General features: G+C 35.8%; 1 protein-coding gene and 3 long non-coding RNA genes across 4 annotated transcripts in view; 3 read left to right on the forward strand and 1 right to left on the reverse strand.

Moving 5' to 3' along the window:
- The window catches only part of LOC127707376 (uncharacterized), a 4,228-nt gene extending 1,978 nt beyond the window's left edge, over nt 1–2,250 (forward strand). Inside the window, exon 2 of the long non-coding RNA XR_007984831.1 lies at nt 742–2,250. This is a non-coding gene — a long non-coding RNA (uncharacterized LOC127707376). The remainder of the gene's footprint in view (nt 1–741) is intronic.
- Nucleotides 1–21,506, forward strand: part of LOC127707377 (uncharacterized) — a 27,690-nt gene extending 6,184 nt beyond the window's left edge. Inside the window, exons 2-3 of the long non-coding RNA XR_007984832.1 lie at nt 19,445–19,525; nt 20,532–21,506. This is a non-coding gene — a long non-coding RNA (uncharacterized LOC127707377). The remainder of the gene's footprint in view (nt 1–19,444; nt 19,526–20,531) is intronic.
- A 12,344-nt stretch (nt 21,507–33,850) lies between these two features.
- On the reverse strand, nt 33,851–37,820 carry LOC127707378 (uncharacterized). Its single transcript, XR_007984833.1, has 2 exons — nt 37,462–37,820; nt 33,851–35,581 (listed from the first exon to the last, which is right to left on the reverse strand). It is a non-coding gene; the product is annotated as an uncharacterized LOC127707378 (long non-coding RNA).
- Nucleotides 37,821–38,363: 543 nt separating this feature from the next.
- LOC127707383 (interaptin-like) lies at nt 38,364–52,142 on the forward strand. Its single transcript, XM_052211868.1, has 3 exons — nt 38,364–38,373; nt 39,252–41,016; nt 52,016–52,142. Exons 1-3 carry the CDS (start codon nt 38,364–38,366, stop codon nt 52,140–52,142), a joined length of 1,902 nt encoding a protein of 633 aa, XP_052067828.1.
- Nucleotides 52,143–72,089: the final 19,947 nt, after the last annotated feature.

The raw sequence follows: 72,089 nt of genomic DNA on the forward strand, positions 1-72,089 counted from the left end.
TGAGTTTGGGGGTAATTGCCCGAAACGTTTAGGAATTTGGGGCCAAAAAGGGGCCAAAAATAAGCATTTTTCTAGTTTCCAGACAATAACTTGTGTTCAAGTGTATGGATCTCTCTGAAATTGTACTGCAAGGTACCATACCACAAAGGGAAGGCTGGGATTGAGTTTGGGGGTGATGAATCATAAGGGGGTTCAAAAAATTTGGGGGGGGGGGGATTTTTTTTTTTCTTTTTTTTCTTTTTTTCCTTTTTTGTTTCTTTTAAAATTTTCCATTGTAAGTTGGTTATTTCTGATTAATATTTAAAAGCAAATAATAATGATATGGTAGGAGATACACACCAAACAGGATGTGTAAATTATTATATAATAAGAATGGTGCAATAGCAAGAAATTTTCAATTGCACAGTATTGCACAATTGCAAGAAATCTTCAATTGCACAGTATTGCGCAATAGCAAGAAATCTTCAATTGCACAGTATTGCGCAATAGCAAGAAATATCCAATAGCACAATATTGCGCAATAGCAAGAAATTGTCAATTGTACAGTATTGCACAATAGCAAGAAATATTCAATTGCACAGTATTGTGCAAAAGAAGATACTTCGTATAAATTGCTTATTTCTTGATCAATTTCAATGGGGTTTTATTCTTGAATTCTTGGGGTTCTTTAATATGCTGAATCTAACCGTGTATTAAGTTTTTGGATTTTGGGCCCCGTTTTTTAAATTGGTCCACATTGAGGTCCAAAGGGTCCAAAATTTAACTTTGTTTGATTTCATCAAAAATTGAATTATTGGGATTCTTTGATATGCCGAATCTAACCGTGTATTTAGATTCTTAATTTTTGGTTCCGTTTTCAAATTGGTCTACATTAAGGCCAAAAGGGTCCAAAATTAAACTTAGTTTGATTTTAACAAAAATTGAATATATGGGGTTCTTTGATATGCTGAATCTAACCATGTATTTAGATTTTTGATTTTTGGGCCCCGTTATCAACTTTGTCCACATTGAGGTCAAAAGGGTCCAAAATTAAACTTTGTTTGATTTCATCAAAAATTGAATTCTTGGGGTTCTTTGATATGCTGAATCTAACCATTTATTTAGATTTTTTATTTGTGGACCTGCTATCAAATTGGTTCATATTGAGGTCAAAAGGGTCCAAAATTAAACTTTGTTTGATTTCATAAAAAATTGAATTATTGGGGTTCTTTGATATTCCAAATCTAACCGTGTATTTAGATTTTTAATTTTGGGTCCCGTTTTTAAATTGGTCTACATTAAGGTCCAAAGGGTCCAAAATTAAACTTAGTTTGATTTTAACAAAAATTGAATTCTTGGGGTTCTTTGATATGCTGAATCTAAACATGTGTTTAGATTTTTGATTATGGGCCCAGTTTTCAAGTTGGTCCAAGTTGGGGTCCAAAATTAAACTTTGTTTGATTTCAACAAAAATTGAATATATGGGGTTCTTTGATATGCTGAATCTAAACATGTATTTAGATTTTAGATTTTTGGCCCAGTTTTCAAGTTGGTCCAAATTGGGGTCCAAAATTAAACTTTGTTTGATTTCAACAAAAATTGAATATATGGGGTTCTTTGATATGCTGAATCTTACCATGTATTTAGATTTTTTTTTGTGGGCCCGCTATCAAATTGGTTCATATTGAGGTCAAAAGGGTCCAAAATTAAACTTTGTTTGATTTCATCAAAAATTTAATTATTGGGGTTCTTTGATATGCCAAAATCTAACCGTGTATTTAGATTTTTAATTTTGGGTCCCGTTTTTTAAATTGGTCTACATTAAGGTCCAAAGGGTCCAAAATTAAACTTAGTTTGATTTTAACAAAAATTGAATTCTTGGGGTACTTTGATATGCTGAATCTAAACATGTGTTTAGATTTTTGATTATGGGACCAGTTTTCAAGTTTGTCCAAATCGGTGTCCAAAATTAAACTTTGTTTGATTTCAACAAAAATTGAATATATGGGGTTCTTTGATATGCTGAATCTAACCATGTATTTTGATTTTGGACATTGGACCATAATAGGTAAATTAAAAAAATTGAAGTTCTTAGACCACATTCTTTCTGTGTCAGAAACCTATGCTGTGTCAAATATTTAATCACAATCCAAATTCAGAGCTGTATCAAGCTTGAATGTTGTGTCCATACTTGCCCCAACTGTTCAGGGTTCGACCTCTGCGGTCGTATCAAGCTGCGCCCAGCGAAGCATTTTATTTTAAATTTGTCTACATTAAGGTCCAAAGGGTCCAAAATTAAACTTAGTTTGATTTTAACAAAAATTGAATTCTTAGGGTTCTTTGATATGCTGAATCTAAACATGTGTTTAGATTTTTGATTATGGGCCCAGTTTTCAAGTTGGTCCAAGTTGGGGTCCAAAACTAAACTTTGTTTGATTTCAACAAAAATTGAATATATGGGGTTCTTTGATATGCTGAATCTAAACATGTATTTAGATTTTAGATTTTTGGCCCAGTTTTCAAGTTGGTCCAAATTGGGGTCCAAAATTAAACTTTGTTTGATTTCAACAAAAATTGAATATATGGGGTTCTTTGGTATGCTGAATCTTACCATGTATTTAGATTTTTTATTTGTGGGCCCGCTATCAAATTGGTTCATATTGAGGTCAAAAGGGTCCAAAATTAAACTTTGTTTGATTTCATCAAAAATTGAATTATTGGGGTTCTTTGATATGCCAAATCTAACCGTGTATTTAGATTTTTAATTTTGGGTCCTGTTTTTTAAATTGCTCTACATTAAGGTCCAAAGGGTCCAAAATTAAACTTAGTTTGATTTTAACAAAAATTGAATTTTTGGGGTTCTTTGATATGCTGAATCTAAACATGTGTTTAGATTTTTGATTATGGGACCAGTTTTCAAGTTGGTCCAAGTTGGGGTCCAAAATTAAACTTTGTTTGATATCAACAAAAATTGAATATATGGGGTTCTTTGATATGCTGAATCTAAACATGTATTTAGATTTTAGATTTTTGGCCCAGTTTTCAAGATGGTCCAAATTGGGGTCCAAAATTAAACTTTGTTTGATTTCAACAAAAATTGAATATATGGGGTTCTTTGATATGCTGAATCTTACCATGTATTTAGATTTTTTATTTGTGGGCCCGCTATCAGATTGGTTCATATTGAGGTCAAAAGGGTCCAAAATTAAACTTTGTTTGATTTCATCAAAAATTGAATTATTGGGGTTCTTTGATATGCCAAATCTAACTGTGTTTTTAGATTTTTAATTTAGGGTCCCATGTTTTAAATTTGTCTACATTAAGGTCCAAAGGGTCCAAAATTAAACTTAGTTTGATTTTAACAAAAATTGAATTTTTGGGGTTCTTTGATATACTGAATCTAAACATGTGTTTAGATTTTTGATTATGGGACCAGTTTTCAAGTTGGTCCAAGTTGGGGTCCAAAATTAAACTTTGTTTGATTTCAACAAAAATTGAATATATGGGGTTCTTTGATATGCTGAATCTAAACATGTATTTAGATTTTAGATTTTTGGCCCAGTTTTCAAGTTGGTCCAAATTGGGGTCCAAAATTAAACTTTGTTTGATTTCAACAAAAATTGAATATATGGGGTTCTTTGGTATGCTGAATCTTACCATGTATTTAGATTTTTTATTTGTGGGCCCGCTATCAAATTGGTTCATATTGAGGTCAAAAGGGTCCAAAATTAAACTTTGTTTGATTTCATCAAAAATTGAATTATTGGGGTTCTTTGATATGCCAAATCTAACCGTGTATTTAGATTTTTAATTTTGGGTCCTGTTTTTTAAATTGCTCTACATTAAGGTCCAAAGGGTCCAAAATTAAACTTAGTTTGATTTTAACAAAAATTGAATTTTTGGGGTTCTTTGATATGCTGAATCTAAACATGTGTTTAGATTTTTGATTATGGGACCAGTTTTCAAGTTGGTCCAAGTTGGGGTCCAAAATTAAACTTTGTTTGATATCAACAAAAATTGAATATATGGGGTTCTTTGATATGCTGAATCTAAACATGTATTTAGATTTTAGATTTTTGGCCCAGTTTTCAAGATGGTCCAAATTGGGGTCCAAAATTAAACTTTGTTTGATTTCAACAAAAATTGAATATATAGGGTTCTTTGATATGCTGAATCTTACCATGTATTTAGATTTTTTATTTGTGGGCCCGCTATCAGATTGGTTCATATTGAGGTCAAAAGGGTCCAAAATTAAACTTTGTTTGATTTCATCAAAAATTGAATTATTGGGGTTCTTTGATATGCCAAATCTAACTGTGTTTTTAGATTTTTAATTTAGGGTCCCGTTTTTTAAATTTGTCTACATTAAGGTCCAAAGGGTCCAAAATTAAACTTAGTTTGATTTTAACAAAAATTGAATTTTTGGGGTTCTTTGATATGCTGAATCTAAACATGTGTTTAGATTTTTGATTATGGGACCAGTTTTCAAGTTGGTCCAAGTTGGGGTCCAAAATTAAACTTTGTTTGATTTCAACAAAAATTGAATATATGGGGTTCTTTGATATGCTGAATCTTACCATGTATTTAGATTTTTTATTTGTGGGCCCGCTATCAGATTGGTTCATATTGAGGTCAAAAGGGTCCAAAATTAAACTTTGTTTGATTTCATCAAAAATTGAATTATTGGGGTTCTTTGATATGCCAAATCTAACTGTGTTTTTAGATTTTTAATTTAGGGTCCCGTTTTTTAAATTTGTCTACATTAAGGTCCAAAGGGTCCAAAATTAAACTTAGTTTGATTTTAACAAAAATTGAATTCTTCGGGTACTTTGATATGCTGAATCTAAACATGTGTTTAGATTTTTGATTATGGGACCAGTTTTCAAGTTTGTCCAAGTTGGGGTCCAAAATTAAACTTTGTTTGATTTCAACAAAAATTGAATATATGGGGTTCTTTGATATGCTGAATCTAACCATGTATTTTGATTTTGGACATTGGACCATAATAGGTAAATTAAAAAAATTGAAGTTCTTAGACCACATTCTTTCTGTGTCAGAAACCTATGCTGTGTCAAATATTTAATCACAATCCAAATTCAGAGCTGTATCAAGCTTGAATGTTGTGTCCATACTTGCCCCAACTGTTCAGGGTTCGACCTCTGCGGTCGTATCAAGCTGCGCCCAGCGAAGCATTTTATTGGTTATTATCTTGAATATTATCATAGATAGAGAGAAACTGTACACAGCAATAATGTTCAGCAAAGTAATATCTACAAATAAGACAACATTACCAAACTGATCAATTGAACCCATAAGGAGTTATTGCCCTTTAAAGTCAAAATTAACAATTTTTCGTAATTTTTTGTAATCTTTTACAAAAGTCTCCTGAAACAACTGAGACAAATTTCACCAAACTTTGCCACAATCAGCATTAGGGTATCTAGTTTTAAAAAATTGTCTGATGACCCTGCCTGCCAACCAACATGGCAGACATGGCAAAAAAAAATAACACTGGGGGAAAATGCAGTTTTTGACTTATATCTCTGAAACTAAAGCAAAAGTATAACAGTTGAATTATTTCATGCATCAATTGTAAATAAAAATAACAGGTGAGCGACACAGGTTCCTTGGAGCCTCTAGTTTTTTATATTTTGAACTTCTCCCAGAGAATCACTGAGTGGAATGAAACCAAAACCTGGCATGAATGTTCCTTATGAGGTCCTGACTAACTGTTTTGACTTTGTAGCTGTTCCGTCATCCAAGGTGGCTGCCAGTAGGGGGACTTCGTTTAAAATAGGAACCTATTAACAATACATACACATGTCTTCTTTACAAGAATCACTGATTGGAGTGGAATCGAACATGCCATAAATGTTCCTTATGAGGTGCTGATCAAGTGTTATTACTTTGAAGCCAATCCATCATCCAAGACGGCTGCTAGAGAGGGACTGAGTTTAACATAGGACCATATGGGAGATACATACAAATATTTTCTTTTAGAGAACCACTACATTGAATGAAATAAAAAAAATGCATTAATGTTCTGTATGAGGTGCTGGCCAAGTTTTGTAATTTTGTAGGCGATAAAACATCCAAGATGGCCGACAGAGGGGGACTTATTTTAACATAGGAGCTTACAGACAATGCATATATATGTATCATTTAAGAGAACAACTGAATGGAATGATATGATTGTTCCTTATGAATTGTTGTTACTCTGATACCGATCCATCATGCAAGATGGCCACCAGAGGGTGACTTAGTTAATCAAAGTACTGAAGTACTGAACGTCGGATGACCGCAAGTTCTTGTAGATGTTGTGGATGGTCACAAGCACTTGTCTCAGAAAAAAAATCACATCTCTATACCTGAAAGTGAGGTTAATGTACAGATATATTTTTTTTTCTGAGACAAGTTCGTGCGTGGATGATAAATAAATGACAGGGAATTCAACCTGACCGGAATAACTATTATATTGTAGCGATACAAATCAGTATACTCTGGTTTGTTGTTATATATTATATTAATATTTGTATATTACAGTTACATGTATATAAAGTTTTCATCCATTTGTATATCATTATATTCTACTATATTAATAGTAGTGTGGTGCAAGTGCATGGTGGACACTTTTCTGTAATAATTCGATTTTCTAATAGATTGGATTTGAGTAGGCATTCATATTTTCCCGCAAAACGTGCAATCTCCCATCCAAAGTTATCGGTCCTTGAGAGAGAGCAAGGACCGATAACTCTGCATGGGAGATTTCTTAAAAGAGGGACGAAAGATACCAGAGGGACAGTCCAACTCATAGATCGAAAACAAACAGACAACTTCATGGCCAAAAATTAAAAGACAAACAGGCAAATATAGTACGGATGACACATCATAGATAACTAAAGACTAAGCAACACGAACCCCACCAAAAACTGGGGGTGATCTCAAGTGCTCCGGAAGGGTAAGCAGATCCTGCTCAACATGTGGCACCCGTCGTGTTGCTTATGTTATTACAAATCCGGTAAAGAGTCTAATTCGGTAGGTCACATTCATGAAAATGGAAGGGTATTGTAGTTACGACATAAGGAACATATCCGATATCATCTGTGAAACGGTTATTCCATAACGGTCAACCAACTCGTGATGGCGTCCGTAAAATTTACGAAGGGATGATTTCAACTTCACCATTTGGAACTCTTGGTTTAATAGCTTCTTTGTGAGCAGCAATCCTCTATCAAGTAAATCATGATAGGAAATACAAGCCTGGGAATATCGTATCAATTGGGAGATATATACTCCGTTCTTAAATTATTCTTCCGCATGCGTTAACACAATTGTTCTGTACGTGTGCATAGATCGATATCAATGATTTTTTACTTATATATATATATATATATACATATATACTTTTTCACTTTTTTGGTCTTTTTGAAAATGTTGTTTGCGCTGTATTTAGACCCCTCTACAACGAAATTTGTTTTATATGCACACGTATAAAAATTGCGGTTTTTATCCAACGCAATCATAAGTTTGAACGTTGTTTTCAATTTAGACTTGTTTATATTTTTTCGTTTGGGCTTGTATTATATTTTCCCACCGGTTGATACAATCCGTTCATCCTATTTCGACTCTTTAAAATTCCAGAGTCTATCCTTAATTGAGATAAATTATATGGCCTTCCAAATACCGTTTCGATCCCGACATCACTGAAGAGACATTAATTGTCGAAATCCGGATATGGTGTACAACTTTTTACACCTCATGTTTGTGGTATACCAACTTTGCCGCATGTTTATTGTTTTCTGTTTGATATTGAATTTATATTAAGATCCATTTTGTTACATCTTGTGATCAATTTATTTGGCAATCGTCAATGGCAGTCAGCAGGGTTTAAGAACATCAGCTGTTCGACCTGTTAGTCAAATGCGTTTTGTTAAAATATACTTTTTCACTTTTTTGGTCTTTTGGAAAATGTTGTTTGTGCTGTATTTAGACCCCTCAACAACGAAATTTGTTTTACATGCACACGTATAAAAATTGCGGTTTTTATCCAACGCAATCATAGGTTTGAATGTTGTTTTCAATTTAGACTATATATATATATATATAAATAACAAAACATTTTCATATCATAATTTATGTAAAAAACATATTTTATGAGTATTCATTAAAAAAATGAATTTATAACAAGCGATAAGGTATGTTATTTTGCACACGATGATGTCCGCGTATTTATAGATTATAGATCGGTTACCAGTCCAACTTACTAGAATAATTCAAGCCCTTAACGTCTCCGACTCTCTCCACTTTGGTAGTGATCGATAGTGAGCGAATTATAACGACTGGATTATTCGGGTTACAGTCCAACACGAAAGTTACGCAATGGAAATCTCGCTGACAACAATACACCGGAATGACCTCACGGTCATCCGCTGTAAAAATAGGCCCTTTAGGAAATACATACATCATATAGAGAACCATTGAATAGAATGAAACAAAACATACCATGAATGTTCCTTATGAGGTGCTCAACAAGTGGTGTAACTTTGTAGACGGTCAATCATTCAAGATGGCCGCCAGTGGGTGACTTAGTTTTTCATAGGAACAATACATGCACATAGAAAAAAGAAGATGTGATATGATTGCCAATGAGACAACTCTCCACAAGAGACCAAATGACACAGACATTAACAACTATAGGTCACCGTACTACCTTCAAAAATGAACAAAGCCCATACCACGTAGTCAGCTATAAAAGGCTACGAAATGACAAATGTAAAACAATTCAAACGAGAAAACTAACGGCCGAATTTTAGTACAAAAATAAACGAATACCAAATATGTAACTCATCAACAAACGACAACCACTTAATAACAGGCACATAATACAGAATGTGGCGAGGTTAAACATGTTAGCGGGATCCCAACCCTCCCCTAACCTTGGACAGTGGTGTAACAGTACAACATAAGAACGAACTATAAAAATCAGTTGAAAAAGGTTTAACTCATCAGATGGATACAAATAGAAATGCATCCAGAAAAAGCACAGAGTGGACGTTGCCGGGTACTTGTATATCCCAACAACAAAAAGACACTAAGTACTGATCTGAGATTACTAACACTAACAAGTAATAAACAAAAATCATGCACCAAAGACTAAATTATCAATCAGTACACATCCAATGGATTTAGTGTAAAGACGTCATAAACAGTCAGAGAAAGACATGACCTTGTGCAATCCCAAGATACACGTATCGTCAGATTGTAGATCCATTATTTGTATATGTATACTACAATAATATTTATTTCGCTTTTAATTTACTGATAACAAAATCAATATTAATACCAATAAAAACAATATTCAATGATCTAATTACAGTGTTGAATTGGTAATATTTTAGAATAAGTTTATTTAAAGGATCGATAAGTTTACCAGGATCGTTTCTAAATTTTTGGGCACGCGTACGGCAAACAATATTTCCGTAAAAATGAAGATTTGCTATCCCGTTGGAAATAACTTTTTTTACAGGTACAACTAAACTTTCAAACCAAATCTTTATATTTTTGGAAAAATTTAGTAAAGGTTTAAAGTAATTTGTGGTAACGAAATCCCTTGATTAATAATTTACCTGTAATACATATATTACGTTCGTTAAAATCAAAAACGCCACAACAGACACGGGCATGGCGAAAAAGTTGTGGAATATAAACACCGTGAAACATCACCATCCAAAATGGGAAAATTTACAATAGGGAACGAAAAATTGTCCCTTTTGTCGTAAACTTTAGAGCCGAGTTTCCCGTGTAAAACCGAAATATCTAAATCTAGGAAAGGACCGTTATTACCGTTTAAATTTGATTTACTTAAGGTACGTTCCTTTGGGTAAATTTCTGCAGTATACTTAGAAAGTTCTTGATTATTTAACGAAAAAATATCACCAAGATAACGGTAAGTGTTGTTGAATTTATCATTTAAATGCAATTTATCGGGGTCTTTAACCAGTTTGGTCATAAACTGTGATTCATAACAGCACAAAAACAAGTCTGCTATTAAAAGGGCACAATAAGTCTTCTTTTAGAGAACCACAAAATGGAATGAAATAAAATAGGACATGAATGTCCCTTATGATGTGCTGACCAAGTGTTGTTACTTTGAAACTGATTCATTATCGAAGATGGCCTCCAGAGTGGGGAATTCGTTTGACATAGGACCCTATGGTATATATACATACAAATGTTGTTTTTTTTTAGAGAACAACTAAATGCGATGAAATAAAACATGGCACGAATGTTCCTAATGAGGTGCTATCAAAGAGTGTCGCCAGCGGGGACTTAGTTAAACATAGGAGCCTATTAGAAATACATACAAATGTTTTATTTTACTGAACCACTGAATAAAATAAAACCAAACATGGCATGAATGTTCCTTGTATGGTGCTGGCAAAGTGTTGTTACTTTGTAGCCTATCAATCATCCAAGTCGGTTGCCAGCGGTGAACCTTGTTTAAAAAAGGACCCTTTGGGCAATACATACATGTACAAATGTCTTCTTTTAGAGAACCACTGAATGAAATGAAACCAAATATGGCATTATTGTATCTTATCAAGTTCTGACGAAGTGTTGTTACTTTGTAGCCAATCAAAATCCAAAATGGCTGCCAGTAGGGAACTTATTTTAAACAAAACCCCCTATTTGAAATAAAAGCAAAAGTTTTCTTTTTAAGAACCATTGAATGGAATGAAACTAAGCATGGCATTAATGTTCCCTATGACGTTCTGAATAAGTGATGTAACGTTGTAGCAAACCCATCAACCGAATGGCTGCCAAAGGGGGGGGGCATAGTTTAACAAAGGCCCCTATGGGAAATATATACGTCTCCCTCTAGAAAACCGCTTAATGGATTAAAACCAAACATGGTATGAATGTTTCGTTTGAGGTGCTGACCAAGCCTTAATAATTTGTAGCTTATTTGTCATCCAAGATGGCTGTCAGCAGAGGGAATAAGTTTAAAATAGGACCCTTTGGGAAATACATACACATGTTTTCTTCTAGAGAACCACGGATTAGGATAAAACCAAAAATGGCATGAATGTTCCCAATTAGGTGCTGACGAAGTGTTGTCACTTTGTAGCCGAACCATCATCCAAGATGGTCGTCATCAGGAAGATTAGTTTAACACAAGACCCTATGGGAAATACATAAAAATGTTTCTTCCAGAGGAACACTGAATGGAATGAAACAAAACATGGCATTAATGTTCCTTTTGATGTGCTGAGGAAGACCTTAATACATGTATCTTTATAGGTTGAGATATACTATCAACTGCAAAAATATCAAGAAAAGAGCAAGAAGATCTACACATAATAACATGACCAAAATGGTTAATTGACATCTTGGTGGAGTTATTTTCCTAATTAAGTCATTTTCTACAAGTTCAAAGAATTTTTTGGTGATTTATGTAAATTTTACAAAAGTCTTCTGCTTTTGATTATATAAAGGGTCAATTTTAAACCCAAAATGGCCTCAATCATTATTAGGGTATCTATTTTTACATGCTTTCCAAAACCAAAGTAGAATCACGTGAGCGACACAAGCTCATGATAGCTTCTTGAATAGATTTGATAAGAATTCAAACGGAACTCATTTCTGAACATTTCATGTGTAATTGATGGTTATATTTAAGCAGTTATAAAAATTTGGTTCAATACTAAGTTAAATGAATCATTATGTATAATATAATATGTATAGCAATTCACCTCAATTGCTATCAGTCAATTCTCCAAAGAAAGATTATCTTATTCTTCATATAAACATTTCTGAAACCATTGCTAATAAATATTTATGTAACTAATTTGATCAAAAGCATTCAGTAAATAGAATAAGACGGAGTTTTCTTTTTTAGCTCACCTGTCTCGAAAGGCCAAGTGAGGTTTTCTCTTTGCTTGGCGTCCGTCGTCTGTCGTCTGTCGTCCGTCGTCGTTTGTCGTACATTTTGAACTTCTTCTAGAGAACCACTGGATAGAATGAAACAAAACATAGTATGAATGTTCCTTATGAAATACTGACCAAGTGTTGATACTTTGTAGCTGATCCATCAACCAAGATGGCCACCAGGATAGGACATCGTTTAACATAGGACCCAGTGAACAATACATTCAAATGTCTTCTTTTTGAGAACTATTGAATGGAATGAAAGCAAACATGTCATGAATATTTTTTATGAGGTGCTGACCAAGTGCTGTTACTTTGAAGCCGATCTAGCATCCAACATGTCCGCCAGATGGAGACTTAGTTTAACATTGGACCCTATGTGAAATATATATCAATGTCCTCTTTTAGAGAACCACTTAATGGAATGAAATACAACATGTCATGACTGTTCCTTATGAGGTACTGACCAAATGTTGTAACTTTGTAGGCAACCAGTTATCTAAGATGGCCGCCAGCGTGTGACCCTATGGACAATACATACCGATGTCTTTTTTTTAACCACTGATTGAATGAAGCCAAATATGGCATGAAGGTTTTTTAATGAGGTGCTGACCAAGTGGTTTTACTTAGAAGACAATCCATCATTCAAGATGGCTGCATGAGAGGGACTTAGTTTAACATAGAACCCTTTGAGAAATACATACAAATGTCTTCTTTTAGAGAACCTCTCAATGAAATGAAATAAAACATTGCATGAATGTTTCTTATGAGGTGCTGACCAAGTGTTGTAACTTTGTAGGCGATCAATGGTTCAAGATGGCTGCCAATAGGAACTTCATTTAACACAGGACCCTATGGGAAATACATACAAATGTGTTCTTTGAGAGAGACACTGGATGGAATGAAACCAAACTTGGCATGAATATTCCTAATGCCGTGTTTGCCAAGTGTTGTTACTTTGATGACAATCAATCATTCAGAATGGCTCCCAGCGGGGAACTTAGTTTAATAAAGGTCGCTATGTGAAATACATACACTAGAAACCAATATGTCGAAGAATCTAGCAACTATTTACCACCTTTGCTGTTACAAAAAGTCTGAAATTATTTAAAATTCAAGACTGTATGATGATGGAAGTTTTTAACGACCTTGACTTGCCATATAACCCTCATACGGTCGGTTAGGAATGTATCTCCCTCATAGAAAGCTCTGGTTCCTTGCCCTGCTTTGGCTTTACTTTTTTGTCCTTTTTAGTTTATAGCTCTTCATCTTTTTAATAAGCTTTTGATTTCCAAATATTTTGGCCTCAAACACCACTGAAGAGTCACTGAGTGTCGAAATGCACATCTGGTGCAGACATATTGATACCGTTTATGTTAAAACGGTCTTAAACAATGATAAAAAAATAACGGCCTACTGTATGTACCAAACAATAAACGAAAAACAAATATGATATACAGCATCAAATCATAACTATTGAATCACAGGCTCCTGACGTGCAACATCACATACAGAATGACGCAGGGTTATAAAACATTACATCTACATAGTCAAACGACGCCTACTAGCAGTCATTGTCCTTCATAATGTTTTTTTTTCCAATATTTTGCATATATTCTAAAAGCAATAATTGTTAGATAGAAATTATTTAACAGCAAAACTGGTCAACAATTCCAGATCTACAAATAAGTGATATGGCTAAATCGTCCGTTGACTCCTTCATTAAGTTATTGTTCCATGATAGTCTCTTTTATACGAGTTTCCCCCTTAAATCGCAAGATTTATTTAAACGTTTTTTGTGCTTGTCGAAAACCAGAACAGATAGGGAGAACTAGTTAACTTGAAAATTGATCTTCAAAACAAAATGTTTGTTCTTAATATTAATGTATTCCTCAATGTTCATTGTTGAATACGCACGTTTGCCTACGTTAACAACATATGCTTTTGAGAGCCCTCAGTTATATATTCATGACGAAAACATATTAACTAGACATTGAAAGCATATCATCAGCTTATGTTATGTCATCCGCCACAAATCGAAATTTAAAGGATGTTTTCTAGTCTTGTTATTTTAATTTATGTGAGATATTTGGAATCCTCTACTTTCATCCGTGTATTGCCAATACAAAAGAGGGACGAAAGATACCAGAGGGACAGTCAAACTCATAGATCGAAAACAAACTGACAACGCCATGGCCAAAAATAAAAAGACAAATAGACAAATAATAGTACAGATGACACAACATAGAAAACTAAAGACTAAGCAACACGAACCCCACCAAAAACTGGGGGTGATCTCAGGTGCTCCGGAAGGGTAAGCAGATCCTGCTCCACATGTGGCACCCGTCGTGTTGCTTATGTTATTACAAATCCGGTAAAGAGTCTAATTCGGTAGGTCACATTCGTGAAAAGGGAAGGGTATTGTAGTTACGACATAAGGAACATATCCGATATCATCTGTGAAACGGTTATTCCATAACGGTCAACCAACTCATGATGGCGTCCGGAAAATTTACGAAGGGATGATTTCAACTTCACCATTTGGAACTCTTGGTTTAATAGCTTCCTTGTGAGCAACAATCCTCTATCAATGAAATCATGATAGGAAATACAAGCCCGGGAATATCGTATCAATTGGGAGATATATACTCCGTATACAGGCGCTGCTGGAATGTTGCTACATAGAAATGGAAAGTGCACAATTGGGAAGCTGAAATTATCTCTTTTGTCGTAAAGTTTTGTTTTCAACCGACCCTCATTGTCAATTTCTAGATGTACGTCAAGATCTGAGGCAGATTTAACTGTATCTGTAGTATCCTTTATCTCTAGTTCGATGGGATAGATTCGTTCAACATAGTCACCAAATTTTGTATTATTTAGTGAGAGAACATCATCTATATAGCGGAACGTATAGTTAAAGGATATTGCTAACTAATATTGCAAATTTTGCCCGATAGCATTACTTTTCTTTTTATATTGGTATTACGTATTGTTTAAAAGAAATTTTTGAAAACCTGATTACATCCATTTTTTATACTTTTTGAAAGATAAGAGCTGCCAATATTAAATGGGTAAAAAATGTAGAGAGAGCCATTCTTTTGTTAAATTTCCAACTGATTATATCGCAAAAACCAGAACACCAATCAATTTAGAACATTCTTATAAAACTCTTGTCATTGAAAAAAAAGTAAACTGAACAAAACAGATAGCCTTAACGGTAGAATTGTTAATGAAGCAGAACTTCAAAACCAATGATATGAAATGTTTCTAATTTCAATACCACTACAAATATCACTGCACTAGCTTGGCTTGAAGACTAATTGAAATGCTTATGATGATAGACAGCGTCAGTTAGCTTCGTTTTTGAAAATGTGTTGATAGTTTTGATTAGTTTCCAGTTCTTCTTCAATAGGAATTAGAGTGTCTTATTATTAGCTTCTGTCTCGGTGTTACACAGGTGTTACACAGGTGCTCCAAGAATGGAGGAAATACTGAGAGAAGAGGAAGACAACCTAGAATACTGATGATCAAAACATTTCTCAGTGGTGGTATTAAGTCCTCTACCGACGAAGTCGAAGGGGACTATAGGTTGCAATCCGTCCGTCTGTTTGTCTGTATGTTCATCAGTCAGTCCAGCAAATCAGTTTGCCACACTTCTTTTCTTCGTTCTTGACAATATTGATTTGATAAATGGTGTTTTATCATGACAAGTTACAAATCAAGTTCGAATTTTGTTTCGGTCTGATACATTTTTGCAGATTAATGGTCCTTGGTCTTAGATAATTCACTTAAATAACAGTTTTCAAGACTGTTTTGTCATGCTTGAGGATATTGATATATGTTATATAGTTTACACCATGACAAGTTATAGACCAAGTTTGCATTTTGTTCCAGTACAATTAATTGTAAACCGGTAGGGGACTATGTATTACCATGTAATACTCTCAGACTGCGTGTTTGTATTATTGTTTTTTTTTCGAAATGTGCGGGTGTTCCAAGAACGCAGGAAATAACTCTAGAGAAGACAATCCAGAACTCTTTGATGATTTCAAACAATTCAATTCTTCAGTGGTGCGAGTTTGTAGTAATTTTTCTTCGAGTGGTGCGGGTTATGTATCTGTGTGACACAGATGCCCCGAGAAAGGAGGAATTTACTAAAATTTGAAGAAAACAATCAAAGATTAAACACGTTTCGAGTTTGTTATATTTGTTTTGAGTGGTGCGAGTCTGATAAAGTGATGCAAGTTGTAGTAACTAGTGAGAGTGTTTAAGTGGTGCGAGTTGGAGGTTTGCTGAGTTGTGCTAAATTCAAGACAAATTGAATACACAACAATTTCCGCCTGCCTACTAAACGCAGTTGGTAAGGAACCAACTGCTCATTGACACACTATTGAATATACACGACTCCCACGTATTTGCTTTTAACCAATGAATTGTATGGGAGGTAGGATAAAGTAATATAGGTGCTATCAAATTATCGAACAGTTGTCACTGAATATCAATAGGTAATTATGTATGTTTTATTCTTCTGAAGATAGCACATTTGAGAGCTTTTAAGTCAAAAATACTGATCCCACCTACACGACAAATGTAGTCAAAATTTCTTCCTGAATAATTGCATTAATCTTCAATTATTTTAGTATCCTCTTAAACTTGAAAACCACATTTTTGTCGTACCATTCTTTAGCAAAACAAACATTCTTGTTTTATAAAAATAAGGAGAGGCGGTATGATTTCAATGAGACAACTAGCGTTCGAAGTTCAAAAGTGGAATTCAGTTTTTTTCAGTATTAACTTTGAGTTTCCGTATGTTTCAAAGATTGGTACATATGCAAACAAGAGTATCAAACTCATAATTCAAAAAAACGAACTGAGAATAAACAGGCAAGTACGACAAAACAGTGCAAAATAGCAAATTACAAAACATACAAATCACAACATAGAAAAATAAATAGTGAGCAAAACACACCGAGCTAGAACCCCGTGGATCTTATGTATATTGGAATGATCCTGCTGAATATGTGACACCCGTCGTGTTGCTCATAAAAGTACAATCCCATACTGAAGTTTTATTCGGTTGGTTACAATATTGTTCATAAACATCAAATGTAATTTGCAGTGTTTTATTGTCAGTCATGTTTACCTAGTAAAATCATAACAAAACGTTATATCAATAGGTAAAAATTCGTATAGTTTTATATAGGTATTCTTAATCATTTCATATTTCCAAATATCAATTGTCTTAATCATCTGCCTTATTTTACGAAGCTTTTGACTGGTCTTATGTCCATTTTCCTTGCAACCATTTTCATTGTTCAAGAACTGCTTACACATTACCAGAAGTTTTCTGTCAATTGAAATCCCACATCTGACCACGATATTACAATTTCTTGCTGCTTGTATCTGACCATGACCTTTTTCAAGTTCCTTGCATATGACAATGTCAAGTGTTTGCATTTCGGTCTTTTTCTCATGAACTGTACGCGAACCTGATACGATAATGCATCATTAAATTGGGAAGAATCGTCGTTCGGATCTTCACTTTAATCTTTCAAATGTTTGACAATAACACCTTGCCTTTTTTGTGTTCTGTGCATACGTTTTGTACCGAAGAACTTTTTTTTATCAACATTGGAATACTGAGGCATCATTGGATTGTGGTGTGTCATATGCTTAAGTCAATTCACGCTGATCTTGACTTTGACATCTATGATAGTAACAGGTTTTCCAATTTGTTGATGTGGCATAATTTTAGTACGTTGGCATTAACATTAACAAAAACTAAAATCATAAAAATACTGAACTCCGAGGACAATTCAATCGGAAAATTCCCTAATCACATGGCAAAATCAAATGACAAAACACATCAAACGAATGGACAACAACTGTCATATTCCTGACTTGGTACAGGCATTTTCAAATGTAGAAAATGGTGGATTGAACCTGGTTTTATAACGCTAAATCTCTCACTTGTACGACAGTCTCATCAAATTCCGTTATATTTACAACGATGCGTGAACAAAACAGACATAATAAATAAAATAGTCAAAATATGGGTACAGCAGTCATCACTGTGTTACAATATCAAAACAAACAACCATTTACAAAAAAGCACAAAAGCATCTATCAAATTAAAACCACATTCATTGCTTCGCATTTCTGACGTCAGAAAATGTAAACGTCACATAAGAAGAAATTTTGTCGTTCAATGTTTATTCAAAACAATTTTATAATTTCACATGGGGAATGTTGGTATACAGGGTTAAGAAATCAAAAGTTATGTTAGAATTAATTTCAGAAATAGACCGAGATTTAAAATTGTCCAGAAGTTCTTTAGAATTTTTAAGAATCTACATATGGTAAATACCACTACGCGAGTAAAATAAATTTGTCGTTTGTCGTTCAAAGTATTTTCAAATTTATAATAGAACAATAACATAATGACATATAATAGAACAATAACATAATGACGGAATCTTTTAAAGTACAGAGTCACGTTATAAGAACCAAAGAAACACAAAATTCGCATATACAAAACACACCAGCAAAAATGAAAAAAAACGCTGGTATGAAGATAAATAAACTCATCAGACACCATACTAAACTTGATTTTGACCCTTTACCGTAATGATAGTACAACGGTATCTGATTTGTTTACGGAGTATAACTCTCTTGTACACCACATTACTTCAAAAACTTTGTAACTATGCAGATTCATCATAGGATCTGTATTTATCAGATACCAAAATCATGTCATTCTGACCTTACTTTGAACTGCACATTTTAAATTTTTTTCTGAAAGCCAGTTATCATCAAAAGTCATTGTCTCAATACAAAATTTTACAGCAGCAACTGAAATGGATATAGGGGTATCAGTCTCAATTTGCCGAGCCTAGTTAGTATTACTCTTTAGGAATTTTTAATTGCTGTTGCTTTCGTAAGAATAATTGGTGTCTTTTGTGGCATTGGTCTTCTAAACGAAAAGAACACTTCAAAAGTGTATTATTTTGAAAATGCAATAAACTGTTGTTCATTAAACGTGCTCTCAAGGTTTAATGTTGCATTTATCTAAATATCACCTATCACAATGATAAACGAGTATTAACACACAAGTACATGAAGCTTTATGGCATTCTGTCAAAACACAAATGTTTCTTGATTGCACAGAAGTCACTAAAACAAGATTAGGATTTTCGGTTTAAAACCAAAGGGTGTGATGAATAAGTTTAATTTAAATGCATACTATTGTGTTTACAGTTCTGTTGACATTTTTACGTCTTACTTCTATGGCGATCGGTTTGCACCACCCCTTCAATCATTGTCAATTAAGTTGTTTTAAAAAATGTGGAAAAGGTTCAAGTATGCCGTAAATCAATTGTAGAGGATTACTGATTTTGCCAAACAAATGTTCTTCTGTATTCCATATATCTTTGTGACATCTTCAAAAACCGTAAGTTGTGGTACTTTAGAGGACAATGTGCTTTTAATATTGCGAATAGTCTTTCTTTTTACATCTTGACTGTTTCCCTAATTCTAGGTGTGATAAAAGATTCCATATTGCAGCTGCACAGCTTCAACGTAAGACTATCATATCTAAAAGAGCTCTTAAGGTATAAAGGTAAGTCTCAGCGAACGACAAACATAGTACTAGATATGAGAACATTATTTCACGTCGTTTGTATCTACATCTATATCACATACGAGGGAACAACATTATATCGCCTTATTAAGAATTTCCAAAGGAATTTCGTTTAGGAAAGGTTTGATATATACATGATATAATAAGTTACTTGGTAGTGACCTTATACGGTATATACGGGGTCAGTAAATTCCATTTGGGCCGAGATACGGTACGCTCTCATATGGAATTTAATTTACTAATCCCCTTTAGAGAGTATTGGATCATTAGCATTATTTGTAACTAAATCATCTTTCCGACTATCTTAATATTCCGAATTTAAGTGTAGTTTGAAAGAGTCAGTTTATTTTTATAGTGATCAAACAGCAATATTTGGTTTCTGGTGGACTGTTGCAGTGATAAAGTCTACTACTTGCACTGTCATAAAAAGGCCAAATGCCAATCACAAAGGACCTCGATGTCATAAATTCAACTCAAAACCACAATGATGCTTTATATTGCATTTTTCATATATTTCAAAGAAAGTTATTATATAATTTAGTTTAACCATTTTGCTCATTATAGAGTGTCTATAAAATGATGAGTGTAGACAGTTCATATTTTTCAAATATTCATACACGAGAAATATACTGTGTTTAATGGTTTCTTATAACAAATTCAGACTTAATTTCACAAAATCTACAAATGCAAAAACAATTGTTCAATTCAGTGATTCACTTTGTACCACTATCTTTTTGCATGATTTGTAACCAAACTATATCTCAAAACACATAATCCCCTTGTTTAAAAAATGCAATGTCAATATTATGGTAAACCAAATAAACATATATGAAAGGGAAGACACTTGACCGAAGGAATATCATAGTATTATGCTTTTTATATCATATCTATAAGTACTGTGTAGTAATAAAAAGGTTGGCCTCTTATTTTAATTATTAGATCTTTTATTCAATAAATATAACAACTATGGCATATATTTTTCAAGGTATTTTCAAAATGGGAAGAGAGAAAAAGACAAAGTATCGATTTCGCAAACACATCAGATATGACGATATACGTGATGCTATTAAGAAGTTAAATATTCAGACATTCACAAAATCGTGGAGGGACGAACAGTCAGAATATGGGTTGATATGCAATGCCATTGGCCGAAAAAACAGTACAGAAAACAGGTTACGGATACGAGCCCTGATGAGAAACGAACCAAAACTTGAACTTGAAAAGACGGAGTGGCACAATATTAAATTGAAGACTGATGCATATGCAGAGAATGATCACATCGAAAACACTAAACAAGTACCAATAATTGATGAATTGACAGGTAAATCAAGTGTTGGATACAAGTATTTGTTTGATTTGCAATTTTGAACTTTCACGAATGAACCTGATAGTTTGTACTGCCTTTATTTTTTGATCTGAGAAAGGAAAGTCGGATTTTCCAGAATGATGATTTATGAATGGATATTTGTGGAAGCTATAAGCATGAAGGTAGCACAATACAAAGTAACATAAAATGAAGTTAGTCAGTCAAAATGATATGGGGAATTTCCAGAATTATAATTATGTGCAAATGAATATAGAATGTTTTACTCAATTTCCTTATTTTTGACATTCTCCTAAAAAAAATTCGTAACATGAAATATCGTCCTATTGCAAATTTCTGATACCTGTTCATTTATTTTTTAATTCTCTCTCTATAGCTTTTGATAGTGTGATTGTTTTTTTTCTGACAGGTGTTTTATAAAACCTCAATCCACCTATTTTTAGAAAAAAAATGTTGCTTTTTGTACTGTGCTACTTTAAATCCAACAATGAAAATAAAACAAAAATACATATTACACTTTCTTCCAGTTATATGCCGACAAATGTATTATTTTACAAGTCATAAATAAATTTCTTTCTGTTTTATCATTACAATACGATAAATGATAACTGATGAGACATTTAAGTATCGAGATGTCATTTGTTTGTTGTTGTTTTTTTTTTTCTTTAATGCCATAATTAGTCATTTGTTCATTATTATCAGGTTGGATTCGTTTTCACTTATACTGTATTACATTTAAGAAGCTTTTCTTAATTTTGAATTAGACACATTTTTTTTCTTAGTTAAATATAGGCAACAATAGTTTACGATGTTCAGATCTCAAATCGATTCATCAGATGCATCTAAGTAAAACGCAGCTTATGGCTGAATCGCAAGACTCCTAGGAATTATAGGGATGCGTCTCCTGCTATGCACTCATCTTTCGACATGTAAATACCGAATCAGTCAAAATGTCACAACCGTGAATAGGACACAACATGCACAATGAGTATAATTTTAGATAGTCTAGTATATAATTAAAAAAAAGATCAAACACTGCGAATACATGACAGTATTAAGCTAGGGCACAACTATATCGTATCGTAGGAAAATTGATGAAAACCAACAACAACAAAAATACTAGATACTCTAAAGAGCATGTGTCGTCCATCTTGTTCTACCTGCTGCAGTGTATATTAAGGAAAGGACGCTCTACAACATTAAAGACTAGAATAAAATTCATGAAAAATTCTCTGTTTTGGTGATGGTAAATCTGACTTTACTGAACATTCTCGCTGTTTACATGTTATCTCTATCTATAATGCACTTGCCCCAGCAGTTTCAGAGGAACAGATTTTTGTAAAAGAGTACAAAAATTTACGAAAAATTGTGAAAAATAGAATTTGAAGGGCTATAACTCCTGAAGGGGTAAATGACTATTTTGATAATGCTGACTTAATTGTGGAGCTTACTTTGTTGAACTTTTTGCTGTTTACAGTTTGTCTCTATCTATTATAAAATTCAAAATAATAACAAATAATCGCAATTTCCTTAAAATTACCACTTCAGAGCAGCAACACAACAACAGGTTGTCTGATGCGTGTGGGAAATTGAGTGCATATGGATCTTGACCTGATGAACATTTTCAGTGTGTGTCAGATTTGCTCTTAATGCTTCAGTTTCAGATATATAAGCCAAACTGATTTTACCAGACCCCCCCTCCCCCCGCCCCATGTTCTATTTTTAGCCATGGCAACCATCTTGGTTGATTGGCAGGGTCATCAGATACATTTTTTTAAACTTGATACCCTAAGGATAATTTAAGCCAAGTTTGGTTTTATTTGGCCCAGTAGTTTCAGAGGAGAAGATTTTTGTAAGAGTTAACGGACGACGACGACGGACGACGGACGCCAAGTGATTAGAAAAGCTTACTTGGCCCTTTTTGACCGGGTGAGCTTAAAATGGATAAAAAGGTGAACATTGTGAATTAACCATTTCTCTTTTGTGTTTCATAACTTATACCAAAGCCATGATGTAAAGACAAAAAAAACATATCGTAAAGTTAATATTTTATTAAATTCGTTTTAAACGGTATTATGTTAACAATGGAAAACTTCTCTGTCGTTATCAGTGATGATACATGACATTTTTGTTACCCTATTAGGTTTTTACTTATTGCTTACAGGCATTTTGGGGTCTGAACCACCTGATCAATTGAGTTATTGTTATCATTTGGCGTCCGTCGTCTGTCGTTGTCGACATCATTATCAAACTTTTACAAAATCGACTCAAATAAAACTACTTGGGTTTTTTAAACCTAGTTTTATCACAATCTTAATAATTATAATTAGTTTATAATAAAATATCTCAGCCTGCATGATAAACTTTATGATATATAGAACACAGGTGTTAAATACAAGTTCGTGTTTTATCAGGATAACCGCTATAGTTTATTTTCGAGAAGGGACAGATATGTTCAAATGTTGATATATATATCTACACTCTTTAACATTAATACTGTAAAACAAATTCCCAAATGAAATAATGCAATGAAAAGACAAATTTTCTATTTTTCTTTTTTTTTTGCTTTTGTCTATTACCGTAAAAATATTGACAGATCTAGAGAAATTTATAAATAATTTTTTTTTCATAACCAACGAGTTCACTTTTTGTGCATTTTTCGTTAATTAGTACAGTAGATAACGACAAACTGTGCACATAAACAGTTTTCAGAAGGACAAGATCTACACTTTTGTTAACATATCTGATTAGGGTACGTCGATTTCTTATTGGTGGTATTGTCCTTCAATAATGCTATTATATACTGTTTTGACATTTTGATTCTGATAATTTCATAGTAAAGAAATTGTTCAGCATAGAAAATATAATCAACAAGACACAATCTGCAAATATACCAATATGACTTAAATTAGCAATAGAATCCTTAAAAACATAATCATCTTTATTAATCATTTCCATCGATTTTTTCCCATGGTATACTAACACTATTATAGAAAAAATGTAGACTGTAAAAAGATATGCAACAACTGAAAACAGACAAAAAGTCAACATTAGTGAAATAGTTAGTTGTAATGGGTGTATTAATCCTAAGAATAACGATGTTTACACTTTTTATGTATTTGGAAAAAACTACTGGAGATAAAGAAAAACTGTAAAAGCCAAAAATGGTCAACAACACAATATCCACAAATACAAAAGTGGAATGATCAAGTTTTTATCTTATACACTGTACAGATATTAATCAACTATATACGATGATGTAATGATAGTAAGATGAATACATCACTCTGGCATGTTTCATTTGCATCTCTTCTCTCTTTCATTTTTCATTGGTTAATGTGGATTGTTACGTATATACTATTTCAAATTTGTCACTATATCTGGTGTATAAATAATTTTAAGGTTTGCATGTCTTTCTTGCAGAGTTCAAACTTACATTGATTTCATTTACATGGTACAGTTTGTTATGATACCCCGCTTTAAAAAGTGGGAATTTACTTTTTTACCTCTGTCTGTCCGTCCATCCGTCCAATCAATATTTTTCGTGGCATCTTTCTTAGGAACTGCATCATAAGGATTTTTGAAATTCGGTTTCAAAGTTTATTTAAGTCAGCTATACCTTGTGATGCGTTTTCAGATCCATCACTCAATAACTTCCTGTCAAACGAACACTTTTATTATTTTACACATGATACCCAAGTTGAAAATTTTCGTCGCACCTGTCACAGGAATTGCAATACATGGATTTCTGAAATTTTGTTTCAGTTTTTATATGAGTCATCTACATCGTATGGTCTGTTTTCAGATTCATCACTCAACAACTTCCAGTTTATCGAAATGTTTGGGCGCGGGTATCATCAGTGAGCAGTAGCTCACACTTTCACTTCTTTTTTGTTAAGATGTATTTCTCATATAATATCTGCAATACGTAAATTATACTCTCAAAATGATTGCATTGTGAACATGTCTGTATAGTATGAATCTATAGATCATACTTAATACAATATTATATCACTAGATTTCTAAATTTCGATTATATGACAAGATTCTTTTGCAAGATAAAAAAAGACCCTTTGACAACGATGGCGTTTTTCTTCGTGCTACAGAAAAAGGAAGCGGATAGTAAGGAAGTAATGATGAACATATGTGAAAGACAAACACACATATACATAATCGGATGAACAGATAAGATAAAATCATACAGTACACTACACACGAACTTATGATAGAAAACACCAAGATGAAACTTCTTGTGCAAAAAGTGCCATCGATGGTGCTACTTCTGTTTCATTAAAAAAATATCTGTGAAAATCATCTGTACCACAGCCTTTTGCTATAAATATGTTTTTTAAGAACAAAAAACAAGTATATAATACACATGATATATATATATATATATATATATATATATATATATATATATATATATATATATATATATTGTTGTTTATACGAATTGTATATACTAGTACAGTATGTGTTTTCAGGCTTGTATCACCATAAATGGTGATCCATTGGATGAAATATGTCGTTGTGTTTCACTGGCTGAGACGTACTTATAATATGTCTGCATCCTACATTAATTTGTAAGATTATTTACGATAGATAATTCAGCTCATCTGTAAAAATTCCATCTTCATGCCTTATATATTACGTACTGTGTTAGGACGCTAGATACAAACTGACGAGTAAAGGTAACACCCGGCCACCGAAAGCTTGACTTTTGTCGAGCATAGGTGGTCGAGTGGTCTAGCGCGTCGGGCATAGTGCAAGGCGATTTAGTATCACGGTATCTCAGTAGCATGAGTTTGAATCCCGGACAAGGAAGAAGAACAAAACAATTGCATCCGCAAATGTACAGATCTAACATTGTTGGGCTGTTATTTAGACTTTTTATATAACACTACACACATAAATATATATATATATATATATAAATATATATATATTTCTCTAATTCGTCGTCAATTTATCCCTTTCTGCACCCATTGTATAAAAAAAAAATAATCAACGTGTGGTTCGTTTGATCTCAGTTCTTCATTGGTTAAAATCCGATTATGACTTTGAATTTACTTCCTTTCCTCTGAATTTCCTATTGTGACGGCATGAAAAAAGGCGACCATGCCTGATGACGTCACATATAAAGAACACATCTTTTTACAGATCATTCGAAAAGACGGAATAAGTTTGCCTGCATATTGTTTGAAAATCATTAGAGAAATAGATTCTACCACCAAATCTCGTGTAATACGAAATTTATCCACTCTCGGTGGTTAAATTTTAAATATTTAAAACGCTCGCCGAGCCTCGCGTTTTTAATTTGAAAATTTAACTGTCTCGAATGGATAAATATCGTATCACACTTGATGCAGTGGTAGAATCTATATATATATATAGCACTATTTACCTTCTTACCTGATCCAAATAAGACCAATGAAAAACAAAACTACGGACAGTTTACCTTGACAGACGGTAAACGAAACTTGATGGGAACAAACCACGCAGTTTTTTAACTAAGAAACTGCAAGAGGTATCAGATTTCTAAGGGTTCAAAAATAAAAACCACAAACTAATCATGGATTAATTTCAAATTCACTTAACATGATGAAAGGGCATCAGTTCTTGTCACTCCTGTCATCCACGTCGTTTTTCTTAAGGTGAGTAAAATCACGGGAATTAATAAGAAGGATCGTTTCACTTACATTATCATTACATGGTAGGCTTTACATATATATATGTAGGAAAATATACAAATACGTTCCGTTTTTCTTAGCAGAAATACAACCTTTTCATCCAAAGTGGTATTCCATACACGGTAAAACTCTAATTACACACCCTAAAAGAGGGTCGAAAGATACCAGAGGTACATTCAATTTCATAGATCGAACCTAACCTGACAACTTCATGGCTGAAAAAAAGACAAGCAGACAAATAAAAGTACACAAGACACAACATAGAAAACTACAAACGAAGTATCACGAACCCCACCAAACACTGGTGGTGATCTTAAGTGTTCCAGAAGAGAAAAAAGAACCTGCTCCACATGTGGCACCCTTTGTGATGATTATGTTATTATAAACCCGGTAAATAGTCTAATTTGGAAGGGGATTGTAGTTACGAAATACGGAACATATCCGATATCATCCAAATCTCCCTACTCTAAATCAAAATCATTAAACACATACGTGATTATAGTCTGAATATCCATGTGTAACTCAGTCTGCTTATTATATATAATAAACCAGCACTTAGCAATTTTTTTCACAAACAAGCAAGTTAGATCTTTACAAAGCAACCTACCCTTATGTAGATCAGAAACTATGTCTACCATTATTAGATTGTAGTTACGACACAAGGAACATATCCGATATCATCTGTGAAACGGATATTCCATGACGGTCAACCAACTCGTGAAGGTGTCGGTAAAATTTAGGAAGGGATGATATCAACTTCACCATTTGGAACTCTTGGTTTAAAAGCTTCCTTGTGAGCAGCAACCCCCCATCAAGGAAATCATGATACGATATTTCCGAGCTTGTATATCGTATCAATTGGGAGATATATACTCCCTATACAGGCGCTGCTGGTATGTTGCTAAGCATTGCTAAATAACCAACGACAAGAGGTGACTTGCAACCTTAGTAAATGGACATGTGACTATGGACGATTTTTATTTTATTTCAGATGTATTTGACATTAGATATTCCAAACGACTTCAAATAAAATTGCATAAACAGACGTATTTAGCAAATGAAGTGATTGCCAAAGATATCAGTCAAACTAAAAAATATTTGTTACCATATGGGATCGCACTGAAACTCCTCAATTATACACCTTCCAAGCATTCCGAGGCTATGCATTTCAAATAAAGTAACAATACATTTCTCACATTTTGTAAATTTTTGCGTTAATAAAAACCCAGCTCGTTCAACTATAACTGAAAATCGAAAAATACTGCATTTTTCTGTAATCAAAAAATATTACTGATCGGATTATTTTAAAATAGGTCATCAATTGAACTGAAAGTACAAACAATTCGTAAAAAAAGTTCTTCAATTTTTCAAATAAAAATAAAATCTTGCATATCAAATTATGTTTTTCCGTTTAATGATATGAAATAGTCATATGGTTACCAAAAACCGAGAAACGACGAGAAAATAAGCAATATTCTAAATTCCATAAACAGGATGCAATATATTTCAAGATTTTTTTGAGTTTTCGACATCTTCCCCTTTGACTTGCTACTCATGTACCTACTAAATCGATGAGAAGACTCATTCGGTGATGTAAAAGCAAGGTTAGGAAGAGAGGATTTTGTGTATGTCAATCAGAACATATCTGTGGAAATTTGTTTCGCAGACATTCAATCACAGTCAGCAGAGACGCACGTGATGCCTCCGTAAAACGTTCAGTGATGTCTCCAGCTGTACAAATGCGAACCATTGTTTGAAAGCTTCCTTAGAACAAAATTTTAATATGCATCTGTTGCTTGCATTTTGTTTCACAGAAATGGAATTGCCACAATCAGAAAGCTGAACTTATTTTCTGTCGTTACGTAACAGTTTAATATTTACCGACACTCCTTGTCAATTTCTTTCTCTTAGTCATAATATAAAGGATATTAATTGGTTTATAACAAGAAAAATATAAAATGTACTAAAAACAGAAGAATACAGTTATGTCTTTCCTTTAAGACGCACGTTATCATACGATGATAACAGAGATAACCTTACATTAAAAAAAAACGTAGAAGAATTTACTTTTGTTCTTTTTTTCCAATTAAAAATGAATGCAGTGTTTTACTGTTACAGTACAACAGATGAAATTTCACTAAACATGTCATTTTCCAAAAAAAGTAATTTGAAGTGAACGTAAAGAAAAACACTTTTTTTAGCACGATATTTTCTGTTCACAAGCCTCTTATAAAAAAACGAATATGTGGTATGAATCATAAACACTCCTTGCTACAGTTGAGTAACAGCACAACATAAGAACAAACTATAGAACACAGTTGCAAAGGGCTTTATAGTTGTATCGATACACAGCACAATAACAACGAACAAAAAAAAATTAAACAACCCAAAATCCTCTTGTGATGACTTGCGTCTCCTTTTCCAAAAACAGAGACATAATTTAAAGTTCAAATCTGAGGGTAATTACAGATATTAAAAAATACTTCAAATCCAATAACATATAATAGCAAAAATCGTGTATCTAAGACTAAAATATCAGATACAGCCAAAATTGCTCACCAAATATTTGTATCTTCGTAAACATTTCAGCGATTATTTTAACAAAATCCTTTATTTTATTACTTACAAGTTATAAATAGATTAATTTTATTGAAATTTCACTACAATCATGGGAACAGAGATCGAGTTGGGATGTGGAAACACCGTAAGACGATTACAAAGGAACACAACAGTCCAAAAAAGGAAAGTTAACAATAGCGAACAAAGAATCGTTCCTTTTTCATATTTTATTTCGTACGTTGTAAAATTGAAATATCCAAATCTAGAAAGGGGCAGTTATTGTTCTTCATATTTGAATAGTATAAAGTAAATTTCTTTGGGTAAATTTCAGCGATATCTTTAAGAATTCTTCATTGTTTAACGCAAAAATATCATCATGAAAACTGGAAGTGTTGTTGACTGTAAGATAAGATATAATTTGAACAGATTTATACTTATCTCGTCCATAAACTATAATTCATTACGGTACATGATCAATTTTTATATTAAAGGGGCGCAATTGGAGCCCATATGAATACTTATTACCTGTCAATAGATTTATTGCCGAAACGTACATGTCAAAGAGTACATTTAAAGCTGTAATTATATCATCACAGCTCCACTATGTAAATCTTGCAAATATGAAATTGAGAATGGAAATGAAGATTGTGTCAGAGAGACAACAACCCAACCAAAAAGCAGGAAACAGCCGAGTGCCACCAATGGTTTCTTCAACACAGCGAGAAAATTCTCCACCCGCAGGCGTGCTTCAGCTGGCCCCTCAACAAATATGTGTACTAGTTCAGTGATAATGGATGTCATACTCAACCCCGAATTATATAAATGAACTGAAATTTAAAATCATAAAAAACTAACAAAGGCCTGATGCTTCTGACTTGGGACAGGCGCAAAATTGCGGCGGGGTTAAATAAGTTTTAGGAGATCGTAACTCCCCCGCCCCCTTTACCTCTATCCAATGTAGAATAAAATGCTTCGCTGAGCGTAGCCTGATACGACCGCAGAGGTCGAACCCTGAACAGTGTGGGCAAGTTTGGACACAATATTCAAGCTTGATATTGTCTGAATTTGGATTGTGATCAATTTTTTTTTACATAATATAGATTTCTGACACAAAATAAAGGTGGTCAAAGATCTTATAAATCCATTGCGCAATACTGTGCAATTGAAGATTTCTTCGTGAAACTTTTCAAAAATTCGAAATTTTAAAAGTTTTGAAAAAAAATATGATTCCCTTATAAAAATTGGGAAAAAATCCCCCCCCCCCAACTTTTTGAACCCCCCTTGAAGCAATAACCCCAAAACTCAATCCAAGCCTGTCCTTTGTAGTATGGAACCTTGTAGTACAATTTCAGAGAGATCCATACACTAACACACAAGTTATTGTCTGGAAAAATGCTTGTTTTTGGCCCCTTTTTGGCCCTTAATTCCTAAATTGTTGGCCCCCATAACCCCTAAAATGAATCCAAATCTTCTATTTGTGGAATTAAACATTGTGGTACAATTTCAGGGCAATCAAAATACTTATACACAAGTTATTATCCTGAAACTAGAAAAATGCTTGTTCTGGGCCCCTTTTGGGGCCCTTAATTCCTTAACGGTTAAGACCACTATCCCCAAAATCAATCCCAACCTTCCTTTTGTGGTATTGAACCTTCTTAAAAAATTTCATAGAGATCCATTTACTTCAACTAAAGTTATTGTCCGGAAACCAATGTGTCTTCGGACGACGACGCAGACGCAGACGACGACGACATTATACCATTATACGATCCCAAAATTTTTTTTGCGGTCGTATAAAAACACACTGCAATACGCACAGTAAAACTCAGTTTAAAAGAAGTCTGAGTCTGGTGTCAGAATAGGTAACAAAAGAAACTAAGCAAAATGACAATGATACATAAATTAACAAAAGACTACTAGCAGTTACTGACATGCCAGTTCCAGACCTCACTTAAACTGATTGAAAGACTGTGTCATCTCTTTTATCATAAATTTTGAAATTAAGCTTCCCGTTAATGATATAGATATCAAGATTAAGGAAAGGCCATTGTTCATTGTGAGTATTAGCTTTATTTTAAGTTTAAATATTAGGATATATCTCTTAAGTGTAAATACTGAAGTCGTCATTACTGAGATGCAATATATCATCCAAACATCTAAAAGTATTATTAAATTTTTGTATCAGATGTTGTTTTGATGGGTCTGTGCTGATTTTAGTCATAATTTTTAACTCATAACAATAGAGAAACAGGTCCGCAGTAAATATTGCCCATTCCGATAAAAGAGGGGCGAAAGATACCAGAGGGATATTCAAACTCGTAGATAAAAAACAAGTGAAAACGCCATGGCTAACAAAGGAAAAGACTAACAGACAAACACTAGTACACAAAACACAACATAGAAAACTAAAGACTAAGCAACACGAACCCAATCAAAAACTTGGGGTGATCTCAGGTGTTCCGGAAGGGTAAGCAGATCCTGCCACACATTTTCATATATCCTTTTTATTACCCTATATCACTTTATTCGTGTTGCAGGAAATACATTCACAATCAGAATACCTCAAATATGGACACTTCTGTTTAATAAGAATTATATGGAAGTGAAGTGTAGACAGTGGAAAAGTCAAAATTTCCATCCGAAATGAAAAGACCATCGAAAGCACAAAATTTTCTAAAAATGAAAACAACAAGTTATAAATCAAATGCGTCTAAAATAAACAAAAGCATTTCACCTGATTTCTCTATTTTATATGCTTTCTGAGAGCTTCCTTAATGTAACAAAGTCAACGCAAGTTTTCCAATTAATATATATGAACACTAACAAACAAAGTTGTACCTCTAAACACTGCAGATATGTGTATCGACTCTGACAAAAATGAAATGCAGGGTCAAATTTTAGCTTCATGTAAAACAAGGTTTAATTCCACATTCTAAATAAGGAAAGTTTCCGTACCACGTCAAGAATATGACAGTAGTGTTGCATTTGTTACATGTGTTTGAATTTATGATTTTTCAATGTTATAAAGGACTTGTTATTGCACTTTTTTCCTAACAATTTCAATTCAGTATAATTTTCTTTTGTCCAATTTTATCATGATTGCAGATATACGTAACATACTGTGGCGGTATCAAACTTATGGCACTTAAATATAAGACAGTTGCACTGTTATACGTTCATTTAGTGTCAAATCATTTTTAAATATTGAAATAGGTTTCATTCACTATAACTAGGAATGCATGAAAAAGTGGATTTAATTTATGCCATGTTCATTTGTAGCAATATCCTGTATTTATCATTGTCGTCGGTATTGTACATTCTTTGCATTATTCTCCCCGATATAAATATAAAATCTTAAATCTGCGGAAAAAACTTTTTGCTCTCAAATGAAGTGGATGTAAGCAATTAAAGGCAACCGATGGACTTCAAGAATGAGAGAAACCCAATACCGTATTGTCTCTCAACATTACCCTAACATGTTTATGTCATTAGTGAAACAGTGGTGATACAGCACAACATGTGACCAAACTATAAAAATCAGTCCGTCAGACAGGGTTTAAATTACCCTGACCTCATTTTAAGGATCCGTGATCAAGGTTCAGTTGACATGGTCAATCCCTAATCTAAAAATCTTTAGGTTTTCTGCCAAAGTTTTATTTGGTGTATGCAATTATGGTGACGTGTACATGTCTGAATAGCAGGTTTAATCTGAATTTGACCTCATTTTTATACGCCCGTCAAAATTATACAAATATCCGGCGTCCGTCTGTCTGTCCGGCGTAAACATGTCGAATCGTAACTTGAGAACAGCTATCCAAATTTCATGAAACTTAACATGGTTGTTTCTTATGATGGTCAAACGATCTGTATACTATTTGGTGAAAATAAGATCAAAACTTTTTGAGCTTCGGGACTTTGTAACTAAAACAGGGGTGTTTTTTTTACATGTCGCGCCGTATCTCATAAACAGTTTATGAGTATTCCTTAAAACTTTACACACTTCTTAGTTATATTAATCTAAAGATCTGTTTACTTTTGGTGATGATTCAAAATTTTATTTTAGAGTTATTGAGTTTTTTGTTAAAAAAAGGGGGGGTTTTAACATGTCGCGCTGTATCTCAGAAACTATTTATGATTTTTGCATAAAACTTCACACACAAGACGAAGGGCGTATCATGCGCTCGTGGCGCAGCTGTGTATTATGAGTCTTTGTCAATATCATTTTTTTCCCGATTTTGTGCATTTGTCATAAAATATAAGAAATAGGTCATCTATAGTTGATGTATATAATGAGTGTTACGTTTATATGTCCATCTTGCATGTTCTTTAGGTCATGTTCATTGTTCATTGGTCAATGTTCAGTTGTCAAAGTTTTGTCTATTAATGGAATACTGTTAGTAATCAGTCAAGCATATTTGGTGTATGGAATGATTGTAATGTATACATGTCTTTCTGGCAGGGTTCAGTTGATCTTGACCCCTTTTACATTAATCGATGATTATGTTGATTCTATTTGAAACTTAAAGTAAAACCTCCATATTGTATTCTTTCGACATTATTATAATAATGATCAATAAAGCAGGATTTAAATGTTACTTAAAGTTCCATGACTTCACACAAGAACTTCATATGGAGTATGAATAGAAGTTATCATTAGTTTTTAACTTAGTTTTACGCTATAATGATGACATAATCAACAATAAGCTACATAGAAAACAACAGATGATATCATCTTCTTGTGATTGTTTACTTTTTTATTACTCTTTTTATAATTAGACACGATGAAGTCTAATACCATTTATGGCATGATAGTGAACATTCTGTATACAAAATATTTCATATAAATATAAGATATGGTATGATTGCTGATAGAACAAGAGACCAAATAACAAAGAAATTAGCAACTATATTTTAACGTGCGGCCTTCAAAAATGAGCAAAACTCATATCATACAGTCAAATATAAAATACTCCAAAACAAAAAATGTAAAACATATCAAACGAAAAAACAGGATTGATATACAAAATAAATTTTTCTATCACTATTTTAAAATCACTATTCCATGTAATTTGTAATTGATCCGACTTTATTTGCAAACCCTGCATCTTTCACTTTGTAAAAACAGGGTTTTTGAAACAAGCAAATAAAAAATAATATAAAGACACACCACCTCATAATCAGTCTTGATTTTGAAATTATAATTTTCATACAATTACATAACATGAATAATATATCTGTACTATAGAAATGTTCACTCTATCAAAATGGCTTGCACGTGAACGTAATTCAGACTTAGTCCAGCGGATCTAAGAATAATTGAGCACTTTATGGTAAAAGCATGAAGCTTGGAGTAGTGAAAGATTAAGGAGCATAAACAAAATGTGTATATGGAGCAACGGAAAAAAAATCCAAAATGGCTGCCAAATTAAAGATGGCCGACGTAAGGAAATGGGAATACAACATCATAAACTTCTGCCAATATGCAATAGCTCAGTACATATTACAAATAAGAAAATTGATTTCAGATATGCCAAGTACTGTTTTTCACAACTTTATAAATACATAAATAATCAAAATGGCGTCCAAATTCAAAATGGTACAGTAAAATGTCATATTCTGTATTGATATATGTACGCACTATCAATGTGGTATAGAAAGTTAACAAATTTGTGAAACTCATTTTGCGATGTAAACAATGGCCTAAAAATTTTTTATTTTACCCGGGGACATAGACAATATTTTAAAAATGGCGGCAATCAAAGATGGCATGGTCAAAATGACAGAATTTGACCCCTAAAACAATAAATATTTGGATACAAATGCAAATAACATATTATTCTTTTGAAAAAGGTGGCATAAACTATGAAATGATAATGACCGATACACACCATTCTATATGGCGTCTCTGACAAGGTCTAAATTTAAAGTTATAGAAAATATTTTTCTATTTACATGATTTACTAGCAATTACAAATATGTATGAAACCCTAGAAAGATACAAGACCAGTATTTCATTTTTCAAAATGGGATCATAAATGAAATGATGCTTCAAAAGTAACTACTTGGCATAACAATTTTATAGAACATATTCAAGTTATTGATAATTAAAATAAGATCCAAATGCCAGATACTAAAATTTAGCACTGTCTCAATTAGTGAATAGTCAACATGATGACGGTGGTCACTAACGGTAGAAGTGTCTCTCTTCACTGTCTACTGTCCATTTACGAAATCCTGTGCATTTCAATGCTGCTTTCAAGCATTTAAAATGCCCATCGACATCCTTTCTTACAGTAGATGAACTTCTGACTTGACATTGTTGCTACTGTATGCCCTTAACAGAATAATCAATGTTTTGCCAACTGAATAAATCTGATGGTTGCATATAAGGATTTGCAACTTAAACAATACTGTAACGGCCTCGAATTCCAGTAAAATAAAGCAGAGTATGTACCATATCTGAATAACAATAAAATTATAAAATTAAACAGATCAAAAACAGAAGGCATTTGGTTGGGAAAACATAGACACTGTAAAGAAAAATATGAAAACATCAACTTTACAGACAAACCAGTGAAATGTTTAGGAGTTTTTTTTGGTTGTAATAAAAATGTGTGTCAAAAACTCAATGCTGAAAAACAATTAGAAAAATCTGAGAAAATAATTAAAAACTGTGAGAAAAGAAATCTAACATTATTGGGAAAAATAACAGTTATCAAATCACTGATTCTACCCAATATTACTTTTTTAGCATCTGTTTCACACATAGAAAAAGAATATATTGATAAATTTAAAAAAATTATTTATCAATTTTTATGGAAAAGCAAAATAGAAAAAGTTAAACGTAAAGTATTAAGCTATGAATTGCTAGATGGTGGTCTAAAAATGATTAACATAGATAAATACATAGAATCCATCAAAATTGGATGGATTAAAAGATTAATATATGGAGATTCAGCCAACTGGAAAGTTATACCATTATTTTATTTTAATAAATTTGGCAAGAACTTCCTTATCTTTCATATGAACATTGATGGCATTAACTCAATTCCAGGTTTAAATAAGTTGCCAGAATTTTATTTGAATGTAGTAAAAGCATGGGTAAAAAACAAAAAAATAGAGCAGCCTAAAAACTTTAAATCTATTCGTCAACAAGTAATTTGGGGAAATCAATTCATTAAGATAAAAAAAAAGTCTTTTATTTCAAAACTGGATAAATAGCAATATCATCTATGTAAACGACATTATAGATGAAAATGGTAACATATTGGAGAAACATATTTTGCAAAAGCTCAGGATTAAATATAATTGGATGTCAGAATTTTCTCAATTGAAGAAAGCCTTTCCAAACGAATGGCTTAATATTTTACAACAAGAAAATTCAAAGAAAACTAAAGTAAAAACAAAGTATGTTTTATACATTAAGAATAATTGTAATTATATAGAAAAATTAGAAAATTTAGACACTAAAAAAATTTATAATATATTTATTCAGAATGAGATTGAAATGCCTGTTGGTTTTAACCGATGGAAAACAGTGTTAAAAATTGAGTATATTCATAGTTCAACATGTAATATATTAAAATTTGTTCATCATTATTTGAAAGAAAATAAGTATAAAGTGTTTCGTTGGAAACTGTTACACTTTATTCTACCTTGTAAAACTTTATTAAAACAGTGGAATATCTGCAATACTTCAAATTGTCATTATTGCAATACCACTGAGGATTATGATCATATGTTTCTGAAATGTCACTTTCTTGATGACTTCTTAAGTAAAATAAAAAATCTTCTTGAAAAACTGAATATTGATAATAATATTCTAACATTGAAGAATTTAGTATTCGGTTATAAAATTAATGATGAACAATATTATGAAATCAATTATTTGATTACATTAATAATGTTTTGTATATATAAAGCTAATTACATGTTTGAACAGAAAACAGAATCTATAAATGTGTATGCTGTATTTAAAGCAGAATTTATGTATAGTTACAAACTGCAGGCAAAATGTAAGAATACAAAATATAAATGTATTCTAGATAAAACTGCCAAATTGTTAAAATAATTTCTTTGTTTGAGAAGTATATGATCTAGCAAAAATAAATGGATGAATAAATTAATAAAAGAGAAAAATTTTACGAATTACACATCTGGAACTGATCAAGTAATATAAATTCTACCTTTCACCGCTACTGTACATGTACATGTGATGATTGACAAACAAATGATTGATAACGAGACTATTTACCGTTACAAAAAGAAGATTAAAAAATGAAATATTTATTTAATCTTAATCTTCTTTATACTACAGAAAAATTTTAATTCAGACATACCTGTGAATATGCTATATCACATCTGTTTATTTTTTTATTTTTTAAGTCATGGCCGGTGTGACAATATTTGTTTCAAAACCAGGAAGATGTTTGATAGAAAAACAATTCACCCGTTTACGGAGGAAATATGAAAAATTTCCGGAAACAGTACCCAAAAATAAATTATTGCTAGATGATATATATAGTAAATTGTAAAACAAATAAGTACCATTGATATATACTTGTTAATTTCATTGCTGATAATTTTATAAATTAGCTGTTAAATTAAAACTAATGTTAATTTAATATAATGATGCTTACCAGAAACAACCCTGGATTTCTGGTATTAACAAACAGGGACTCTTTACTGGAATGCTGGACTAGTGTGAAGTACATTGCTAACAGCAAAAAGTGCAATTAGTTGTTGTTGAATAAAAAAAAAAAAAAAAAAAAAAAAAAAAAAATTATAATGACTCGCTAAAAATGAATCTTGACATAATATTCCAAACAGTCTTACAAATTACCCTTGGCTGTATCAATATAGAGCTAAAAAAAGAAATCGAGAATATGTATATATAATTGACGAATAAAATTAACTCTGACTTCTCAGACAGATAGCAATGTTTTTCATGTTAATCATCACCAATATCAGAGTTAAAATACCAATGCACTAGGCCTTAGTATATCGACTTTACTTAAGGTTACAACACTTATTGAAGTATATACGATCGCAAAACACGGGGAAAGACGGCCCGTTCTATGATAAAAGTATAGCTTTTCATTGCCCATGATTTAGTTCTGCTAGAAAGATACAACATTTATACATTTTCACATGGTTGGTAAAACCATTAATGCTTTCACAACTAATGCTGATTTCATTTTTTTAAAATATACATCACTTTTGGCAGATGTATAAAGAAGGGATGTCAACAAGTACTCGAGTAATCGAGTATCGCCCGGTAGTACCGAGTATCGATTACCAAAATGATAGTCGACTATCAGATTTCTGTTAGAAAGTTGTTACTTTCTTAAGCTTAAACCAAAAAATATTTTTATTGAGAGCGCCTCCCGGGAAATTAAATATAAATCAAATATAATAAAAATTTAAATACAATTCGAATGTTTGCGTTTAATTGTCATTTAAAAATCCTCCAAACAGGGGAAGGATATTTTTGACCAAGAGCACTTTTCCAATGCTTACACCTGTGTGACGTCAAACGCGCGATTCTACGTCTAAGTTAATGTTAATCCAACCATGTCTGTCACGGTAAGGATCGGTACAAGTACTTAAAATCTTTCAATCTTTTATGGGTGTACTTTACGTAAAACCGAATAATAAAAAAAGCGAAATGAGGTTGTTAAATTTGATGTATGCCTTTTTGTGCTTCTTTGTTACATTTGTTTGTTTTTATAGTGATAAAGATGATAACACAATGTTGACTGCTGTGCCCCTTTTTTTCCCTATAAAATTTTTAGTTATAGTTAGATATAGTTAGTAGACTGTCACACTTTATATGAGGGATTGACCTTAATTTAGGATTGAGTTTACCTTCTTTTGTGTTTTGAGATAAAAACTAAACGTACTAAATGATAAGCAATATTAATAAAAGATCAACAGAACAGAGAATTTTGCCCCGAACTCTATTCTCGCCTATAATGTATTTTGGAGTGCCATTTGTTGAATATGCATAAAGACCAAGGTGAGCGACACAGGCTCTTCAGAGCCTCTAGTTTATGTATATCAATAATAGGCAATAGTAGTATACCGCTGTTCAAAAATACACGGTTACTGTATCTTCTTATTTTCATAGGAAACGAAGAACATCAACATGTTACAGATTGTAAGAAAACAACAGTACCAAAAGGACTATCACAGGATTGTACAACAACAGTACAGATAAAACGTCGGAAAAATGTTGAAGAAAAAAATCTGCGTTTATCAGATGATGAAAATGAAAATCTGAAAAAAGACCAATTACCAGTATCAGTACAGAAAGAAGTAGATATAAGCACTAGTTCAGAGGTTGAATCAATGTGTCAATTTATTGATGATTTTACCGACCAGGATGCACCTTACAAAGTCATTAAGAAGAAAACAAGCAGTGTTCAAATACCAACAAAAAGCATAATTGAAAGTAGAGATGATGTCCAAAATGTAGAGTCAGATACATCAAATAACCGCGAGGAGGAAAGGAAGCATGTTACTGATGACGACTTTGTAAATAAAACAAACAGAGCAGATGAAGACGAAAAACATCAACTTGCTACAGATTGTAAGAAGAAAACAGTACCAATAGGACTATCAAAAGGTGGTATAGGAAAAGTACAGATAAAACGTAAGAAAAATGTTGATGAAAAAGTGATGAGTTTAGCAGATGATGAAGATGAAAATCTGAAAAAAGACCAATCAACAACATCGTTACAAAAGGAAGTAGACATAAGCAGTTGTTCTGAGGTAGAAGCGATGTATCAATATATTGATGATGGTATCAACCTGGACGTACCTTTTGAAATTATAAAGAAGAAAACAGTCGTTGTTCAAAGACCTAAAAAATACATATTTGGATGTAGAGAGGATGTCCAAAATGTACAGTCAGATATATCAAAGTACCATGAGGAGGAATGGAAACATGTTACTGATGACGAAATGCTAGATAAAACATGTAAAACAAACATCACAGAAAGACTACATATAGAAGATAAGACCGAAAAACATCAACTAGCTACGGATTGTAAGGAAAATGCAGTTAAGAAAGGAGTATCAAAAATCAATTCAGAAAAAGTACCTATGACAAAGCGTACCGAAAATATTAACGAGAAAATTATGAGTTTTCCAGAAAAGGAAAATGAAAATAAGGAAATAGACAAATCACCAGGAACATTTTCGACTGAAGAAGACATATATAAAATTTATGACGCAGAACGACTGTATCAATTTATTGACAATGGTAACACCCTGGATGGACCTTCAAAATTTATAATGAAGGACACAACCATAATTCAAAGACCATCTACAGACAGATATGAAAAAGGAGAGGATGTCCTTATTGTAGGGTCAGATATGTTAACGAACCGTGAGCAGGATATGAACCATACGGATGATGACGAAATACCAAAAATAACAGGTCCAACAAACGGCACACAAAAACCAATAAGTGAAAATTTAGACGATGAAAAAAATGTTATACTTTTACAGACCACATCTGTTCGCGCTGGTTGTTCAGAACGAGATTCGTCAATGAATAGAAAAACAACTGATAAAGCAACGATAAGCTACTTGGCTCCATTGAAATCAAAAATGAATGTTGACAACAAGAATATCGATGATGAAAGGATAAGACACCGACCAACACAAACAAGTATAAAAGAAACAATTCAATTAACAAAAGAAATCAGTGATAACTTTTCAATAGATGAACATGAAAGCAGTGACAGCAGTGTATTGGATAACCCTTTCTGTACTGTTAGTAGCTGTATTGATATAAACAGTAATGAAGTAAAGATGGATTCTAACATATGGTCAGAGGATGTTAAACTAATTAATACTGATGGAGAGAACACAGATTCTTGTTCAAAGTTAAGCCATAACACTTTGGAGGCCATGTTTGGTTCGACAGTTACAGGCAAATATTTTCAATCACTTGTTCCATCCAAAGGCAGCTTTTCCATAACTCCGTCGCAATGGTCATCACTTTGTCAAGAAAGAAGAGGTCGATATTTCGCGAGAGGAAGCTGGGAACACCTTATAGCAAATGGAATAAAACACATTAATCCTTTTTGCGTTTACATGTTTAAGCATCATAAAGTTTCCATTGCAACAAAAAGACCAAAAAATACAGCATTGTTTAGAGGGGAAGGAGAGTGTAAGTTCCGGGATTGTGTGAACGTATGTAAATTTTCTATGGACTGCAACAATATCGTGCATGTGGAAGTCGGTTCAAATGTTAAACATAACTTAAAAGAGAATCACGCCCGACCTATACAAGGACATCAACGACAAGAAACAAAAAATGTATTTCAAGACGGAAAAAAACCACTGAAGCACTACTTACAAACCTTTAAAGATACACCACAAGATGTTAAAGTCGCTGGAAATTTTTCAAACTTTGGCAACACAATAAGAACATTTCAACAAATTGCACACGAATCCAGAAATCAAAACCGCTTAGATAAGAACGAATTCGAAAGTCTGTGTAAATTAAGAGAAGACATGGAGAAAGAAATAAAAGGGAAAAAAATATCAGGTTTCATACAGCACATTGCTATTTGGCCACCATATATAATGTACTGGACAGAGAATGGAGTTCGTATTTGGCACGACCTTGCAAAATCTGGCATCGTTCATTGGGATGCTACCGGGAGCATTTTAAGCCATAGAGATGATGAATGGAAATACTACTACTATGAGTTGGCGTGTTCGAATCCAGTTCCAGGACATCCGTTAATACCAGTATCAAGTATGATATCATCCCTCCATTCCACCCCTTTAGTTCGATTTTGGCTCTCTGAATTTAGACGAAGTGAGAAAAAAATATATGGTCATGCCAACACATCAAAACCTTACCAAATTAACAGTGACAGAAGTCTCGTCTTCATACAAGCAGCACTATCGGAGTTTAATAATGAAGATCTCAATACGTTTAGGACTCGATCATTCAGAATTATCAACGGATGCGCTAAAGATGGCGACCTCAATGGCATTTTTCCACATGCATGTCTATCTCATGTAATGGGATCTTTTAAGAAAGTGGCTTTGGATCACTACAAATCAAACTTTGACTTTGGGATGTACTGCTTCAGTGTCTTGTTGAACTCGACTTTACTGTCAGAGGTATTGGAAAGAATAAGAGCTATTTATTACATTCTTTTATCAAAAGTAGTAGATCAACAGACGATAGAATATCTAAATATTCTAGAACAAAAAATTTCATCACTTGGATTACAAGACATGGATTTAATGGACATGTGCACTGACAGCGAGTATACTGCAGACCAGGAAACATTACAACTGTTTACAGAAAACCAGAACCCAGATTTTCTTACTGAAGAAGACTTTCAAAGCAGGTCAACACGAAACGAGTTTGCATACTTGGCAGATTCTATTTTGACTGAAGTTAAAGCCGAAATCGACCAACAGTTCTTTATTGAAGTTCCAGGAAACAAGAGATATTCTCCAGTTCTAGCTGAAAAGATACACAAGTTATATATGCCAACTTTACCATTGTGGTCAAATCTGTTACTAGGGGACTTATCAAGGCATGGTACGTCAGAAGTTTATTTGAGTTTCCATCCTCCTAAAGAATGTGTTCGAGGAAATGCAAAAATTGAGAAAAGGTTTCAAATTCTAAAAGACATACAACTGCATGGCAGCACCACTAAACGATTAGATGAAATTTCAGTTAAAATTAAAGATCATATTACTACTGTACAAGAAGTTGCAGCTTTAAAGTCTGTAAAACAGGGAGGAAAACAAAAATCAAGGACAGGCCGATCCACAAAAACAGTAGAAGAGAGTTGGGACAAGAGGAAACCATCTTCACAACAAAACAAACTGATAGGAAAATTCCAAAAACCTCCTACGCAAAAAAAGATTAATCTGCTAATCGAGGGGAGCAAAGTGACACCCAAGAAACCTCCACGTACAACCAAAAAGGATACCCATATAATTGGAATTAACGAAGAGTGTACTACTGATTCCGTCACAGATGTACTCAACACAGATGATAAAAGGACAAGAATGTTCACGGAGGATTCTCTTTTTGTTACCACTACAAAAAATTTAAACAATAACAAGTATCTCTGCGAAATTTATACGGACAAATCAAGAGAGAATGATGACCCATACTATTTACAATTTATAAAAGATTCATCTACTGGTCTAGAAAATAGTGCGAACAACTGTTGGTTCAATTCTGTAGTCCAACTTTTTAGTCAAACAAAACTAATGAGAAATGTAAATGAACAATTTAATGCTCACCTATCATACGATGAGGAGATAAGAAGTGTACTGATGGTGTTTGACAAAGTTGGAAAAGGAGAAGAAGTAACTTGGAACCTAACCCACAGTGCCCTTAATGAATTGCATACAATATATGGACTGGAAATGAATCGACAAAATGATGCCCATGAATTTGTAGTGAATGCCGTACGCCATTTTATGGAACTAAATGGAGTGGATACATATATTACGGTTGGTATTTTAAAATAAAAAAAAAAATGTTTTACGGAACATCTTGCTTGCACAAAAGTTTCAAGGAAGTACACATGATGTTTCGTAATAATGTTTTCACACGTTACACATCGAAAAGGGCTTGTTGTTTATCCTTACACAATTAAGTACACAGTGTTTTAGTAGGATCGTATTCAAACGGAACGATGTCTCATCTAAAAAACACGTGTTATGTTCCTCGTATAATTTTTTTTAACGACATATGATAATATTTATTCATCAAATCTTGCTTATTACAAATTACACCGAGAGTCCAAGCTTCTCTTGATTTACCCTGTTACACTCCACTGATTATCACGGGAAATAAACAGCTGATCTAACTTATTAATTTATCAAAATAATATAAAAAGGTGTACAGTCGTCCTATACAAAGACTAATTAAAGATAAAATTCTTTTTAATTGACAATAACTTTGGACATCGTGATTTATATCTATATGTGTCTACTTTTTTTATTAAATTCATTTTCAAAAATACTAAAGACATCGACAATTGTTATTCTCTGCTCGGATAAATAATATGACTTATAAATAGAAAAACTTAGTACTGTTATTAGATAATTCAAAAAGTAATATTAACTATCTGTGATTTTATATCCAAATGCAAGATGATGCAGTTCAATAACAATGTCTATTTTTTTTCTTTTAAAGAGGTCATAGATGTTTTGCAAAAATCTAGTCAAATATGTACAATTCAGAAAATAGTGAGCATAATCTTCTTCTTGGTTACAAAAATTACACTTATCTGTCTTACTTGCTTTTCACTGCAATAACAGTTTTTTCGTTGGAACAATATAATGTAATAATTTCCATCTAAGTATTTTTAATTTATTTTCAGTCATATATTCAGAAATAAATGTATACAATGGATTCGTATTAAGAAGTTCTTGTATTGGTATGATTCTAAGTCAACTTTTTATCCCTATTGATAGCTCTAGTTTGATACTTATTAAAGAGTTATATAAAATTGTATTTGTTAATAATGTAATCTCGGTATAATTATTTTTCCATATGATCTTATTTCTCTGAATATTAACTGTAGTTTTGACAGAATTTTCTTTTTGAACAACTTGGGTCCATACTTCTGGGATAGATTTTTTTAATTTATGAAATTCAGCGATCCAGTTTATTTTGAACTTTCATATATAATATTTGCTTAAATTTCTCACAAATAAACTGGTATATGTCATTATTGATTTGCCAAATTTTTTGATATAAAAGCTACATCAATATTTTTGACCATTTCTAATATCAATAATGCGCAAAGAAATTACCAAATAGAGAATTTGATATATTGTGTAAAACATCATTTCTCATTACATATATTTATGTTGGGCAGTAGTTTTTTAACCACCAAAACAAAAGGAGCGATGGAAGTAAATTTTACGTTACTAAATTTTCGTAAAAAAGAAAAAAATTAAAGATAGGGTAAATGAAGAAGATAAATTCGATTTATAATATTGAAATTTTAAAAGTAATTCAGGTAGTGGTTAGAATAAGAATAAATTTCAATTTACAATGATTTGATTTGCAATTTGATAAGCGTATGAATATTTACAGAATTGATCATCAAGGTGTTCAACAAGCAATATCACTCTTCAGTAATGACTTTCAAATTGTGCTTTATATAATTTATCAGTTGCTCAAAATATTCCTGTAGGAAAGTGAATTATTGGTTTGGTATTTTTATTCATAATGTTTCTAATTAATTTGAAAGGAAGTAAAATGGTTATGAACATTCAGGAAACAGAATAACTGATATGATCATACCTAAGTATTGACATTTTACTACATATTTATAACTCACATTTACTTAGAATAACTATTTGCCAATTCATCTTTTTGAGCAGGTCGCAGAGGCATACATTTGTACAATTTGTGGCAGTAAACTTGGAACCGATCAACAGATTTACAGCGATTTACAACTAGCCATTGCTGAAGATGTTAAACCTCACGAGGGAGTTAAGGTAATAATATGTTAGTTATACTGGTTTGAAACAACACCATGTAGATTAACTTATCTACAACAATGAACAGTATATCTAGGTTACAGGAACAGCAAAATGGAGGATACCTGCTAAGTTGACAAGAGACCGTTAGCAGCAAGTAATATTGGAAGATGTGACTTAGCATGCATTTGAAGTCGTAAATAAAAAATATGCACTGAAATAGAGTGTATGATTTAAGAAGCATTCATAAAGACAACCCTTTTCTCAATTTTGGGACTATTAAAACACAAACAGGTATTAAAGGTAGAGGCACTACATTTGGAATCAATTAGCATAATACTTGATTGCATTAATTCGCTCTTGAACAAACATACACAAAAGGTTTTCACTTCTGTTCTCGTGCTATGAACAAAAACAATATTTATTTTGACCTGTATGTTTTTTGTTATTTTAATTAATCTATATGCTTTTGCGTTATTGTGACGTCCATTTTCAGCGAACTAGTACCCATTTTGTTTCGTTGCTAGCAGAATCCCGCGGCATCCGGGTGCTCAATTTTTCTCGATGTGTTGAAGACTCATTGGTGGCTGTTGGCTGTGTTCTGCTTTTTGGTCGGGTAGTTGTCTCTTTGACACATTCCCTATTTCCATTTTCAATTTCATTTTGCATTTATGTTATATCTGTATAAATTTATTTTAAGACTGTACTTGGTCGTATAATTTCACAAAGATAATAAGAATATAAGAAGAAGAGGTATGATTGCCAATGAGACAATTATCCACCACAGACAAAAGGATGTTAAAAAAAATTGGTCAACAAAAGCAAAACGTATACTGTATACTGAACTATTGATGGCCCTCGATGAACGGAAAATGGAAAACTATTGAAACAGACATATAACTGATTTTTTATACAACCAGAAAACCGAATAATAATGACACACAGCTCTAGCCGACGAGCATTACATACAGACATCTGACATTGAAACAGGCGTCATTTGGTCTCTTGTGGAGAGTTGTGTCATTGGCTATCACACCACATCTTCTTTTTTATATAAACAGAATGTAAGATGTGAAACATACTGGTGATCGTTCAGACCTTCAATAACAAGGTACAGTATTTCAATAAAATGAAATGACAAAAACAGTATAATTCTATTAAAAAAAAAGATTACTTAGATCAACAACAAGCATAAAAAAGCTTACAAAAAGACAGAAGACCCAACGTGCCATTGTGAGAATACTGGCAGTTACAAAAAGCTAGTTAAAAACCAATTTAAACTTAACAGCACATCATGCTTTTTAAAAGTCATTCTATAAAGAGTGGCAAAAAATCGATTAGTTAATATGGATGGTAACCGGAGTGATGATATATCTTTTGTCACCAATTTTCTGGCACATTCAAAATACTTTGTTGCCACAAAATTTTAGATGAATTTTAACAGCATTGAAGTTCTTCATTAAACGTTTCATTGTCGATTACAAAATATAAAAGAATTTTGAGCTAATAAAAAGTATCAATCTATGTTTTTCTTTATATTCACTGAATGCAACATGTGAATTTTAATTGCCGATTCACAGGAAAAACTAACTATTTCAAGTACTTGAAGTGTCTTTTTATCAAAATAAAGTTATATTTCTGAGTGAAATGACAACCGTTGTCATTTAAGAATTATGCTTTCGACCGACATTCTTGAGCATTATATTTTCTTCTTGTACAACGACGATTATCGCAATTACTCTTGCAGTTGCAACGTATAATTGAAAAAAAAATGCTTTGTGGCGGGGGTTGCTTTTTTTGAGCTCACATGGCCCAAAGGGCCAAGTGATCTTTTCTCATCACTTTGCGTCCGTCGTCGTCCAAAAACAAAAATCTTCTCCTCTGAAACTACTGAGCCAAATACAACCAAACCTGGCCTGAATCATCCTTAGGGTATCTAGTTTAAAAAATGTATCCGATGACGCCAGCCATTATCCAAGATGACTGCCATGACTAAAAAAAGAACATAAGGTAAAATACAGTTTTTTGGCTTATATCTCTGAAACTGCTGGGCCTAATAGAATTAAACTTGGCTACAATTTTCTATAGGGTATCTTGATTGAAACATGTATCCAATGACCCTGTCATTTCACCAATATGGAAGCCATGGCTAAAATTTCAACATAGGGGTTTACTATAGAAGTCTAAGGAAAAATTAAAAACAAATATTTCAAATGGTCACAACTAAAAAACTAATCTAACTAATGATAAGGGGTGTTCATTATCTATTGTAAGACGACAATGGGATGACCTGCTTTTACTTTGGGTAAAAAAAACCCAAACTTGTCCTTAATCATTATTAGGGTATATAATACTATTAATAATGATTTTAACCTTATTTTACTTGATTTCCAAAACAACATTTAACATAAGTGAGCGACACAGGCTCTTGAGAGCCTCTAGTTTGGAAAATTATCGGCATAAGTGATCCATTTACAACCGACATTACAAGGATCTATCGCTTCTACTCAAGTCAATTCCTTTTCGCTAAAATAAACATAAAGCACTTATGTACCAAAGAAATAGACTTTATAAAACTTGAAGTACCGAGTCATCTCCCTGATATTGATTTACAATCATTATGTATAAAAAGTACATATTTCGCAATACATTATGTAATGTTGCCTGTCAATTGATTTTTTGTTAACCTGATATATCTGGATATTTATCAGGCTCAAATAAAGACACCATATTAAATATGTCATTGCCGTACGTATTCTTCTGACCCTTTGAGTGACATTCAATATTTCTAGTTTTTTTTTTCTTCACTTTTACTATTGATCATAATTGAAGTTCATTTTCATTTTTATAACCAATTACTATGAATTCGTAGTTGCAATCACGATCAGTAGTCCTGTGATATTGAGTTGTACTTGAAAGGCCAATATACGAGTTTCACCAACATCGACACCAAAATGAATTATATTCGCGTTTTTATAACAAATGTGTATAATTGATCTGCTTACAATGCATTTATAAAACAGATAAAACACAAACGACCGCCAAAAAGTATAAATATTTTTTATCTAGTTGCTTGTGTTTTACCGATTTCAGAGAAATGGTAGTCATTAGGGCATTTATTCAATTACATAAAAGCCATCAGGAAAGTATTATTTTGAATTTTATATAGACCTGCATTTCATACGTTTAAAATTAAAAACCAAACACTAATTGAATCATCCATATATTCAAAACAGCCAATTAACAAGGCCAAATAATCCCAAGACAGTATATTCCAATTGGTATTAAAACGAAGTTAGAAAGATATAAACCATAGTCCAATGCATCGTACTCTTTATCTTCTGAATAAACCTAGACAGTGCGGGTGACATTAACAACTTGAATATAATCTTTATTCAGGTTTAAAGTCAAGAAAACAATGGTGAAGACATCATGTGTAATCAAAATTTGACGTTTGCTGGAGTAGTTTCAGATGTATGAGAATAAATTTCGTTCAGATTATTGTTAAAAAGCTGTATTAAAATAAATATTCAAAATAAGGTAATAAACATTTCTGCACATATGTTTTTTATTCTATACCTGTTACGTTTGGTATTGTTCCTATGCTTTAAAATTCAATGTTTCTTTTTATGTCAACAGGAATCCTGTTCTATTTTTCAGGATTTATTGGATAGATATTTCGAAGACGAAAGAATAGAAGCAACGTGTTGCAATGGTGTAAACAGATGGAGGCATATTCGTTTAATTAATCTTCCTTCAGATCTTTCAATCTGTTTGGTGCGCCACACTTCAATAAACAACATAGCAACAAAGAACCGCAAACCAATATCCATCGACCGAATATTGAATATGGGAAAATACATGACTACACAAACGGATCTTTTATACAGGCTTACTGGTGTTGTGATTCACAATGGAACTAGTCCCCGAAATGGACATTATACATTTGTCAAGACAGATGGAGGTACTCAAATACAGATCAATGATTGCTCATTTAAAGTTTATAATGGAGCTAATCTCTTGACAGACTCATACCTACTGCAGTACGAACAGATTCCAGATGATGAAGACATTTGCCACCCCTACCTACCAGATGTAATAATGTCCATATTGGAGTGTAAAGGCTGGGCAAAATTTCAAGACACCATTAAATTCTCCGTCGGTCTAAGCGTTCGAAAAAATATGCTTTTTCAACTAATGCAACAAATTACGATTACGGAACAGTTACAGATACACTCTTGGAAAGCATATAAACTAATCCAAGAAGTTACTGGTTCGGTTGATAACGCTACCATTGCAGACATTGCAAAAGCAGTTTTAACATATTTTTCCAACAACTGTCCAGCAGCACTGTATGAAAACTTTGGAATAACTAGCTTAAGAAACTACTATTGCAGTAAATGTGACAATACAGGTACATATTGTGAGCAACACTTGGTACATGACTATCAAATGCTAAATAACCCGGTAAATACATCCGTTACTTCCCACCAACAAGCAGTTTGCAATAAATGTGGAGAACAGTCCTTAACTGAAGAAGATTACGTGATAAATCGTTCCAGTACAATGATTGTGAAGGACTGCCTCGACATGTTGAAACCTGATCAGTTGGAATCACTTATGTCTTCGTTTAATCCTAGAGCAATTATCTCAAATTCAGGAACAGTTATATTCAAATATAATTTGGACCACGTGCAGATATTGTTGATAGAAACATATGGAACAATTTGCAAAATAAGTGTTAGTCAAGTGTACGAAGCAGTTTGTAGTACCAATCAATGTTTACTTTTTCTAGAAGAAAACACAAAACAGTCAGTGAATAAACCAGAAACCAGAAAGTATGCACTTGTAAAGGAACAAGAAATATGTAGAAATGATTGCAATCCATTATCAATTTTGCTCTCCGAAGATGAGAAATCCATAATCAAAAAATTCAAAGCGCCGGTTTGTTTTGGGTCCCTTCATTTAAGTACAGAAGATGTCAACAGATTTCTGCTGGACGACTTTTCTGATCTGAACATTGATGCCTTTTTTGAAACTTTGAAGTCGAAATCTGAAAATCACATGTTTCTGCCTGCTGTATGGTATGACGCCACGTTTTCATCAACTTTCGTGAGGAAACCAGATACTTCCAAATTTTGGTTGAACAAAGATTTAATTTTTGTACCTGCCAATGTTAATAGTAATCACTGGGTACTACTTGTCATCAAACCCAAGGAGAGAAATATATACTATCTGGATCCGCTTGGAAAAGACCCTAATAATGATGTCTTAGATCTCTTTTGTAAATTTCTAAACAATCAAATATTACTGGAACATTTCGGGAGCCATCTAACGCTATGGAATGTGGAAAACCAGATGAATACTGGAATATTTCCACGTCAGACAGATTCAACATCATGTGGACCCTTGATATGCCTGTATGGGAAGATGGTACAGGAAGAAAAGAGATTAATGGAATACAACGTTTCTCCTGTACAGATCAGGCAGTATATATTCAAAGAAGTGATTCATATTTACAAAACTGATTTAAACAACGATCTTTCATTTGGTCTGAAAAATGTTATCTTTACTGAAGATTTGGATGCAGTTATCCACAACATTGTTACGGGAACACACGTATGTAACGATTTGCATAACAACTTTTTAAAGAGTCCATGCACTATGAAGCGACAGGATTTAATAGGATTCGCAGATGATTATCTCTCCCGAGATGTTTATTATTCAATCCAAATTTACCTAACTGACACGTACTTCCAGCATGTTAAACGTCCATTAAAAATACCATATCAGCAATCGATATTCTCTGATGCAGAGCAACTGAACATCAAACTACAGCAAAATGTCATGTACACAAACTGGTACGTTGAATGTGTTTTGGCAAAGGAGGTCATTTCAGAGATACTTGGACGATTTCAAAACTTATCAACTGTTGAAATGAGACAAATCTGCTCAAATACAGAATTTTCCAGCACAAAAGCCATAAAGGAAGAAATCCAAAGTTTTAGACAAGCTAGAAAGAATTTGAAGATGTAATCATTCAAGAGTGATAAAATGTACGCGCAACTTCAGCATATTATTTGCTTTGTTCTAATTACATATATGAAAACAATTTATGTATAATTGTAATAACTTTGTATTGTATCACATCTTGAATATTATGGTGTTCATAATTGATGATTGTGGTGCTGTAACTTCATGTGATCTTGAGATATATTGACAATGACGATTTTTTTAATGCTGGTGATTGTGTCGCCTTTGAGGCTGATATATTCAGAAATGGTTTTTAAATGATGTGTTCTTTTCGATCGCAATACAATGGTTAATGTAAATGGTGTTGTGGATAACTGCACTGATAATGCTGACTGTACTGACGAATGAAGAAATGGGTAAATACAGAAATCGAAGAAATGATAGGTACTCCGTTGTTGGAGATGACAATGTAAATGATGATGATAATAATTATGATGGTGAAGGAAACGGTGATGCTGGTAATGCCAAAAGTGATGTTAATGATTATGAATGAAGTTAATTTTAATTCATGGTGTTGAACATATGGTGATAGTGAGGGACTGAGCATACTGACAGTGTAGTGAGTTTTAATAATAGTGATGTAAATGATAATGATGGTAGTACAGTTTGGTTGATGGTGCTCAGCATGATCATGCTGAAATAAAATTGTAATTACCAACAGTGACGTTGATGATTATGATGGTAGTATACTATAGTTGATAGTGCTGAAAATACTGACAGTGAAGTAAGGTGTTAAATACCAACAGTGATGCTAATGATTATTATGGTACTACATACTGGTTGATGGTTGTTCATATAATGACGGTTAAGTAACGTTTTTAATACCAACAGTGATGTAATTGATTATGATGATAGTATATTATGGTTGATGATGCTGAACATGATGATGGTGAAGTGACGTTTTAATAACGAACAGTGACGTTAATGATTATGATGGTAGTATATTATGGTTGATGGTGCTGAACATGATGATTGTGAAGTGACGTTTTCATTACGAACAGTGACGTAGATGATTATGATGGTAGTATATAATGGTTGATGGTGCTGAACATGATGATGGTGAAGTGAAGTTTTAATTATGAATAGTGACGTTAATGATTATGATGGTAGTATATTATGGTTGATGGTGCTGAACATGATGATGGTGAAGTGACATTTTCATTACGAACAGTAATGTGAATGGTTATGATGTTAGTACATAATGATGGATGGTGCTTAGCATGATCATGGTGAAGTAAGGTTTTAATTACAAATATTGATGTTAATGATTATGCAATGAATTACTGTTTTGTTGATGGTGTTAAAGCTAATGATGTTATAGTCAAGTTTTAATTGCCATTACTGATGTTAATAACTTTAATGTAAGTAAATCATGGTTGTTTATGTAGAACTTGATGCTGGTGAAGTAATATTTTGATTGTTGATATTGATGTTAAGGATGATGAAGGAAGTGCATGTGTGAATATGGTGATAATGATTATGATATTGTTTACAAAGAGAAGGAGGAGAAGGAGGACGAATATTGACGAGGATTTCTATGATAATGATGATTAATGAAATGAAGGCGATGTTGAAGTTGATACTCAAGATGATACAGAGAAATTTGATTGTTGTGACTAAGAAAATATACTTTAGTAAGTTGTAGGATGAAAAGGAAATGTTAAGGAAAATAATGAACATTTAAAGTACAGTGACGATGATGGATATGGTGACAATTTTTGTTATAGTGATGATTTGTATGATGCTTGTGATGATTCTAGTTATGATAAAAGTGAATGTGTTTTGTTTAATACATTGATATTGTTTATTGTTTATGATATAAATATTGTGATTGTAGTATAGTTAAGAGTTTTGATGAATGTATTGATATGATATGTAATGATGGCAATATATTCCTAAGGATGGTAAAGGAAACATTGTACGGTGCTTATTATAAGTTCGAGGGAATGATGTTTACAGTATCTGCGATGCTATTTTATAGTTTTCAATGATGATAAAAATGTTGATGACAGAGAGGAATTTGATGATTGTAATTGTAGTGATGATGCTGCTAGCTATATATAGTATAGTGATAATCATTCTAATGATGATGTTGAATGTGCTTCTGATATATAATATAAAACTCGGTATATTGTTGATGATAATAATGTTAAATACCTTTTATAGACAATGTAATTTATTTTGATATCGATAGGAAAATTACGGGGTCATGGTTGTATGTAGACATATGGTACGAACATGCATCACATATTCTTATTTTTCTTGGTAAAGATTAACAATATTGTACATAATTTTAAGAATAAAAAAGGATTTTTAAAAATACATATAGTCTTCTGTAAAATAAGGACCATTACATAAACAACTAATCGTTGAGTAGAGGATAAAGATACCAGAGTGATATTTAAACTTTGACAAAAGTCGAAAACAAACTAATAATGCATGGCAAAAAGACACAACCAAATGTCTACAAAAATACAAGATAGGAATCAAGACACTGTATATGATGTATCCCTACCAAGACAATTAACGGTTCAGTTGTCTTGTTTCAAGTAAAATTACAGAATGTGGAATTTCTGGAACACTTTACAATGTTTTGCCATTATAAGAGCTAATATACTACAACTAAAACCACTTGTAAAACCACATTTATGCTTCATGAACAGATGTTTATGATTTTCTGTATTTATAGACCTTTTTAAGATTTTGAACCAGTTTGTGGAAACGACATGTTTTACCAAATACCGAATACATATTTTTCCGTTGAACTTAATAATGAAAAGCGTTTTTGGCACTTAGTGTCATTTCCATTTTCATACCCCACAAAAAAACCCGAAAAATACTGCAATACTTAATCAAGTAAATAAGGGTGATTTATTAGTCATTTCAACCCAATTCATCCTTTACTTCATTATCGTTAAAACAACAATAGAATTTCAATAAATAGGAAAACGACCTTTGCAGACGTCCGGCGCTTAGGACATGCGTATGCATGTACATGGAACATTTACAGTGTTCATTTTCCTATAAACTCAGGTATTCCCAATTTAATCGCCACCGGCAAAAACATATATTCAAGTGGATAGTGTGCAGCATAACATTCAGCACCCTTTTCCAAATTGTTTACAATTTGGACATACAAATATCCGCAATAATAGAAGTGCTCGAAAATTTTAGATCTGTCATATTCTTCATTCTTGTGTGTATATATATATATATATGGTAGTATGACTGTCAATACGACAACTGTCCATAAGTATCCAGATTATGTGAATTCACTCAACGATAGATCATACTACTGCCTTCAGCAGTTAGAAAAAAAAAATATATGTAAAGTTAGCAACAACAAATAGCAAAGATGGCTGCCTAACGAACCATACCTTTATCTATTGATTCCCAGATGTTAATTCCATATTCATCCTCATAAAGACAACATGTGACAATCTGACTAGATATACAATTAGATATGGGTCAATCGTTAAGTGCAATCAAACGGTATGAGAAGTTCTTCGGATCAAAATGAGTCCGCACAGCCCTGTGCAAATAATAGAAATTAAAGTGAACAGTCAATTTTTACAGCAGTGTGTCGATACCTCTGGTATCAGTCCCAAAGGATGTCATTAGCTCGGTAGTCAAAATACAAAAAAAATTAAATAAAATGATTTTTTAAATTAAAAAGAAACTGATGTTTGAAGTTTGTAAGTTATGTTGACCTTAGACATGTTAGATGTATTCGGCAATTATGACCGATCAGTTTTACTAAAATCAAGTTTACAGACTAGAAAATATCTTAAAATCTCTCAGAATATATCTTCACCTCATTTGAATACTTATGCGGTAACGTATACCTGAAGACTTCACTGGCCATCCAAAGTCTAAGGTACCTATCAGTAATGGGTAGGGGCTCATTTTTCAGTCTTTCTATACAGTTCCCTACGGCAAAGCTTTTATCCACACCTAGTGGGATTGAAAGCTTGTTCCAGGCCCTTTAATTCCTGAAAATGCCCGGGTGGGAAAGTGCACCAGAAGCTGACAACCACATACCCAATTTCGAATTTTTGTCCATTACGGCTGGTGGCAGCTGTCGCTTTACTCTCACTTCCCTACGGCAAAGTTCTTGACCACAGGTGGTTAGATTGAAAGCTATTACCCATATCTTCAACTGGTATGAATACCTGGGTGGGAAAGTGCACCTGAAGACTTCACTGGTCATCCAAAGTCTAAGGTACCTATCAGTAATGGGTAGGGGCTCATTTTTCAGTCTTTCTATACAGTTCCCTACGGCAAAGCTTTTATCCACACCTAGTGGGATTGAAAGCTTGTTCCAGGCCCTTTAATTCCTGAAAATGCCCGGGTGGGAAAGTGCACCAGAAGCTGACAACCACATACCCAATTTCGAATTTTTGTCCATTACGGCTGGTGGCAGCTGTCGCTTTACTCTCACTTCCCTACGGCAAAGTTCTTGACCACAGGTGGTTAGATTGAAAGCTATTACCCATATCTTCAACTGGTATGAATACCTGGGTGGGAAAGTGCACCTGAAGACTTCACTGGTCATCCAAAGTCTAAGGTACCTATCAGTAATGGGTAGGGGCTCATTTTTCAGTCTTTCTATACAGTTCCCTACGGCAAAGCTTTTATCCACACCTAGTGGGATTGAAAGCTTGTTCCAGGCCCTTTAATTCCTGAAAATGCCCGGGTGGGAAAGTGCACCAGAAGCTGACAACCACATACCCAATTTCGAATTTTTGTCCATTACGGCTGGTGGCAGCTGTCGCTTTACTCTCACTTCCCTACGGCAAAGTTCTTGACCACAGGTGGTTAGATTGAAAGCTATTACCCATATCTTCAACTGGTATGAATACCTGGGTGGGAAAGTGCACCTGAAGACTTCACTGGTCATCCAAAGTCTAAGGTACCTATCAGTAATGGGTAGGGGCTCATTTTTCAGTCTTTCTATACAGTTCCCTACGGCAAAGCTTTTATCCACACCTAGTGGGATTGAAAGCTTGTTCCAGGCCCTTTAATTCCTGAAAATGCCCGGGTGGGAAAGTGCACCAGAAGCTGACAACCACATACCCAATTTCGAATTTTTGTCCATTACGGCTGGTGGCAGCTGTCGCTTTACTCTCACTTCCCTACGGCAAAGTTCTTGACCACAGGTGGTTAGATTGAAAGCTATTACCCATATCTTCAACTGGTATGAATACCTGGGTGGGAGAGTGCACCTGAAGACTTCACTGGTCATCCAAAGTCTAAGGTACCTATCAGTAATGGGTAGGGGCTCATTTTTCAGTCTTTCTATACAGTTCCCTACGGCAAAGCTTTTATCCACACCTAGTGGGATTGAAAGCTTGTTCCAGGCCCTTTAATTCCTGAAAATGCCCGGGTGGGAAAGTGCACCAGAAGCTGACAACCACATACCCAATTTCGAATTTTTGTCCATTACGGCTGGTGGCAGCTGTCGCTTTACTCTCACTTCCCTACGGCAAAGTTCTTGACCACAGGTGGTTAGATTGAAAGCTATTACCCATATCTTCAACTGGTATGAATACCTGGGTGGGAAAGTGCACCTGAAGACTTCACTGGTCATCCAAAGTCTAAGGTACCTATCAGTAATGGGTAGGGGCTCATTTTTCAGTCTTTCTATACAGTTCCCTACGGCAAAGCTTTTATCCACACCTAGTGGGATTGAAAGCTTGTTCCAGGCCCTTTAATTCCTGAAAATGCCCGGGTGGGAAAGTGCACCAGAAGCTGACAACCACATACCCAATTTCGAATTTTTGTCCATTACGGCTGGTGGCAGCTGTCGCTTTACTCTCACTTCCCTACGGCAAAGTTCTTGACCACAGGTGGTTAGATTGAAAGCTATTACCCATATCTTCAACTGGTATGAATACCTGGGTGGGAGAGTGCACCTGAAGACTTCACTGGTCATCCAAAGTCTAAGGTACCTATCAGTAATGGGTAGGGGCTCATTTTTCAGTCTTTCTATACAGTTCCCTACGGCAAAGCTTTTATCCACACCTAGTGGGATTGAAAGCTTGTTCCAGGCCCTTTAATTCCTGAAAATGCCCGGGTGGGAAAGTGCACCAGAAGCTGACAACCACATACCCAATTTCGAATTTTTGTCCATTACGGCTGGTGGCAGCTGTCGCTTTACTCTCACTTCCCTACGGCAAAGTTCTTGACCACAGGTGGTTAGATTGAAAGCTATTACCCATATCTTCAACTGGTATGAATACCTGGGTGGGAAAGTGCACCTGAAGACTTCACTGGTCATCCAAAGTCTAAGGTACCTATCAGTAATGGGTAGGGGCTCATTTTTCAGTCTTTCTATACAGTTCCCTACGGCAAAGCTTTTATCCACACCTAGTGGGATTGAAAGCTTGTTCCAGGCCCTTTAATTCCTGAAAATGCCCGGGTGGGAAAGTGCACCAGAAGCTGACAACCACATACCCAATTTCGAATTTTTGTCCATTACGGCTGGTGGCAGCTGTCGCTTTACTCTCACTTCCCTACGGCAAAGTTCTTGACCACAGGTGGTTAGATTGAAAGCTATTACCCATATCTTCAACTGGTATGAATACCTGGGTGGGAAAGTGCACCTGAAGACTTCACTGGTCATCCAAAGTCTAAGGTACCTATCAGTAATGGGTAGGGGCTCATTTTTCAGTCTTTCTATACAGTTCCCTACGGCAAAGCTTTTATCCACACCTAGTGGGATTGAAAGCTTGTTCCAGGCCCTTTAATTCCTGAAAATGCCCGGGTGGGAAAGTGCACCAGAAGCTGACAACCACATACCCAATTTCGAATTTTTGTCCATTACGGCTGGTGGCAGCTGTCGCTTTACTCTCACTTCCCTACGGCAAAGTTCTTGACCACAGGTGGTTAGATTGAAAGCTATTACCCATATCTTCAACTGGTATGAATACCTGGGTGGGAAAGTGCACCTGAAGACTTCACTGGTCATCCAAAGTCTAAGGTACCTATCAGTAATGGGTAGGGGCTCATTTTTCAGTCTTTCTATACAGTTCCCTACGGCAAAGCTTTTATCCACACCTAGTGGGATTGAAAGCTTGTTCCAGGCCCTTTAATTCCTGAAAATGCCCGGGTGGGAAAGTGCACCAGAAGCTGACAACCACATACCCAATTTCGAATTTTTGTCCATTACGGCTGGTGGCAGCTGTCGCTTTACTCTCACTTCCCTACGGCAAAGTTCTTGACCACAGGTGGTTAGATTGAAAGCTATTACCCATATCTTCAACTGGTATGAATACCTGGGTGGGAAAGTGCACCTGAAGACTTCACTGGTCATCCAAAGTCTAAGGTACCTATCAGTAATGGGTAGGGGCTCATTTTTCAGTCTTTCTATACAGTTCCCTACGGCAAAGCTTTTATCCACACCTAGTGGGATTGAAAGCTTGTTCCAGGCCCTTTAATTCCTGAAAATGCCCGGGTGGGAAAGTGCACCAGAAGCTGACAACCACATACCCAATTTCGAATTTTTGTCCATTACGGCTGGTGGCAGCTGTCGCTTTACTCTCACTTCCCTACGGCAAAGTTCTTGACCACAGGTGGTTAGATTGAAAGCTATTACCCATATCTTCAACTGGTATGAATACCTGGGTGGGAAAGTGCACCTGAAGACTTCACTGGTCATCCAAAGTCTAAGGTACCTATCAGTAATGGGTAGGGGCTCATTTTTCAGTCTTTCTATACAGTTCCCTACGGCAAAGCTTTTATCCACACCTAGTGGGATTGAAAGCTTGTTCCAGGCCCTTTAATTCCTGAAAATGCCCGGGTGGGAAAGTGCACCAGAAGCTGACAACCACATACCCAATTTCGAATTTTTGTCCATTACGGCTGGTGGCAGCTGTCGCTTTACTCTCACTTCCCTACGGCAAAGTTCTTGACCACAGGTGGTTAGATTGAAAGCTATTACCCATATCTTCAACTGGTATGAATACCTGGGTGGGAAAGTGCACCTGAAGACTTCACTGGTCATCCAAAGTCTAAGGTACCTATCAGTAATGGGTAGGGGCTCATTTTTCAGTCTTTCTATACAGTTCCCTACGGCAAAGCTTTTATCCACACCTAGTGGGATTGAAAGCTTGTTCCAGGCCCTTTAATTCCTGAAAATGCCCGGGTGGGAAAGTGCACCAGAAGCTGACAACCACATACCCAATTTCGAATTTTTGTCCATTACGGCTGGTGGCAGCTGTCGCTTTACTCTCACTTCCCTACGGCAAAGTTCTTGACCACAGGTGGTTAGATTGAAAGCTATTACCCATATCTTCAACTGGTATGAATACCTGGGTGGGAAAGTGCACCTGAAGACTTCACTGGTCATCCAAAGTCTAAGGTACCTATCAGTAATGGGTAGGGGCTCATTTTTCAGTCTTTCTATACAGTTCCCTACGGCAAAGCTTTTATCCACACCTAGTGGGATTGAAAGCTTGTTCCAGGCCCTTTAATTCCTGAAAATGCCCGGGTGGGAAAGTGCACCAGAAGCTGACAACCACATACCCAATTTCGAATTTTTGTCCATTACGGCTGGTGGCAGCTGTCGCTTTACTCTCACTTCCCTACGGCAAAGTTCTTGACCACAGGTGGTTAGATTGAAAGCTATTACCCATATCTTCAACTGGTATGAATACCTGGGTGGGAAAGTGCACCTGAAGACTTCACTGGTCATCCAAAGTCTAAGGTACCTATCAGTAATGGGTAGGGGCTCATTTTTCAGTCTTTCTATACAGTTCCCTACGGCAAAGCTTTTATCCACACCTAGTGGGATTGAAAGCTTGTTCCAGGCCCTTTAATTCCTGAAAATGCCCGGGTGGGAAAGTGCACCAGAAGCTGACAACCACATACCCAATTTCGAATTTTTGTCCATTACGGCTGGTGGCAGCTGTCGCTTTACTCTCACTTCCCTACGGCAAAGTTCTTGACCACAGGTGGTTAGATTGAAAGCTATTACCCATATCTTCAACTGGTATGAATACCTGGGTGGGAAAGTGCACCTGAAGACTTCACTGGTCATCCAAAGTCTAAGGTACCTATCAGTAATGGGTAGGGGCTCATTTTTCAGTCTTTCTATACAGTTCCCTACGGCAAAGCTTTTATCCACACCTAGTGGGATTGAAAGCTTGTTCCAGGCCCTTTAATTCCTGAAAATGCCCGGGTGGGAAAGTGCACCAGAAGCTGACAACCACATACCCAATTTCGAATTTTTGTCCATTACGGCTGGTGGCAGCTGTCGCTTTACTCTCACTTCCCTACGGCAAAGTTCTTGACCACAGGTGGTTAGATTGAAAGCTATTACCCATATCTTCAACTGGTATGAATACCTGGGTGGGAAAGTGCACCTGAAGACTTCACTGGTCATCCAAAGTCTAAGGTACCTATCAGTAATGGGTAGGGGCTCATTTTTCAGTCTTTCTATACAGTTCCCTACGGCAAAGCTTTTATCCACACCTAGTGGGATTGAAAGCTTGTTCCAGGCCCTTTAATTCCTGAAAATGCCCGGGTGGGAAAGTGCACCAGAAGCTGACAACCACATACCCAATTTCGAATTTTTGTCCATTACGGCTGGTGGCAGCTGTCGCTTTACTCTCACTTCCCTACGGCAAAGTTCTTGACCACAGGTGGTTAGATTGAAAGCTATTACCCATATCTTCAACTGGTATGAATACCTGGGTGGGAAAGTGCACCTGAAGACTTCACTGGTCATCCAAAGTCTAAGGTACCTATCAGTAATGGGTAGGGGCTCATTTTTCAGTCTTTCTATACAGTTCCCTACGGCAAAGCTTTTATCCACACCTAGTGGGATTGAAAGCTTGTTCCAGGCCCTTTAATTCCTGAAAATGCCCGGGTGGGAAAGTGCACCAGAAGCTGACAACCACATACCCAATTTCGAATTTTTGTCCATTACGGCTGGTGGCAGCTGTCGCTTTACTCTCACTTCCCTACGGCAAAGTTCTTGACCACAGGTGGTTAGATTGAAAGCTATTACCCATATCTTCAACTGGTATGAATACCTGGGTGGGAAAGTGCACCTGAAGACTTCACTGGTCATCCAAAGTCTAAGGTACCTATCAGTAATGGGTAGGGGCTCATTTTTCAGTCTTTCTATACAGTTCCCTACGGCAAAGCTTTTATCCACACCTAGTGGGATTGAAAGCTTGTTCCAGGCCCTTTAATTCCTGAAAATGCCCGGGTGGGAAAGTGCACCAGAAGCTGACAACCACATACCCAATTTCGAATTTTTGTCCATTACGGCTGGTGGCAGCTGTCGCTTTACTCTCACTTCCCTACGGCAAAGTTCTTGACCACAGGTGGTTAGATTGAAAGCTATTACCCATATCTTCAACTGGTATGAATACCTGGGTGGGAAAGTGCACCTGAAGACTTCACTGGTCATCCAAAGTCTAAGGTACCTATCAGTAATGGGTAGGGGCTCATTTTTCAGTCTTTCTATACAGTTCCCTACGGCAAAGCTTTTATCCACACCTAGTGGGATTGAAAGCTTGTTCCAGGCCCTTTAATTCCTGAAAATGCCCGGGTGGGAAAGTGCACCAGAAGCTGACAACCACATACCCAATTTCGAATTTTTGTCCATTACGGCTGGTGGCAGCTGTCGCTTTACTCTCACTTCCCTACGGCAAAGTTCTTGACCACAGGTGGTTAGATTGAAAGCTATTACCCATATCTTCAACTGGTATGAATACCTGGGTGGGAAAGTGCACCTGAAGACTTCACTGGTCATCCAAAGTCTAAGGTACCTATCAGTAATGGGTAGGGGCTCATTTTTCAGTCTTTCTATACAGTTCCCTACGGCAAAGCTTTTATCCACACCTAGTGGGATTGAAAGCTTGTTCCAGGCCCTTTAATTCCTGAAAATGCCCGGGTGGGAAAGTGCACCAGAAGCTGACAACCACATACCCAATTTCGAATTTTTGTCCATTACGGCTGGTGGCAGCTGTCGCTTTACTCTCACTTCCCTACGGCAAAGTTCTTGACCACAGGTGGTTAGATTGAAAGCTATTACCCATATCTTCAACTGGTATGAATACCTGGGTGGGAAAGTGCACCTGAAGACTTCACTGGTCATCCAAAGTCTAAGGTACCTATCAGTAATGGGTAGGGGCTCATTTTTCAGTCTTTCTATACAGTTCCCTACGGCAAAGCTTTTATCCACACCTAGTGGGATTGAAAGCTTGTTCCAGGCCCTTTAATTCCTGAAAATGCCCGGGTGGGAAAGTGCACCAGAAGCTGACAACCACATACCCAATTTCGAATTTTTGTCCATTACGGCTGGTGGCAGCTGTCGCTTTACTCTCACTTCCCTACGGCAAAGTTCTTGACCACAGGTGGTTAGATTGAAAGCTATTACCCATATCTTCAACTGGTATGAATACCTGGGTGGGAAAGTGCACCTGAAGACTTCACTGGTCATCCAAAGTCTAAGGTACCTATCAGTAATGGGTAGGGGCTCATTTTTCAGTCTTTCTATACAGTTCCCTACGGCAAAGCTTTTATCCACACCTAGTGGGATTGAAAGCTTGTTCCAGGCCCTTTAATTCCTGAAAATGCCCGGGTGGGAAAGTGCACCAGAAGCTGACAACCACATACCCAATTTCGAATTTTTGTCCATTACGGCTGGTGGCAGCTGTCGCTTTACTCTCACTTCCCTACGGCAAAGTTCTTGACCACAGGTGGTTAGATTGAAAGCTATTACCCATATCTTCAACTGGTATGAATACCTGGGTGGGAAAGTGCACCTGAAGACTTCACTGGTCATCCAAAGTCTAAGGTACCTATCAGTAATGGGTAGGGGCTCATTTTTCAGTCTTTCTATACAGTTCCCTACGGCAAAGCTTTTATCCACACCTAGTGGGATTGAAAGCTTGTTCCAGGCCCTTTAATTCCTGAAAATGCCCGGGTGGGAAAGTGCACCAGAAGCTGACAACCACATACCCAATTTCGAATTTTTGTCCATTACGGCTGGTGGCAGCTGTCGCTTTACTCTCACTTCCCTACGGCAAAGTTCTTGACCACAGGTGGTTAGATTGAAAGCTATTACCCATATCTTCAACTGGTATGAATACCTGGGTGGGAAAGTGCACCTGAAGACTTCACTGGTCATCCAAAGTCTAAGGTACCTATCAGTAATGGGTAGGGGCTCATTTTTCAGTCTTTCTATACAGTTCCCTACGGCAAAGCTTTTATCCACACCTAGTGGGATTGAAAGCTTGTTCCAGGCCCTTTAATTCCTGAAAATGCCCGGGTGGGAAAGTGCACCAGAAGCTGACAACCACATACCCAATTTCGAATTTTTGTCCATTACGGCTGGTGGCAGCTGTCGCTTTACTCTCACTTCCCTACGGCAAAGTTCTTGACCACAGGTGGTTAGATTGAAAGCTATTACCCATATCTTCAACTGGTATGAATACCTGGGTGGGAAAGTGCACCTGAAGACTTCACTGGTCATCCAAAGTCTAAGGTACCTATCAGTAATGGGTAGGGGCTCATTTTTCAGTCTTTCTATACAGTTCCCTACGGCAAAGCTTTTATCCACACCTAGTGGGATTGAAAGCTTGTTCCAGGCCCTTTAATTCCTGAAAATGCCCGGGTGGGAAAGTGCACCAGAAGCTGACAACCACATACCCAATTTCGAATTTTTGTCCATTACGGCTGGTGGCAGCTGTCGCTTTACTCTCACTTCCCTACGGCAAAGTTCTTGACCACAGGTGGTTAGATTGAAAGCTATTACCCATATCTTCAACTGGTATGAATACCTGGGTGGGAAAGTGCACCTGAAGACTTCACTGGTCATCCAAAGTCTAAGGTACCTATCAGTAATGGGTAGGGGCTCATTTTTCAGTCTTTCTATACAGTTCCCTACGGCAAAGCTTTTATCCACACCTAGTGGGATTGAAAGCTTGTTCCAGGCCCTTTAATTCCTGAAAATGCCCGGGTGGGAAAGTGCACCAGAAGCTGACAACCACATACCCAATTTCGAATTTTTGTCCATTACGGCTGGTGGCAGCTGTCGCTTTACTCTCACTTCCCTACGGCAAAGTTCTTGACCACAGGTGGTTAGATTGAAAGCTATTACCCATATCTTCAACTGGTATGAATACCTGGGTGGGAAAGTGCACCTGAAGACTTCACTGGTCATCCAAAGTCTAAGGTACCTATCAGTAATGGGTAGGGGCTCATTTTTCAGTCTTTCTATACAGTTCCCTACGGCAAAGCTTTTATCCACACCTAGTGGGATTGAAAGCTTGTTCCAGGCCCTTTAATTCCTGAAAATGCCCGGGTGGGAAAGTGCACCAGAAGCTGACAACCACATACCCAATTTCGAATTTTTGTCCATTACGGCTGGTGGCAGCTGTCGCTTTACTCTCACTTCCCTACGGCAAAGTTCTTGACCACAGGTGGTTAGATTGAAAGCTATTACCCATATCTTCAACTGGTATGAATACCTGGGTGGGAAAGTGCACCTGAAGACTTCACTGGTCATCCAAAGTCTAAGGTACCTATCAGTAATGGGTAGGGGCTCATTTTTCAGTCTTTCTATACAGTTCCCTACGGCAAAGCTTTTATCCACACCTAGTGGGATTGAAAGCTTGTTCCAGGCCCTTTAATTCCTGAAAATGCCCGGGTGGGAAAGTGCACCAGAAGCTGACAACCACATACCCAATTTCGAATTTTTGTCCATTACGGCTGGTGGCAGCTGTCGCTTTACTCTCACTTCCCTACGGCAAAGTTCTTGACCACAGGTGGTTAGATTGAAAGCTATTACCCATATCTTCAACTGGTATGAATACCTGGGTGGGAAAGTGCACCTGAAGACTTCACTGGTCATCCAAAGTCTAAGGTACCTATCAGTAATGGGTAGGGGCTCATTTTTCAGTCTTTCTATACAGTTCCCTACGGCAAAGCTTTTATCCACACCTAGTGGGATTGAAAGCTTGTTCCAGGCCCTTTAATTCCTGAAAATGCCCGGGTGGGAAAGTGCACCAGAAGCTGACAACCACATACCCAATTTCGAATTTTTGTCCATTACGGCTGGTGGCAGCTGTCGCTTTACTCTCACTTCCCTACGGCAAAGTTCTTGACCACAGGTGGTTAGATTGAAAGCTATTACCCATATCTTCAACTGGTATGAATACCTGGGTGGGAAAGTGCACCTGAAGACTTCACTGGTCATCCAAAGTCTAAGGTACCTATCAGTAATGGGTAGGGGCTCATTTTTCAGTCTTTCTATACAGTTCCCTACGGCAAAGCTTTTATCCACACCTAGTGGGATTGAAAGCTTGTTCCAGGCCCTTTAATTCCTGAAAATGCCCGGGTGGGAAAGTGCACCAGAAGCTGACAACCACATACCCAATTTCGAATTTTTGTCCATTACGGCTGGTGGCAGCTGTCGCTTTACTCTCACTTCCCTACGGCAAAGTTCTTGACCACAGGTGGTTAGATTGAAAGCTATTACCCATATCTTCAACTGGTATGAATACCTGGGTGGGAAAGTGCACCTGAAGACTTCACTGGTCATCCAAAGTCTAAGGTACCTATCAGTAATGGGTAGGGGCTCATTTTTCAGTCTTTCTATACAGTTCCCTACGGCAAAGCTTTTATCCACACCTAGTGGGATTGAAAGCTTGTTCCAGGCCCTTTAATTCCTGAAAATGCCCGGGTGGGAAAGTGCACCAGAAGCTGACAACCACATACCCAATTTCGAATTTTTGTCCATTACGGCTGGTGGCAGCTGTCGCTTTACTCTCACTTCCCTACGGCAAAGTTCTTGACCACAGGTGGTTAGATTGAAAGCTATTACCCATATCTTCAACTGGTATGAATACCTGGGTGGGAAAGTGCACCTGAAGACTTCACTGGTCATCCAAAGTCTAAGGTACCTATCAGTAATGGGTAGGGGCTCATTTTTCAGTCTTTCTATACAGTTCCCTACGGCAAAGCTTTTATCCACACCTAGTGGGATTGAAAGCTTGTTCCAGGCCCTTTAATTCCTGAAAATGCCCGGGTGGGAAAGTGCACCAGAAGCTGACAACCACATACCCAATTTCGAATTTTTGTCCATTACGGCTGGTGGCAGCTGTCGCTTTACTCTCACTTCCCTACGGCAAAGTTCTTGACCACAGGTGGTTAGATTGAAAGCTATTACCCATATCTTCAACTGGTATGAATACCTGGGTGGGAAAGTGCACCTGAAGACTTCACTGGTCATCCAAAGTCTAAGGTACCTATCAGTAATGGGTAGGGGCTCATTTTTCAGTCTTTCTATACAGTTCCCTACGGCAAAGCTTTTATCCACACCTAGTGGGATTGAAAGCTTGTTCCAGGCCCTTTAATTCCTGAAAATGCCCGGGTGGGAAAGTGCACCAGAAGCTGACAACCACATACCCAATTTCGAATTTTTGTCCATTACGGCTGGTGGCAGCTGTCGCTTTACTCTCACTTCCCTACGGCAAAGTTCTTGACCACAGGTGGTTAGATTGAAAGCTATTACCCATATCTTCAACTGGTATGAATACCTGGGTGGGAAAGTGCACCTGAAGACTTCACTGGTCATCCAAAGTCTAAGGTACCTATCAGTAATGGGTAGGGGCTCATTTTTCAGTCTTTCTATACAGTTCCCTACGGCAAAGCTTTTATCCACACCTAGTGGGATTGAAAGCTTGTTCCAGGCCCTTTAATTCCTGAAAATGCCCGGGTGGGAAAGTGCACCAGAAGCTGACAACCACATACCCAATTTCGAATTTTTGTCCATTACGGCTGGTGGCAGCTGTCGCTTTACTCTCACTTCCCTACGGCAAAGTTCTTGACCACAGGTGGTTAGATTGAAAGCTATTACCCATATCTTCAACTGGTATGAATACCTGGGTGGGAAAGTGCACCTGAAGACTTCACTGGTCATCCAAAGTCTAAGGTACCTATCAGTAATGGGTAGGGGCTCATTTTTCAGTCTTTCTATACAGTTCCCTACGGCAAAGCTTTTATCCACACCTAGTGGGATTGAAAGCTTGTTCCAGGCCCTTTAATTCCTGAAAATGCCCGGGTGGGAAAGTGCACCAGAAGCTGACAACCACATACCCAATTTCGAATTTTTGTCCATTACGGCTGGTGGCAGCTGTCGCTTTACTCTCACTTCCCTACGGCAAAGTTCTTGACCACAGGTGGTTAGATTGAAAGCTATTACCCATATCTTCAACTGGTATGAATACCTGGGTGGGAAAGTGCACCTGAAGACTTCACTGGTCATCCAAAGTCTAAGGTACCTATCAGTAATGGGTAGGGGCTCATTTTTCAGTCTTTCTATACAGTTCCCTACGGCAAAGCTTTTATCCACACCTAGTGGGATTGAAAGCTTGTTCCAGGCCCTTTAATTCCTGAAAATGCCCGGGTGGGAAAGTGCACCAGAAGCTGACAACCACATACCCAATTTCGAATTTTTGTCCATTACGGCTGGTGGCAGCTGTCGCTTTACTCTCACTTCCCTACGGCAAAGTTCTTGACCACAGGTGGTTAGATTGAAAGCTATTACCCATATCTTCAACTGGTATGAATACCTGGGTGGGAAAGTGCACCTGAAGACTTCACTGGTCATCCAAAGTCTAAGGTACCTATCAGTAATGGGTAGGGGCTCATTTTTCAGTCTTTCTATACAGTTCCCTACGGCAAAGCTTTTATCCACACCTAGTGGGATTGAAAGCTTGTTCCAGGCCCTTTAATTCCTGAAAATGCCCGGGTGGGAAAGTGCACCAGAAGCTGACAACCACATACCCAATTTCGAATTTTTGTCCATTACGGCTGGTGGCAGCTGTCGCTTTACTCTCACTTCCCTACGGCAAAGTTCTTGACCACAGGTGGTTAGATTGAAAGCTATTACCCATATCTTCAACTGGTATGAATACCTGGGTGGGAAAGTGCACCTGAAGACTTCACTGGTCATCCAAAGTCTAAGGTACCTATCAGTAATGGGTAGGGGCTCATTTTTCAGTCTTTCTATACAGTTCCCTACGGCAAAGCTTTTATCCACACCTAGTGGGATTGAAAGCTTGTTCCAGGCCCTTTAATTCCTGAAAATGCCCGGGTGGGAAAGTGCACCAGAAGCTGACAACCACATACCCAATTTCGAATTTTTGTCCATTACGGCTGGTGGCAGCTGTCGCTTTACTCTCACTTCCCTACGGCAAAGTTCTTGACCACAGGTGGTTAGATTGAAAGCTATTACCCATATCTTCAACTGGTATGAATACCTGGGTGGGAAAGTGCACCTGAAGACTTCACTGGTCATCCAAAGTCTAAGGTACCTATCAGTAATGGGTAGGGGCTCATTTTTCAGTCTTTCTATACAGTTCCCTACGGCAAAGCTTTTATCCACACCTAGTGGGATTGAAAGCTTGTTCCAGGCCCTTTAATTCCTGAAAATGCCCGGGTGGGAAAGTGCACCAGAAGCTGACAACCACATACCCAATTTCGAATTTTTGTCCATTACGGCTGGTGGCAGCTGTCGCTTTACTCTCACTTCCCTACGGCAAAGTTCTTGACCACAGGTGGTTAGATTGAAAGCTATTACCCATATCTTCAACTGGTATGAATACCTGGGTGGGAAAGTGCACCTGAAGACTTCACTGGTCATCCAAAGTCTAAGGTACCTATCAGTAATGGGTAGGGGCTCATTTTTCAGTCTTTCTATACAGTTCCCTACGGCAAAGCTTTTATCCACACCTAGTGGGATTGAAAGCTTGTTCCAGGCCCTTTAATTCCTGAAAATGCCCGGGTGGGAAAGTGCACCAGAAGCTGACAACCACATACCCAATTTCGAATTTTTGTCCATTACGGCTGGTGGCAGCTGTCGCTTTACTCTCACTTCCCTACGGCAAAGTTCTTGACCACAGGTGGTTAGATTGAAAGCTATTACCCATATCTTCAACTGGTATGAATACCTGGGTGGGAAAGTGCACCTGAAGACTTCACTGGTCATCCAAAGTCTAAGGTACCTATCAGTAATGGGTAGGGGCTCATTTTTCAGTCTTTCTATACAGTTCCCTACGGCAAAGCTTTTATCCACACCTAGTGGGATTGAAAGCTTGTTCCAGGCCCTTTAATTCCTGAAAATGCCCGGGTGGGAAAGTGCACCAGAAGCTGACAACCACATACCCAATTTCGAATTTTTGTCCATTACGGCTGGTGGCAGCTGTCGCTTTACTCTCACTTCCCTACGGCAAAGTTCTTGACCACAGGTGGTTAGATTGAAAGCTATTACCCATATCTTCAACTGGTATGAATACCTGGGTGGGAAAGTGCACCTGAAGACTTCACTGGTCATCCAAAGTCTAAGGTACCTATCAGTAATGGGTAGGGGCTCATTTTTCAGTCTTTCTATACAGTTCCCTACGGCAAAGCTTTTATCCACACCTAGTGGGATTGAAAGCTTGTTCCAGGCCCTTTAATTCCTGAAAATGCCCGGGTGGGAAAGTGCACCAGAAGCTGACAACCACATACCCAATTTCGAATTTTTGTCCATTACGGCTGGTGGCAGCTGTCGCTTTACTCTCACTTCCCTACGGCAAAGTTCTTGACCACAGGTGGTTAGATTGAAAGCTATTACCCATATCTTCAACTGGTATGAATACCTGGGTGGGAAAGTGCACCTGAAGACTTCACTGGTCATCCAAAGTCTAAGGTACCTATCAGTAATGGGTAGGGGCTCATTTTTCAGTCTTTCTATACAGTTCCCTACGGCAAAGCTTTTATCCACACCTAGTGGGATTGAAAGCTTGTTCCAGGCCCTTTAATTCCTGAAAATGCCCGGGTGGGAAAGTGCACCAGAAGCTGACAACCACATACCCAATTTCGAATTTTTGTCCATTACGGCTGGTGGCAGCTGTCGCTTTACTCTCACTTCCCTACGGCAAAGTTCTTGACCACAGGTGGTTAGATTGAAAGCTATTACCCATATCTTCAACTGGTATGAATACCTGGGTGGGAAAGTGCACCTGAAGACTTCACTGGTCATCCAAAGTCTAAGGTACCTATCAGTAATGGGTAGGGGCTCATTTTTCAGTCTTTCTATACAGTTCCCTACGGCAAAGCTTTTATCCACACCTAGTGGGATTGAAAGCTTGTTCCAGGCCCTTTAATTCCTGAAAATGCCCGGGTGGGAAAGTGCACCAGAAGCTGACAACCACATACCCAATTTCGAATTTTTGTCCATTACGGCTGGTGGCAGCTGTCGCTTTACTCTCACTTCCCTACGGCAAAGTTCTTGACCACAGGTGGTTAGATTGAAAGCTATTACCCATATCTTCAACTGGTATGAATACCTGGGTGGGAAAGTGCACCTGAAGACTTCACTGGTCATCCAAAGTCTAAGGTACCTATCAGTAATGGGTAGGGGCTCATTTTTCAGTCTTTCTATACAGTTCCCTACGGCAAAGCTTTTATCCACACCTAGTGGGATTGAAAGCTTGTTCCAGGCCCTTTAATTCCTGAAAATGCCCGGGTGGGAAAGTGCACCAGAAGCTGACAACCACATACCCAATTTCGAATTTTTGTCCATTACGGCTGGTGGCAGCTGTCGCTTTACTCTCACTTCCCTACGGCAAAGTTCTTGACCACAGGTGGTTAGATTGAAAGCTATTACCCATATCTTCAACTGGTATGAATACCTGGGTGGGAAAGTGCACCTGAAGACTTCACTGGTCATCCAAAGTCTAAGGTACCTATCAGTAATGGGTAGGGGCTCATTTTTCAGTCTTTCTATACAGTTCCCTACGGCAAAGCTTTTATCCACACCTAGTGGGATTGAAAGCTTGTTCCAGGCCCTTTAATTCCTGAAAATGCCCGGGTGGGAAAGTGCACCAGAAGCTGACAACCACATACCCAATTTCGAATTTTTGTCCATTACGGCTGGTGGCAGCTGTCGCTTTACTCTCACTTCCCTACGGCAAAGTTCTTGACCACAGGTGGTTAGATTGAAAGCTATTACCCATATCTTCAACTGGTATGAATACCTGGGTGGGAAAGTGCACCTGAAGACTTCACTGGTCATCCAAAGTCTAAGGTACCTATCAGTAATGGGTAGGGGCTCATTTTTCAGTCTTTCTATACAGTTCCCTACGGCAAAGCTTTTATCCACACCTAGTGGGATTGAAAGCTTGTTCCAGGCCCTTTAATTCCTGAAAATGCCCGGGTGGGAAAGTGCACCAGAAGCTGACAACCACATACCCAATTTCGAATTTTTGTCCATTACGGCTGGTGGCAGCTGTCGCTTTACTCTCACTTCCCTACGGCAAAGTTCTTGACCACAGGTGGTTAGATTGAAAGCTATTACCCATATCTTCAACTGGTATGAATACCTGGGTGGGAAAGTGCACCTGAAGACTTCACTGGTCATCCAAAGTCTAAGGTA

Source organism: Mytilus californianus, unplaced genomic scaffold, assembly GCF_021869535.1.
Source record: "Mytilus californianus isolate M0D057914Y unplaced genomic scaffold, xbMytCali1.0.p SCAF_68, whole genome shotgun sequence".
In the NCBI taxonomy this organism is placed as follows: domain Eukaryota; kingdom Metazoa; phylum Mollusca; class Bivalvia; order Mytilida; family Mytilidae; genus Mytilus; species Mytilus californianus.

What these genes read in the sequence shown, in the direction of transcription:
- LOC127707383 (XM_052211868.1), top strand. An exon ending in AACACAGATTCTTGTTCAAA is followed by an intron (nt 41,017 to 52,015) that starts GTTAAGCCATAA and finishes GGGTAAATACAG; the next exon opens with AAATCGAAGAAATGATAGGT.